Source organism: Puccinia triticina, chromosome 5A (genome assembly GCF_026914185.1).
Source record: "Puccinia triticina chromosome 5A, complete sequence".
NCBI lineage: Eukaryota > Fungi > Basidiomycota > Pucciniomycetes > Pucciniales > Pucciniaceae > Puccinia > Puccinia triticina.
This window is the reverse complement of record NC_070562.1, coordinates 855,999-925,625: the sequence shown is the minus strand read 5'-3', so window position 1 is coordinate 925,625 and position 69,627 is coordinate 855,999. Positions and strand designations below refer to the sequence as shown.

The window sequence follows — 69,627 nt, the reverse complement described above, 5'->3', positions numbered from 1 at the left end:
GGGCGGCAGCCCAGTCTCACCAGAGAGGCAGGCTTATGGATTAGCGCACCAAGTTCGCGTGAGCCAGACGTTATATTGAAGCCATTTATCAGACTTCCTCCTCTGGCTTCTACACCACTCATTGTCATTATTTCTTGTTTTGTTTTTCTGATAGTCCACCATCCTCTTGATTTTTCCACATTTTTTTTATCGTTGCATTTCCACCCCATCATTTTTGAACCTTGAGGACAAGAAAATTTTAATTTCCATCCCATTTAATTAAGCGCAAGATGAAATAATGAAGAACATCACATTATATCGTAATTTTAAGGATACTTAATGAAAAAGTAATGAGTTACCGAACAACTCAATAAACAACAACAGTACATAGATTGGCAAGTCCAAGTCGGTAAAACATTGATTGGAAGAACTACGTCAATAAGTCAAACACTCGTATCTAGCCGCAAGATCACGATGGCAGACATACAAATGAATGATACATCCCCGCCACCTTCTGGAGAGAATGATCACCCAGAGATGCTCCAATCGTTGCAGCCAAATGTCATCACGGAAGACCCCATGCCCTTCGAAGAGGGATTGGAAGATCACACCCGGGAGTCGTCATTGGGAGGATCTGGGCAAGTACTCAAGACAAAACAAGGAGAAGTTAGCTTAAATAAGAAGATTATCGAGATGAAACAAGAAAAGCAGAGACAAATGTTGAAGAACCACTTGGCAGCGGTTTAAGGCCCCCAGGCTCCAAAGCAGGTCCAACTGGACTCGGTCATCGATCTGATTCACCGTCGCGACACTGTTGTCCTCGCCGGAACGGGAGTGGGCAAGAGTCAAATTGCCGACAAAGTTACCGAGTGATGTGAGCTACTTGGTAGCTTTATGACTGATGTCCCCCTTAAGCATAAATATCCTTCTAGTGCGAGTGCGCACGGTCCTTGTGATGTGAGCCTCGAGAAGCCGAGTTCAACATCACAAACTTCAATAATTTTTTTCCCCTTAATGCAATGCAAATGTTGTAGTAAAAAAAATACGAAAAAATCAAGGATATATAGATGTATTATGTACTCCAACGTAGAAAGAAACTAGAGAGTAGTGAAGGCGTGGTGACGCAAACAAGTCCGCTCCCAGCCAAACCTTGGATCTGGCTCACGCCAGAAAGGTGTTTTAGTATGCAAGTCCCTCCCTCCGGTCGGGGTCGCTTCGCGACCAGCCAAATGCTGCACAGCCCGCAACGGAGCCTGGGACTTGTGTTAAGTTTGATGCTTGCTCATGTGTGGTCTTTTATCATTTATGCAGCTCGCAACGAGGGCCTCAGCGGGATAGTGTGTGTGTGGGCAAAAACAGACCTGGACGGCACCAGGCATACACAAACACTTTGTTCTGGAAGACACGACCCGGGCTGCCCGTCGGCCGCCCACAACAATACGACGCCCGGGCGCTCGGGAGCACGGACCCAAAGGGACGCAAGACGCAAGACAAAACGCAAAAGAGAGAGAGAGGATGGGGGGGGAGAGCCGCGGTCAGCCGTCGCGCAGCCCAACAAGCACGAACCGCTCGTCAGCCCGCTCGAGGACATCGAGGAACGAGAGGGCGCCGTCGACGGGCGGCGGATGGCGGAGGGGCGCGAAGGCGAGGCCGGCGCAGATCCAGTCGAGCCCGGCGGCCGTCTTGCGCCGCTTGCGGCCGCCGTGCCCTGCCGGGTGCGCGGCGGCGGCTGGGGATCGGTCGGCGAGGAAGTGGACCTTCTTTGCCGGAGCAGCGGGAGCAGGACACGGCTCGCAGTCGACGTCCATCGCCGCGGCCGCCCCGATCTCCGCCGCTTCTTCCCGCGTGGTCGCGGGGTCGTCCGGCCGGCCCACCGTATCCGAGGCCGCTCCCTGCCCGTCGTCGGTCTCCGGCGGCATCTCTTCGTCGCGTCGTCCGGAAGGGGCCTCGGTGTCGAACAGTCCCGCCGCCCCCGGTTCTTCTCTTCCCTCCGGGACCCGGCCCTCGGCCTCGGCCTCACCGTCCGCCTGCCCAATCACGCCGTCCCCGACGGACAGGCCCGGCCTTGACTCCCGCCGCGGGCCCTCCTCCTTGGCCACCGCCGTCCCGTCACAGGCTCCCCCGAGACCATCACGCGCACCTCGTCTCGGCCGGGGCGGCGCGGGGCCTAGCTTCTGGGCGCGCAGCGAGGTGACACACATCTCGCGGAAGCGGGCGGCGTCGATAGGGGCGACGGGGTTCCCGGGCTCATCCTCCGAGGCGGGCGGGGAGGGATGGCTGGAGGCCCAGGCGTCCAGACGGGCCAGACACGCCAGCACGATGTCTCGCTCGACGAGCGCGTCTTCGAGGGTGCCGGCCGGGGCGGCGAGCCGGTCGCCCCAGCGTCCGAAGAGCTGGTCGAGCAGGGCCACAGGGAGCGGGGCGGGTCCCCTGGCGGGCGGGGCGGGCCATGTGAGCACGTCGACGGCGACGGATACGGCGCGATGGACGCGATGGTAGCGGGCGGCGTCCCAGGCTTTCTGCACCCGGACCGTCGGCCGGCCGTGCGAGTGAGGCTGGGCGGGAAGGTACTCGGCGCCGGTCTCGGCGGCGGCGGCGGCGGCGGCGAGGGTGGTCCGGACGAGCTCGGCGGGGGCCAGGGCGGCGCGGAGGGGCGGCAGCAGGCTCCAGAGTGCGCCCGTCTGGCCCGGCCCGCCGTCGACGGCCCGGTGGACCGCCATCGTCAGCGCCGTCGGCCAGTCCGTGCCGGGCCCGAAGTCGTGCGCCAGGAAGCCCGCAGGGTCCTCCATCTCGCTCGCCGGGAGCTCCGTCAACCGCTGCTCGAGCCCCGCCACGTCCAGCTGCACCCGGCGGCCCAGACCCGCGTCGTCCGGCGGAAGAAGAACGGCCACGGGCGACGAAACGCGCCCGTCGTACGCCCGGATCACGCCCAGCGAGCGCGCGCCCACGAGCCGCAGCGCCGTCGGACTGATCGCGTCCGAGAGCAGGATCGCTTGCAGGATCTCGAGAAGGGCCGTCGGATAGTCGGTGGGGGAAAACGGGCTGAGTTTGGTTTGGGAGGGGGGGGGGGGGGGTTGTGTGTCAGTGATGAGTGGCGAAAGGCAGAGGGCTCGGGATGGACATACCCGAGCCGAGTGAGCTCGTCGAGGATCCAGCCGACGACGCCGACGGCGGCGCCGCCGATGAGCAGCTTGTGTTCGAAGTAGCTGAGCCCGTCCCTGAAGGTCTGGAGATCGATCCGGCCGACGGCGAGGGCGTCGAAGGACTGCTTGACGATCGTCGCCGCGGTCGCGAAGAAGATGCGCGGGTCGGTCGAGCCGAGCAGGGCGTCGGGGATCCCCGAGGAGCCGTACAGCGCCTCGATCCACACCCGCATCACGCTCTCGTGCGTCGCCGGGAGCTCGCTGGTCGCGTAGGCCGTCGACGGGCTGGTGATGTAGTGCAGCGTGAAGCCGGTCTGGGTGTCCAGATGGTACTCGAGATCATCCATCAACTGTGCGGATGGGGTGTTTTAGCGATGCAGAAACAAGAAGAAGGAGAGAGAGGGGCATACGTTGAACCTGCCCACGACGCCCTGCAGCCAGCCGAGGAGGGCGCCGAAGCTCTCGAACTCGCTGCCGCTGCCGGCCTCGTCGTGGTCGGGCGCGGGGGGCGGGGGGCCCTGGGCGGAGGAGGCGCGGCGGGCGAGCCAGTGGTCGAGGAGGCCGCGGACGGGCGCGAGCAGGGCGCGCGGCTCGAGCCAGAGGAACAGGACGCCCAGGCCGCCGAGCGTGCTCAGCGCGGTGGTCAGGGCCATGCAGGTGGCCAGGTCGAAGGTGGCGGCGGCGGTCTCGAGCGTCTGGAACAGAAAGCTCGTCAGCAAAAAAAGGTGTGTGTTCTTTTGTTTGGGGGAGGGGGAGCGGCGGACCTGGTGGAGGAGGCGTGCCAGGGCTGCGGGCGGGGTCTGGATGTCCTTGCCGAGCGCGTCGAGCAGCGGCTGGAGCCCGAGGTCGAGGTGCCCGGCGGGGGAGGGATCGGGAAGGGCTTCGGCGAGGCGGTTGGCGACGAGGGCGGCGTGGAGGGCGGGCCAGAGGCGGGGGTGGTTGAGGGACTGTTGGAGGCCGAGGAGGTCGGCGGGGCAGAGTTCTGGGTGGGTGGGGAGGGCGGTGCGGATGAGCTCGGGGAGGCGGCCGCCGGCGAGGAGGGCGGTCCAGACGCGTCTGTCGGCGTCTTCGTGGGGGTTGCTGGGGTCGCAGGTGGCGGGGAGGCTGAGGGCGGCGTGGAGGATGTCTCGGACGGGGGAACGGGGGTTTGCATGTGCGTATGCGGCGATGGATGTGGGGACGAGGGTGTTGGGGGGTGCGGCTGCGCCGGGGGTGAGGAGGATGTAGGCGATGAGTGCGCTGGGGGTGGTTGGGTGGTGGTGGTGGTGGTTGTTGTTGTGGGTGGTGCGTTGTTCGGCGGTGGCGGGAGCGAGGTGGCGGAGGATGGCGTGGAGATGGTGGTGGTGGTGGTGGTGGTGGTGGTGGTGGTGGGTGGAGTCGAGGATGGCGGTGAGTTGGTGGATGTTTGGGGTGGCGAGGTGGCTGGGGGGGTGGCTGAGGATGGTTGGTGCGAGTGCGGTGAGCAGCTGTTCGGCGAGTGGGCGGGTGTCGGGGGTGGCGGTGAGCTGGAGGAGGGTGGCGAGCAGCTGGCTGGCGTGCTCTGGCCCGGCGGGGATGAGCGTGGCGGTGCGCAGGGGCCGGGCGAGGGCGGCTCGGAGGGGCTGGCTGGCGTGGATGAGCTGGCTGGCGGCCTCGGCGGGGTCGATGGCGGCGGCGGCGATTGCGGCCTGGTAGTATGCGAGCAGGCGGGCCGAGGGCGGCCGGGTGGCGAGGATCAGCTGGAGGAGGCCGGCTGGGTGGTCAGGTCAGTGTTTTTTCTGGGTGTGTCGGTTGTGGGTGGGATATACACTCACTGCTGCTGATCACCATGCCCCTGCTCTCGGCCAGCCAGCCCGCCGGATCGACCCCGCCCGCAACACACGCCTGCGTCAGCCGAACGAAGCCATCCATCGTCGAGTTCTGAGGCGAGCGGGGAGATGGACGATCCGTTTATAGGGGCCAGCGCCCGGGCTCGGGCCACCCAGTCCCAGGGGCCCAGGCCCAGCCAACAACCCAGGAGCAACCACCATAGCCCAAGAACTGCACTCAACACAGATTAGCTTGAACATTCAACAAGTCTGCCAGATATGAGTGGAGAGTTGTTGATGTGTTCATATGTACTCAACTCATGCTGCTCTGACCTTTATCCCATCTTGTTTTCTCGGGTGATCTCATTGTCTGGTACACACAGGTGGTCTCCAACAACCAGTGTGCACTAGCCATCAAGTGGAGAAACCCTACACTTGATGTCCATAAAGTGGAGAATACCTCCACTCCAATATTACTGGTTTGTATAGACATCAAATGGAAAAATACTCCACTCCATGAGCCATGGAGTGTAGAATGTTGTGACTTGGGTCACAGTCTTCTCAGCTGCGGAGGAGACATAGTCTCCTCTGCTGGAGCCACATCATCTGCATAGATCATCACCATTACCCATATCTCACCGAGTCCCCGAGCCACGTCTCCACATAGAAATCCTACATTTTTTTTTTGACCACCTGCCATTGAGTGGAGACATCCTCCACTCAATGTCCAGTTTGTATCTCCGCTCATAGGAGGAATTCTTTTCTCAATTACTGTTTTATATCAGTCATTGAGTGAAGACATCCTCCACTTAATCACAGATGTGCTGTTAAAAGTTCAGCTTGATGAATAGTAAATCTTGTTCATTTATGAGGGCCTTCTCCAGATTAATGAAACATCAAGTACTGTACATCGCACTGGGGAATTCCTATCTCAACTGCCAGGGAATGCTGATCATCCAGCTGCACTTTTGTGAGCTGGGTGGAGTACAGTATATATTGCCTAACAAGCTTGGGAAAGCTGGCTTGATGACCAGTATCTGTTGGTCATTGGGCTCAGAATTCACCCATGTGATGGCCAGTAGGTGCTGGTCATTGGATTTGAGCTTGGGGAGGCAGCAGGTTGATGTCCACTGCACTTGTCCACCACAATGTTTGGCCAAACATTGTGGTGGACAAATTACAGGGTTCCCCAAGTTGGGGAAGCACCAGCACATGCGGCACATCGCGCAGGCCTTTCTGAGCTTGGCAGGCAGTAAATACTGTTCACCAAGCTCGGAAAAGCCCAGTTGGATGGCCAGCATGTGGTGGACATTGAGCTGGGACTTTCCCAGAGCAATGAAAAACACACACTGGTCATCAATTTTGGGTACATGGGTAAATGTCCACCCTGATGTTTGCCCAAACATGAGGGTGTGAATTACAAAATAAAAACCCCTCCCCAGTAAAAAAAGGGGGATTCTGAGCCAATCCAAGTTTACCCCCATGCCCATAGCTCACTGGTACCAACCTTCAAACCACCAGACTTTTACTTATTTTTCTCACATATTTGGGCAAATCCTGCTTTCTGAAGGCCATTTATTTTGAGTCTTCTGGATAAAGCAGGTCTGCAGTGCAGAAGTATTAACTAACAGGTGGTGCTACATAAGTACCATGTGATGAGAGCAATCAGAGACATTTTTTTGAACCATGCAAATCAAAACAAAGGCCGTAGATAGGAGGAGATTCACGTACAATGGCTGGGTATAACATCTAAAGATGATAAATTTACAAGAAAAAATGTGTTGCCAACATTGGGATTTGTGTGGGCATTCAATAATTCACCACTCACCTTGGATTTCTCAGACCAGATTTTGAATTATTTCTCCAGCTGGTTCCAGGAGCAAGGGAATATTGATATGCTTGTGAATATCCAACAATCTACCATTTTTCCCTTGAGAAGCTTTGTTTAGGCCTATAGACCATGCATTTTTCAGTCAATTGTATTTCAATTTACAAAAATTGTACAGTGTGTAGTCATGTAGTAGGCAAGGTGTATATTCCCAAATTGACAACTTTTCAGAATTCTCAATTATAAAACATTGTTTTCTGGTTCATCCCTTGGAAAAAATGGTAGGTAAAATTGACTCCAGTATTTTCACATTTCATATTCATGGGAGGAAAATTGCATGTTACACAGGTTTTCCTTGCTCTGACACTGATTGATACTTGAAGAATAGAAAGTTGATGGCAAACCACTTTCTTTCCAGTTTAATATAGGGAATCTGCATGGAAGAAATATGCTGCAAGGATTCATCAGCCAGTTGGATGATCCTCCAAAGTTGCAAAATTTCAAAATTATGTTGCATGGTATGATGTTATGGGTTTTTTGACTGAAAAGATCTACAATGAAAATTATTCCCCCTCACTTGGAAGCGGATGTATTTTAGAATACGGATAGGTACATTTTTGGAAACACTTGTGTGCATTGAAGCTCAATTCCACAGTTGTTATCATGATGAACCTAACACAAAACTTCAGCCAAGAGATGTTCATGTGTTGGAATTGAGTTAAAGATCATTCCAAAACAAATTGACCTACAGTTACCCTTGTATTTGGAAGAAAGTGAAAAAGAGTTGAAGTTGACGTTTGACTCACATCAGACCCCATTGCATACAAAATTACGTCTTGGCACTCTCTAGAGAGTGCAACACATCCCCCCCTGGTGACAGTTGGCAAAAAATCAAATTCCTCCTGTGCCAACATTCACCGCTTGCAGGCAATTCTCTCCTGCAGAGGGTGCGACCTTTTCAGAGGGACTGCATCAAGTTCCAAACTTAACCAAGTCCCTCCCTGCCTGAGGCTTTGCCAGAGGGACTTATAATGACTTGTAAGGGATTATCCCATGAGAGATCCAGATAATCAACCACACTCAATGTTATATTCCTCACTACTCCCTCAATTCTCAACCTCTCCTAGTTACAGGACCCATTTTTCCCAAAATGGCATTCTTCTTAACAAAATTATCATATATCACCAGGGAGGGACTTGTTGCACTCTCTAGAGAGTGCCAGACCATAATTTCTCTCTGGAAGTCTTCCATATGTGATCCATTTCCTCATGTGTAGCTCAATTGTTGGTCAGCTGTATGTTTATACTGAGCTTTTCCATATCCAATCTTGTGTGTTACGCTGAGTCAAAAAATATTGGGGTTCTCCAATCCATTGCTGGTAGGGATCCGCCGCTTGCCAGTGTGTACTGGAAAAATCAAGTGGAGAAACCCTCCACTTGAGTACCAGGTGTATGGTCATGCATTGAGTGGATACAACCTCTGCTCAATGGTGATTTGGAATGCCATCAAGTCAAGACACAATCCATTTGATGAGCCTGTGTACTGTTCATGGAGTGGAGAGCTTCACTTGATGACCATGTATACTGGCCATTGATTAGAGAAATCCTCTGCTCAATGACCAGTTTGTAAGGCCATCAAAGAGCGGGTTTCTCCTCTCAATTACCAGTGTGTACTGGCCATAAAGTGGAGACACCATCCACTTGATTACAGGGCACTGGCATGTGAAACTTTCAGCTAAATGAAAAGCAAATAATGCCGGTGGTCGAGCCAAGCTTTTCTCAGCCTGGTGAGCCTGCATGAACTGCACATTGCGCTAGGAAAGTTGCAGCTCAACAGCCAGCATGTACTGGCCATTCAGCTGGGCTTTTACAAGCTTGGTGTACAGCATTTACTGCCTACTGAGCTTGTAAAATCCCAGATAGATGACCAGCATGTGCTGGTCATCGCGCAAGGGATTCCCTGGCTTGATGAATAATTTTGATTTGAGTTTGAGCTCAAAGAGCCAGGGTGCTGATGACCAGTGCATTTTGGTCACCAAGCGCGGCCTCTGCCGACTCAATGACCAGTTTGTGCTTTTCATTGAGCCAGAGAAGCCCTAGCCCAACAACCAGCACCTGCTGGTCATTGATCTGGACCTATCTGATCTTGGTGGGCAGTTTATACTGCCTACAAGGCTTGGATAGGCCCAGCTTGATGGCCAGCATGTACTGGGAGTCAGCTAGGTCTTCCCTAGTGTGATGAACAGTACACACTGTTCATCAAGTCCAAGTACATGTACCAGCAACTTGCCAATGTCCACCCTCGTTTGCCCAAGCCTGGAGGTGGACACTACATAAGAAAATGACACTCCCCAGGCAACAGTGGGTCAGCTACGCTACCATAGCTGTTAGCGTAGCATAGCGCAGCGCAAATTCACTATTTTTTAGCGTAGTGTTAGCGCAATCGCGCGCATATGCGCTAACGCTACGCGCACAGGGTGCAAAGCTATTTTAGCTTTTAGCGTAGCGTTAGTGCAGATTCGCGCAATGGCGCTAACACTAAGCACACAGGGAGCAAAAGAGCGTTTGCTACGCTGCGCTAAAGCGCTTTTTAAGGCAAATAATGCCTTTTTTTCGGTAAAAGCGCCTTAGCGCAACGTAGCGCAGCGTAGAGGCTGTAGTGTAGCGCTAACGCTAAACAAAAATTGGCGTGCTGTTAGCACCACTGAAAATTAGCGCAGCGTAGCGGCGCTAAAAGCGCGCTAAAAGCGCGCTAACACTATTCAAAAAAGGCCAGCGCTTTTTGCCGCTACGCAAAATGTTAGGGCTAAAATAGCGTAGTTTAGCATAGCGGCCCACTGTTGCCCCGGGGGACACAGGGGGATACAAAACCAATCCAAGTTTCCCCGCGCGCCCATAGTTCACTTGTGCCCACCTTCAAACCCCCGGACACAAAGTTTCTTTAACACTTTTCCTCACATGTGCCTGCCACTCCTGCTGTTCCGCAGCAAATAATTGAGTCTTCTGGATACAGCAGGTCTGCAGTGCCAAAGTCTATAACATCCTGTGCTATGTACTTAAGTGAAATGTGATAGGAGCAATCAACACCACATTGTTGCACCATGCACATGGAAAAAAGGCACCTGTGGTTAAGGAATCCTCTGTTCAGGAGGAAATACACAGGAAATAGATATGGCAAATGTGTGAAGACAATAAATCTCAAAGACAAGAGGCGTACATAACCCAAGCTGAGATGTGCGTGAGGTTTTAAGAATTGAATTTTCACCTTGGAGTTCTCAGACAAGCTGTCATATTGTTTCTACATCTGGTTTTGGAAGCAAGGGGACATTGAACTGCCTGTTGATATCCACCAATCTAACCTCCTTTGCCTTGATTTTTTTGTGCCTCTGAAACCTGCATTTTTCAGTAAGTTGTGGGTAAAGATATGAAAATTGTACAATCTGACATCCTGTACTACACAAGGTGCATATTCCCAAATGATAAGCTATTCACACTTCAGAATTTAAAATTCTTAAATTTTCCATCACTTTGTAAAAATGTTAGAGAAATATAAATCCAGTCTTTTCACATTTCATATTGCTGGGAGTCAAATTGCATGTTACACAGTTTTTCTTAAATTTTTCCCTGTTTTTGAAGAACATAAATTTGATTTAAAAACAATCTCCTTGCCCATAAATATACGGATCTACTTTGTGCAGCAGCAAAAAACTCTTTGCACACAGAATCACCCGTCTCTTGATGTCAAGGCCCGCTGTGCGCGCAAGCTGGCAATTACTTTGCACACAGTGTTCTCCCCCAAAAGAAGGAAAGGGTTATTTGGGATTTTTTTGGATAAATCAAAAGAGGGAGTCTTAATTATACCCTCCTAAAATTAGCAGAGTGTTGGAGGTATCATTGTGATGCAAAAAAAATCATAATATTAATCCAAAAAAAAGGCACCTGCTACCCCAATAGCCCACCCCGGGGACTTTTCACCCGCTAGGACTTCAGCGGTTGGGTACCCAGCCCCTCAAAAAGAAATTTTGAGGGGCAGAAGCTCTGGGGCCGGCTATCCCCCAGCCGCTGTGCCGATGGCCGGCACAGGCCATCAAGTGGAGTTGCACACTCCCCCAATTACCGGCCAGCACATGTGTGCATGTGGCACAAATTACCGGTCATGCAGGGGATTATGTACTCCCCTCAATGGCCACTCTGTCCCAGTCATCAAGTGGACCACATACTTCCCTCAATGACTGGGTCCATTGAGGGGGTCTTCACTCCCCTTGATGACCGGGTTTGTGTGGGTCATTGAGAGGAGTACATGCTTCCCTTGATGACCGGGTCTGTTCCGGTCATTGAGGGGAATGTTCACTCCTCTCATCAACCGGAGAAATTGGGTCACCGAGGGGAGTGTGTACTCCTCTCAATGGTTGGAACAGGGCTTCCATTGATAGGAGTACATCCTTCCTTCAATGACCAAGTCCATTCTGGTCATCAAGGGGAGTGTTCACTCCTCTCAACAACCGGAGCAACCAGGTCACCAAGAGGAGTACATACTCCTCTCAAGAATGCCCGGGACGTTCCGGTCATTGAGAGGAGTACACACTCCCCTTGATGACCCAATTGATCCGGTTGGCAAGAAGAGTGAACATTCCCCTTGATGAACAGAACAGGCCCGGTCATTGAGATACTCCCCTCAATGACCCAATTGCTCTGGTCATTGAGAGGAGTGAACACTCCCCTCAATAACCGGAACAGACCCAGTCATCAAGGGAAGTATGTACTCCTCTTGATGACCAGCACAGACCCGGTCATTGAGAGGAGTGAACACCCCCTCAATGACCGGCAATTTGTGCCACATGCACACATGTTCTGGCAGGTCATTGGGGGAGTGTGCAACTCCGCTTGATGGCCTGTGCCGGCCATTGGCACGGCGGCTGGGGGATAGCCGGGCCCGGAGCTGCTGCCCCTCAAACTTTCTTTTCAAGGGGCTGGGTACCCGACCGCTGAAGTCTTAGCAGGGTGCCTTTTTTTGGATTAATATTATGTTTTTTTTACATGACAAGGACAACTCCAAAAAATCCAATATTTTTGGAGAGGGCAGTTAAGACCCCCTCTTTTGATCCATCAAATAAATTTTGGGAAAAAATCCCCTCCTTCTTTGGGGGGAAGTCACTGTGTGCAAAGTATTTCTCCGCTTGCGCGCACAGTGGGCCTGACGTTGGGGGACGGTTGATTCTGTGCCCAAAGAGTTTTTTGCTGCTGCGCAAAGTAGGTCCGTAAAAATAATGGCAGAAATACGTCACTCACTAGGATTCATCCACTGGTTAGCTGATCCTCTGAAGTTGCTATAATTTAAGTCTTTTTCACAATGTGGTGCTGTTTTTTTTTTTTTTTTTTTTGAATAAAAACCATTCCATAGCTCAAAACATTTCCTTTCACCTGGCTAAAGAAATATTTTAGCATAAGGATAGATACATTCTTGGCAAAACTTTTGTGCATTGAAGCTTGCATACAAAATTGTGATCATGTGACATGATGAACCAAACACAAAAATTCAACAGAGAGATAATGATGGTTTGACATGGAGTGACATATCATTTCACAACAACTTCACCTACAGTTACCCTTGTATTGGGAAGAAAGTTGAACAAAGTCAGTTGACATTGAACTCACATCATACCAAGCAACTGACAAAATTATGGTCTGGCACTCTCTAGAGAGTGCAACAGATCCCTCCCTGGTGTATTTTATATTCCATGTATCTAGCTCATTTATTTCTAAGGCCCTGTTTGGCTGCCGTGTTATACTTCATAAATGGTTGAATTTTCAATTTATGACGCGCAACCCCCGGGGGCTTGCAATTTTTGGTGGCAAAGGGGGGCAAACTTTGGGTCGCGGCGTCATAAATTCAACCATTTATGACATATAACGCGGCAGCCAAACGGGGCCTAAAATAAATATTTTGAAAATCAGAATAAAAAAAAAAATAGTGATGTCAAGCACATCACTACATTTAATTCCAAATTAATTTAGTAACTGCATAGTGCACAGACCTGCCCGTGTTGGGAGATGATCCAAGCTACTAAGCCTGATCAGGCGTACATGATCAATGATATATACTGAGCCCCCCAAAACGGAGAAAAAAACAATGACACTGAAAAAAAGAATCAGTCACACCAGGCAAAAAATATAGTCACTTGATGGCAAGTGACATGATGCAGCTTTGGTTTCTTCAGAGCTGGCCCAGCGCTGCTCCAAGTCTGCTCCACCAGCACTTGTAGAGATTTCAGGACTGCACCAGAGCACTCAATGTGGCTCATTCAGCTGATCCTAAATTTTTCCCAGGAACAGCTGATGCTCATCAAAAGCTAAGAAGTAGGCATTGACTGTGCCTGGGCCAAAGCTGAGCATTGGCTGATCCTGGGCCACAGCTGAGCATTGGCTATTCCATGCCTGATACAAAGCCAAGTATCAGCTGGACCAAGAATATTCCAAATATGAGCATCAGCCTAGCCAACAATGGTCCAAAGATGAGCATCATCTTGGAAAAGGCTTTTGCAGAGCTGAGGATCAGCTTGTACAAGACTTTTCCAAAGATTAACACCAGCTGGGCCAAGAATTTTCAAAAGCTGAGCATCAGCTGAGCCAATACTGGTCCAAAGCTGAGCATTGGCTGAGCTAGGGATGAAACCGGGTTGGGTTCGGGTCGGAAAACAATGCCCGAACCCGACCCAACATTTGGTGCGGGTTGGGTCGGGTCGGGTCAGATTCTGGTTAACACTGCCCAAACCCAACCCTGTTTGTGAAGCATTTGGGTCCGGGTCAGGTCGGGGCGGGTCTTGGGTCAGGTTCCGGGTCAACCCATATTTAGGGATGATATAGAAGCCAGAATTTGATTGCATTCATTTATTTAGTTTTGTTTTTTATATTCAATGTAAAATGATTTCATTTATTGAAGATAAAGCAGTATGAAAAAAATACAATACACGAGTACGTTAGTCAGATTCAAGCTCAGAATCTTCGTGCTGTTGGTAAGAGAGGCCCTTGTTGGATCTAATCCAGTCCTGCCCACAGACAAGGGCTTCAAGTGTTTTGGGATTCAGTCGATTTCTAGAGGGGCTGAGCACTCTTCCCCCAGTTGAGAACGCTGACTCAGATGCGATCGACGTCATTGGAGCTATGAGGAAGTACCTGGCCAGTTTTGAAAGGGTTGGGAATCGGATTGAGTTGATCTTCCACCAATCAAGGATATCGAACAACGAAGTATTGACTGGGATTGTATCTTCTTGCAAATAGAGATTGAGTTCGGCAGTTTCCGTTAATGTTGGTACGCTCTTCATCATTTTACTGGCAAGGTACTCCTTGAATCGATTTTTCTCTAAGTCTTCAAATATTTTTTTTTGAGAATTCAAAGTCGCACTAGTATTTTTGTTTGATTGAGAGCCTTCTGCGACTGTTGTAGTGTGTGATTTGTGTTTTAAGCTGGAAACAAGCTCTTGAAACAAGGCATATAGTTTTTTTGTTATGGCATTGATTTGTTTTGGAACTTCACATTTGTCCGTGTCCAAATCACAGTTTTCGAGCAGGAGAAACTCAATAAGATATAGTTTATATTGCGGGTCAAAGACAAGGAAAATCGCGGCCAAATCTTCAGAGTTTTTCCAGTATTTGTTATACTTCTCTTGCATCGGTTTGACTCTAACTTAACTAAGACCCTCTCTTTGTGGAGGGGGGACGCCGTCCCGCAGGGACCCTCCAAAGGAGGGACTTATACACTATGTGCCAGTGCTTGCCCTACTCTTTCTTGTTTTTTTGCTGTTTTCCATTCAATTGCTTGTACCTCCTCAGTTTTGAGGAATAGCATGAAGGTTCCGCTGAGCCAAATGACCCCTTCCTTCTCCTGCATCTTGTAGGATATGTAGCATTATTTTTGGACCTTCTCACCATTTTTTACTGTCATAATAAGACTTTCAAAGTGCTCAGGTTTGATGGCACCACTCCCTGTACTCTGACTGGTGGCTTTACATTACATAAGCAGCCTGCGGATGTATTGCCCATGGAAAACAAGGTAAAAGACCTATTTTGAAGTGAGTGGGACACTTGATTTTTGGCACGCTTGTAGAGAAGAAGAAGGCAGTCATGGCACACTGAACAAGAAAAAAAAAGGTTGAGTGGATCAAATTTGATAGTGTTTCTAAAATAATGCCCTGCCAAATGCCAAAAAGAGTAGGGCGGGTAGGGGGGTATACGGCGCAAGTCCCTCCTTCAGAGGCTCGCTTCGCAAGGGGCGCTCCGCACCAGCCAGGCTGCACCAGGCCCTCCGAAGAGGGTCTTGTGTTAAGTTAGGTTTGACTAGGTCGGAAAGTTCGGTCCGTCCCGACGAAAGAGTGTCTTTGAGCTTCTTTTGAATCCTAATTATGTTCATATAAAGCATGTGGGCTGTTGGACAATGAGTCATGCACAGCTTCAATGTTGCTGAGGTAGTGAGAGATTAAACATGTTACATGAGTACATCATATCAAATTCATAGGAATGATAAAATGAATCTATCTACCTACCTGTGTTGAATATAGAAAAAAAATCCTTCATTGCCGAGATCTCCTCCCAGTCTTTGGGATCAGGACAGCTGTTATAGTTTGCATCTTGCAAGGCTAGATTCTCAAACGCCTCTTGGTAGGGTACATATGAATTGAGCATATGGAATGTTAAGTTCCAGCGCGTCGGCACATCAAGGATTGGCTGGGCTAGATTCCCAACATTCATCAATTCAAGGGCCTCTTGAAATTGTCGCTTTCGTGAGGGGGTACTTCTGATATATCGGACACTGTCTCGGATCTTGCTGATGGCAGAGGAAAGTTTGTGCAAACCATCTTTAACAATCAAGTTGATGATGTGTGCAGCACATCGCACATGGAAGAACTTCCCTTCAATCATTGGGGGGAATTGGCTTTTGTCTTGGAGTAATTGATTGACTCGAGCAACAGCAACATCATTCGCCGCGGCGTTATCGACGGTAAAAAAAGAGACTTTATCGATGGCTTTCCATTCAACGATCGCTGAGAAGAGCTGCTCAGCAATTACTAATCCCGTGTGAGGAGGCGGAAGTTCCTTGAAGGAGATGAGCCGCTTTTTGAGAGTCCAGTCGGACGAGAGGAAGTGGGCTGAGATCACCATGAAGGGGATCTGGTTTGAAGTCGTCCAGAGGTCTGTTGTTAAGGCAATTTGATTGGCTTCGGCAATCTCAAGGGCGATATCTGCTTTTGTTGAGTGATACATCTCAATGATGTCTTTCTTGACGGTTATGCAACTATAGATCTTGAACTGAGGTTGTAAGCTCGCCACGAACTGCCTGAAGAGCTTACTCTCAACTGACTTGAATGATTGTTTGTTGGTAATAATCATCTTTGCTAGGATATCACGGGACTTCTGCTGAGAAAACACCCAGTTGGTCGGAGTCGAATTCTTGGAAACTTGCAGCGTAGTTTGCTTGCTTCGTGTTTGATAAGAGCTGCATCGTTCAAGGTGTCTCCAAAGATGTTTCGTTCCACAGGAGCTTTTGGCAGACAACTTCATTTGGCAGTATCAACAATGCCCTTTTTTGTCTTCGCCTGTCTCAACATTCAAACAAAATCAAAATTAGACTCATTTTGATTGATGTAAGATTGGAAAAAATTGAAATTAATTAATGACCGACCTTCCCCACTCGGTTTAAAATGGTTCCATATCTCGCTTGTCGTTTTACGTGATTTTTGGACTTGAGTCGTTTTTTTTTCCCAGCTGAAGCAATTAATGGGGTGGAATCATTTGTCAATGGTAATGGTATAGATTTTTCTTGAGTTTCACGGGGCTGATCAATGACCGCAATGTCATCTTTGTCTCCAGATTCAGTCTCAGGTGGCTGGTTTTCTTCATCAAAAGAAGCATCGTTAGTCGCCGCGGTATCATCTTCAGTTGAGGAGGGAACATGCTTCTTTTGCTTGAGGGGGCGTGCTTGTTGGGAGCGTGTCTTGGGCATGGTGATTTGTGATTGTAATCGTATGGTACCGGTTGCCGGATTGTCTTTGCTGAGTCAATTTCAGTGCTGAAGCCCCGGCAAACCAGTGATTGGCGGCCCAGCGGGAGCGCCGCGCAATTGGTGTAGCCTGGGAGCACAGGGCACGGGTTGTTACATGGGTACCTGCCAGCTTCGCGGGTCTGTAATCGGGTCGGCGGGTTGACCCAACAGCCAAAATGGCTGCCCAAACCCGACCCGAAAATCTGGCGGGTCTGAGGCGGGTCGGGTCAAAAATTGGTTTTTGAGTCAAAGGTCGACCCAAACCCGGCCCCAGACCCAACACGGGCCGGGTACCCGCCGGGTCGACCCAACCCACTTTCATCCCTAGGCTGAGCCAAGGCTGCTCCAAAGCTGAGAATCAGATGTTTTAAGACTATTGAAAAAATGATTATTACCTGAGCCAAAGCTGTTCCACAGCTGAGCATCAGCTGAGCCAAGGCTGGTCCATGTCTGAGCATTTTCTGAGGCAAGACTGGTCCACAGCTGAGCATTGTCTGAGCCAAGGCTGGTCCACATCTGAGCATCAGCTGAGCCAAAGCTGGTCCACAGCTGAGCATCAGCTGAGCCAAGGCTGGTCCACATCTGAGCATCAGCTGAGCCAATTCTGGTACACAGATGAGCATCAGCTGTTACAGGAGTAGTCAGAAGCTGAGCATTGGCTGGGCCAAGATTGATCCAAAGCTGAAATTCAGCTGAGCCAATACTGGTCCAAAGCTGAGCATTGGCTGGGCCAATGATAGTCCTAATCTGATTCTAAGCTGAGCCATGAATGGACTCAAGCTGAGAATAAGCTGGGCCAGGACTGGTTCAAAGCTGAGCATGAGCTGGGCACCAAAGCTGAGCAGGAGCTGGGATGAGCTGGGAGCCAAAGCTGAGTATCAGCTGACCAGAAATGAGGATTATTGGTGCCCAGCAAAAACTGAGGATCTCCTGTGGAAATTCTTAAAGGTAAGTAAATGGGGGGAGATGTGTGTAGATGGTGGGTAGATGGCGGGTAGATGGTGGATAGCCCGCTGGAGCTGGCATCATGTCATTTTTCATCAAGTGACTATTTTCTTTTTCCTGGTGTCACATCAAAAAGAAAGAATAATGTAACCTCAAAGAACATCATCATCTTTGGACAACTACATCAACCAGCCATGGAACCCACCAACAAGGATGATAGCAACCTCGCTTCTCTCAACCTTTCCCAAGAAGAAAACACCACTTCTAAACTGACCTTACACAAAGAATTTGACCAGATGCCCAACAAGGAGCTTGCTAATCATGTTACTCTCACCGCAGCAAGATTCTACTTGGTGTAAGACTCAAAAGTGGTAATAAAACCCTTTTGCTGAATGGTGAAGGGTATGATGGAGTTGCAAGCTCTGCCCTTCTGTTATCAGTCAACAAGACCCACCAAGCTCAGCTTGGCAAGTTTTATTAAGTGATAGGTCTGGTCTGTTCCAGATGAAATCTGTTTGACTGGCAATGTGTAAGTGTTTTAATTGTTATAAGGGTTGAATTACTTTGTTATGAGGGTTGAATTATTTTTATAAGGGTTTTGGGATTTGAGTGTGGATGAGTGTTGGGTGACTTGTGAGTTCTGGGTGAGGAACTGGGGAACTGGCTACTGGGGGTGGAGAGAGCTCCTTTTATAGACAAAAGTGGAGCCCCAGAGGGGCTTGTGAGTTAGGGTTTCAGCTAATCTAGACAGCAGGGTGAGGGATTTTAGCTGGTGGGAGTTGATAAAAATGATGTCATAACCCCTCAGGGGCGCATGAATGGTGTCAGAATATACAACAGAACATTCTAAACATGCCAGGGGTGCATACATGATGTCAGAGAATACAACAAAACATTCTAACGCATGCATAAGGTGACAGTAGACTGCATGAGCTGTCACACAGGGGTATTTAGTGTATACACAAAGTCTAAGGCTGCAGAAACAGTGTAAATGATGTCCTACTATGTATATAAAGGAGTGTATTTAGCTAATATGTAATGAGTGTAGCCTGAAAGGGAGATGTATGTTTGTATCCTGTGATATGTATAAGTGTACTACTGTGAAACTTGGGTTGAGGCAGGTGACAGCTGGGTTACTGGGGCTGGCCGTGTGATAGGTGTCCATGAGGTGTAACTTCCACACTAGAGGGTGCCCAGGGGTGCTTCCAGTGGTGACTAGGGGTGAAATTTGCTGTAGAATCCATTTCTGGGGTCCATTTGGTGTTATCTTGAGGCCTAGTATGAGTAATTATGTGGCATAGAAAAAAACTTTTTATTTTTCCACTTTTTGTGAGCCCTAGACGTGCTGTTGGAGAGGAGCAGAATTGGAGCAGTGTTGCAGATGAAAACAAAGCTGAATCATGTCACTTGCCATCAAGTTACTACTTTTTTTTCCTGGTGAATAAGCATGCAATCTGTTGTCAAAAAACTTCAGCTTATCCTCTAAGCGCGGGAGACGCGGTAAGTTTTCAAGACACATGATCTTGTAGGGAGTTGATTGGGTTGGATGTATGTGTCAAAGGGATACCAGGATTCTGATTGGTTGACAAGGTTGATGACCAACACTAAGAAATATAGGATTGAAGCTAAGGAGAGAGAATTTGTGGAAAAAAAAGAGACACACGTACTTATATCACGTTGTATCAGCAAATGGACCTTGAGATGTCTGTGCACAGGTGATCATTTTTTGATCTGGTGGAAATCACAAGAATTTGGAGGAAATGGATATTTTGAAAAAATTATTTAAGGCACTATGAACAAAACTCAAGAAAGCGCTGTCAGTTGACATGCACAATCCAGGTTGAAACTTCAAGTTCATCCAGGTACATTCCATGGTTTATCACCAGTTAGCTCAGCATCATAGGAAGATCTGTAGCTCAGCTTTGGACTTAGCACAGTATTTGCATGTGCTAAGGGTTTCCTGATCCATTAGAGATGGCCATTTTGCACCCGCTGGCGGGTACCTGCCACCTTTCAGGATGCAACTGTGTGCCCTGGAAGGTACCCAGGGCTGTTGTGAAGTGAATTCCTTGAATTGTTACTAGGATTAAACATCCCACACCGCCATGGGTACTTTAAAGGGCTTACAGTTGCCTTGTGAAAGGTGGTGGTACCCGCCAGCGGGTGCAAAATGGCCATCTCTATGATCCATATACCTCATCACCTGCAATGCTGACTGGTCATCCATACACATCCATACTGGCCCTTGTCAACCAGCCCCTGGGATTAATGCTGCTCATATTGGCAAGAACACGCGCCTGTGTCGACTAGGAGGAATCCCTCCTGGTCAACAATGTACCTTTCAAAAAAGGGTGTGTTGAGGGGCACGCCCTTGATTTCCCTGCTGTACACTCCCACACACGCCCAGCGGGGGCATGTAGGGGCATACAAGGGGGATGGCCCTGGCAAGATGGTATGACCAGCTCTCCAAGAGATAATCTCCTCCCAACAAGCTGGTATACACAAACCAGCTCACCGAGAGGAGCTCGCCGGGAGGAGAGTCCCTCTTGGCGAGCTGGTATACACATACCAGCTCACCAAGAGGAGCTCGCCGCGAGGAAATTCCCTCTTGGCCAGCTGGTATACATATACCAGCTCGCCAAGAGGAGAGTCCCTCTCAGCGAGCTAGTACACACATACCAGCTCGCCGGGAGAAGCTTTCCTCTTGGCGAGCTGGTAAACATACCTATACCAGCTCGCCAGGAGGAGCTTTCCTCTTGGCGAGCTGGTATACACATACCAGCTCGCCGGGGGGCAAGTTCGTCCCGAGTCCCGGTGAGCTGGTGTATACATATACCAGCTTGCCGGTGTGGTAGACGGAAAAGTGAAAAATCAAAAGTTTTTTTCTCATACATATATTTACTCACCCTAGTCCTCAAGATACCACCAAATAGACCTCATAAATGGATTCCACGGCCAATTTTACCCCTAGTCACCACTGGAAGCATCACTGGAACCCCGCTGGATTGGAAGTACACCCTCTTGGACCCTCATGGACACGGCCAGCCCCAGTGATCAACCTGTCACACCCCTCAAGTCACCTTTCCCAGGTATACGCATACTCAGCCCCATCCAAACACATACTCTTTTCTATCCCTCTTATCTCCACTGCATATGCAGGGGACCAACCCCATTTCTTCTGTATTTGACATGTCCCTGCCTCATTTATGCACCCCTTGCAGCTGCATGCAGTCTTCTGACCCCATTGCTGCACTCCTTGCATTAGTCTGACACCACTCATGCACCCCTTGCATGAAGTACCCCTGTATTTGACATTTCCCTGCTTTGTTTATGCACTCCTTGCATTAGTATGACATCATCTTTCATTTCTCACCCCACTTTTTGCCTTTATTTAGTATCTTCTGACACCACTTGTACACAGCCCACCAGCTAAAATCCCTCATCCAGGGTCCCCCTTGTAGCTAAAATCCCTCACATTTGTCTATATAAGGAGCTCTCTCCCCCCCAGTTGTTTTTCCCTCAGCTCAGTATTCCCCAGTTATTTACATACCACCCTTCACACTTCCCATCACCTTCACCCATCACTACAACCCTTATATTTGCAAATAACTACTGAACTCACTCTCAAATCTCACATACCTGTCATCAAACAACTTCATCTGGAACTAGACCAGACCTATCACTTGATTAAAACTTGCCAAGCTTAGCTTGGTGGGTCTTGTTATCTGATAGTATAGAAGGGCAGAGTTTGCACCTCCATCATACCCTTCTCCATTCAGCAAAAGGGTTTCACAGCCAATTTTGAGTCTTACACCGGGGGCTATCCCTTGCACGCCCCTACACACCCCTTCTGGGGCGTTGTAAGCCCCCTCCTTTGTGGTCTCACAAAGCTTTCACAAAGAGTATCACAGAATCTAGTATTTAGCCACGCCTCCTTCCAAATCCTAGCCGGTAGAGATCTTGCCCCCTACATCTCTCCCGGCTAGGTAAGCCTTCCCCCTTTTTCCTCCTTCTCCTTCTGTTTCTAGTTGTACTTGCAAGAGATCTTGCCCCCTACATCTCTCCCGGCCAGCCCTTGAAATCCAAAGCCCCACCGTTTGGAACTAGAACTCGTTGGCTCCGGCTTGTCCCAAGCGCTGTTTCCTCCTCTCTTCAGTGAAGCTCTGTTACCAAGCTTACACTTTTTTTCTTGTTCTGAACGTACCGGGAGTCTTTTCGTGACAGACTTCCTCCCCAACGCTTCAGACAGAAGTGTCTGGGTTTGACTTGACTGTTTGATCTTTTACTCGAATGCTTCAGACAGAAGCATCTGGCCGCTTCAGACGGAAGTGCCTAAGATTGACGTACTCGGACATCACCCTTTCCCTTGGCTCCACCAAAGGCCCCGCCCTCTCCCTTTTGCAACCCGGTACCCTTGAACTTGTTGGTGGTGGCGTGACCCAACCCTCATTGGCTTTTGGTCACTGCCCCTCCATCCTCGTCCTGCTTCCCTTGTTGTCAATTGAAGCCCACTTAACACCAGGGCAGCTTTGGGGGCACTCCCCAGAGAGTGCCTCACCATGAATTATTTTCATAACTTGGCACAATATCTACTACAACATATGTATAATCAAACATGAAATGACATGTAACTATACATAAAGTATCCAAAACTTGGCTAGAATTCATCTGCAACTCCATTGGAAATAAACTGGAACAAAACAGTACAACATCTCTGTAACCACTTTATAACTCAATTGGAACAATACATCCATTAGGGTGGTGTAGCGCAGTTCCACTAAAAATCAGTGTAGTGTAGCAGAATTGATCGACTTTTGTGCTAACCCTAGGCAGGCAGGCCACTAGAAAGTGCCCGCAATCATGCACTACAGCACTTTTTAGAGTCATTTTGGCCTTTTTTGCCGCCAAAAGTGCTGTAGCATAGCAGGGGTAGTGGCCGCTAACACTACAGAAAAAAAGGGCAACAGTTGGTGCAGATATGCCAACACTAAGTAGCCCTGTAGTGTAGTGTAGCTTAGAGAACATCGTTGGTAAAAATTTTAAGCAAGTTTCAATTTAATGGCAGACACTCATCACAATATCATATACAAGTCCAGTGCAATTCTGACTAAATTTTGATTTCCTGCTGCTACCCAGAGCACCAAAGAAGTGGTTCAAAGATTTTTTTTCCTCTGAAGCTGCAGAGGAAAAATGGGTGATGACTTCTGGACATGGTGGGTAGGTACAGCACGGTTATTGGTAACATGCTAATATTGTAACATTTTTTTTGTTTCTTAATTTTACCGTTAGCTGTAACAAAAGTGCATTAAAATATTGCAACTTGAAGAAACTTGTTATTTGACGTCCATTACAATATCTGCTGGTAATATTGTGGATTTCCTTAGTAAGAGGCGGCAATTTGCCCCTCTTTATCTTGTTATCCAGCGGTTAATGTGTTAAGTTACTAGCAATGCGAGTAACACATTAGATATTCTGGCTTGTTACAATATGGCCCCAGGATTTGAACCAGTTTTTACTGATACCAATAACACCTGAGTGTAGTAACGGCAAGTGTTACACCACGCGGATAACAGCGGTTATCATAGTGTATTGTAACTTAAACTACCCATTTTTGCTGCTGGGTTTTGCTTTTCTTACATCAATTAATCCTGGTGTGTTGCTGTGGTGTCCTAGCCCTCCAGTTGTCACCCTATCGTACGCGCGAACAATAGGGTGACATTGGCGAAATGCAAAACCGATCCAGATGCATATGCATCTGGAATTTTCAAAAACATAAACAACAACGCAACTGAGTGGCTGATTTGTGTAACGCTGTTGGTTCCTCTATACAAAATCTGGCAAATAAAAGCCAGTATTGACTTCAACCAGTTTTCTGCCCCTTTTACATGATATTCTAGCCATTTTCTGAGGTAAATTCAAGGAAACTCCCATCACATTAAAGGAATAATTTCCTTCCAGTTGTCACCCCATTGTACGCGCGTACAATAGGGTGACATTGGAGAAATGTAAAACAGTTCCATGTGCATATGCATCTGGAAATTGCAAAAACAAAAACAAAAAAACAACTGAGCGGCTGATCTACGTGAAGGGGTTGTGACCTCAGATGAACTGTGGAACAGCAAAGCCAGTCTTGAATTCAACCATTCTTCCACCCCTTTTACATACTATTCTAGCCATTTTTTGGTGAATTTCTAGGAAACTCCTATCACTTTGAGGGAATCATTTATATAAACTACTTTTGATAAAGTATGTGAAGAATTCATTTCACCCACATGTTTTGGATTGATTTCACATCTCAAATTTCAAAATATAACAATGGGGCAAAAGAAGTTGTCATGTCAAATGCAATGGCGGGTAGGTACAGTATGTATATCAGTAACATACCAATATTGTAACAATTTTTTGCTTTTTACCACTACCACTAACATAACAGAAGTGTGCTACAATATCACACCTCAGGTAGCTTTATTTTTTTTACATTATATACAATATCTGGCGGCGCAGAGGGGCAGATATTGGAAAATTTATTGGAAAGAGGAGGCCATTTAACCCTCTGTAATGTGTTACTCAGTGGTTAACGTGTTGATAGTAAAGTCAGCCTGAAAAAATTTACCCCTTTAAAATACCGTCCCGGGCTTAAAAGTTGTTGTTACTAATATCAATACCACCTGAGCATAGTAACAGCAAGTGTTACACTACACAGATAAAGGCAGCTATTTTACTGTATTGAAACAACCAATTTTTGTCACATTCATGAGGCTAGCAGTTACTGCACCACTCTGTAGCTGTCTTGTAAAGGGGGTTGAGAAATCGACTCCCAAAAATTAAAAAATCGACTCCCAAATCAAGTTTACGTCGCGCGGCGGTCCGCGCGACGTCTGTCCCGGGTCCCCATGACCCAATTTTGACCCGGAGGCATTTTGGGAGTTGATTTTGTAATTCCGCAATCCCAAACAATAGTCAGAATTTTAATTTTGCAAAAAAAAAATTATACCTCCGCACTGGGGCACCCAAAGCCCCCCATAATTTTACAGCACTCTAAATACACTCTCTAGAGCATATGTTAAGCTTCACGGCATTAGCACACCTCAGGGAGACCCTGTGTAGCCAGGGGCGGATTTGGCGGATTTCCTACTAACGCAATGCGCCATGTCCTGAGATACGGTGATCCAAATGCCCCCAAAATTCTACTGCACTCTAAATAAACTCCCTAGAGCATATTTTAAGCTTCACGGCATTAGCACACCTCAGGGAGACCCTGTGTAGCCGGGGGCGGATTTGGCGGATTTTCTACTAACACAATGCGCCATGTCCTGAGATAACATTTTTGCGGTCTGTATTGGTAATTGTAGATAGGAGGGCGGGTAATCCTTTGAGCAGCCTCTGTCTTTTTTTATCTCTTCTTGATCAGAAGATATAGAGGGTTCAAGTGAGGATAAGTAGTAGGAAATCTGCCAAATCCACCCCCCCGGCTACACAGGGTCTCCCTGACACTACAAACATTTATTATCTGCCCAAAAAAAAAAAAAAGTCAACATGAAAAAATAAAACCAAAATTTCACTCAGGGGAACAAACTGAGCATGCTGAGCCAAAAAAAATAGGGGGTTAATTAATTGACTCCCCTAAATTTGAGTTCCGACTCCCAAATGTCGCGGACGTCCGGGAGACCGCCGCAAGACGTCCCCTGCGGGTCAACCAGACCTCAATTTGACCCGGCCGACTTTTAGGAGTCGGAACTCAAATTCCTCCCGAAAGTTTGGGAGTCAGAAATTTAATTCCAAAATATTCCCATCAAATCAAATAAATTCAATAAATCCTCAATGGGGCATCCAAATGCCCCCAAAATTTGACAGCCATCTGGGGAAACACCTTTGAGCATATTGTGAGCTTCACGGCGGGATTACACATCAGCAACACCTCATATGAGTGTGGGGTGGATTTCGCGGATTTCCTACTAAGGCAAACCACCAAATCCTGAGCTACGGTGCTCCAGAAGCCTGCAGATTTTTTTCTGCCACATAAATACACTCTCTAGAGCATATGTTAAGCTTCACGGCATTAGCACACCTCAGGGAGAGCCTGTGTAGCCGGGGGCGGATTTGGCGGATTTCCTACTACCGCAATGCGCCATATCCTGAGATATGGTGATCCAAATGCCCCCAGAATATTTCTGACACATAAAAACACTCTCTAGAAAATATTTTGAGATTTACAGGTGTATTACACATCAGGGAAATCCCGTGTAGCCGGGGGCAGATTTGGCGGATTTCCTACTACCGCAATGCGCCATATCCTGAGATATGGTGATCCAAATGCCCCCAAAATTTTTCTGCCACATAAATAAACTCTCTAGAGCATTTGGTGAGCCTCACGGCATTAGCACACCTCAGGGAGACTCTGTTCCGCGGGGGGGGGGGGGGTGGATTTGGCAAATTTCCTACTACTTATCCTCACTTGAACCCTCTATATCTTCTGATCAAGAAGAAATAAAAAAATTCGGAGGGTGCTCAAAGGATTCCCTGCCCTCTTATCTACAATTACCGACACAGAACGCAAAAAAATTCCTAACGGCGTAGGACAGCGCAGAGGAAGAAAACTACGCCAATTGCCTTAGTAGGAAATCCGCCTAATCCGCCCCCGGCTACACAGGATTTCCCTGATGTGTAATACACCTGTAAATCTCAAAATATGTTCTAGAGAGTGTTTTTATGTGTCAGAAATATTTTGGGGGCATTTGGATCACCATATCTCAGGATATGGCGCATTGCGGTAGTAGGAAATCCGCCAAATCCGCCCCGGCTACACAGGCTCTCCCTGAGGTGTGCTAATGCCGTGAAGCTTAACATATGCTCTAGAGAGTGTATTTATGTGGCAGAAAAAAATCTGCAGGCTTCTGGAGCACCGTAGCTCAGGATTTGGTGGTTTGCCTTAGTAGGAAATCCGCGAAATCCACCCCACACTCATATGAGGTGTTGCTGATGTGTAATCCCACCGTGAAGCTCACAATATGCTCAAAGGTGTTTTTCCAGATGGCTGTAAAATTTTGGGGGCATTTGGATGCCCCATTGAGGATTTATTGAATTTATTTGATTTGATGGGAATATTTTGGAATTAAATTTCCGACTCCCAAACTTTTGGGAGGAATTCGAGTTCCGACTCCCAAAAGTCGGCCGGGTCAAATTGAGGTCTGGTTGACCCGCAGGGGACGTCTTGCGGCGGTCTCCCGGACGTCCGCGACATTTGGGAGTCGGAACTCGAATTTATGGGAGTCGATTAATTAACCCCCAAAAAATGAAATGTCCCAAACTGAGCAAAAAACATTGGACACTGTTTTGGGATGGTTTTTTTTCACAAGCCTGGCGGGCCTGGAGCGGGCTTGAGCGGGCCTGAGACGGGCCTGCCCAAAAAGCACATTGGGTCAGTATTAAAGGAGTTTTTCCTTGCCCTGGGAGCTTCTTGAGCTTTTGATGGGCCCAAATCTCAACATGGGCTTTTGGTGGTCTAGAAGTATCAATCCGGGCCACTGAATAGCCCATGGGCCTTTGAATTCCCAGAAAGCCCACCATGAGCCCCCACATAGCTAATGGGCTCTTGGTGGCCCATGAAGATCCCTATGGGCCAACAGATACTTCCATCATGGGATCCCATGGGCTTTTTGCTTCCTTTCTGGGCCACCAAAAGCCCATGGGGAGCTTTTTGGACCACCAAAAGCCCATGAGGATATCTGTTGGCCCATGGAGATCTTCATGGGCCACCAAAAGCCCATGAGGGTATCTGTTGGCCCATGGAGATCTTCATGGGCTACCAACAACCCATTAGCTATGTGGGGGCTCATGGTGGGCTTTCTGGGAATTCAAAGGCCCATGGGCTATTCATTGGCCCAGGTCAATACTTCTAGACCACCAAAAGCCCATGTTGAGATTTTGGGCCCATCAAAAGCCCAAGAAGCTCCCAGGGCAATGCAAAACTTCTTCAATACTGAGCCAATGTGCTTTTGGGGCAGGCCCGTCTCAGGCCCGCTCAAGGCCCGCTCAAGCCCGCTCCAGGCCCGCCAGGCCCGTGAAAAAAAACCATCCCAAAAAATTGTCCAATGATTTTTGCTCAGTTTGGGACATTTTATTTTTTTGGCTCAGCATGCTCAGTTTGTTCCCCTGAGTGAAATTTTGGTTTTATTTTTTTCATGTTGACTTTTTTTTTTTTTTTGGGCAAAATAATAAATGTTTGTAGTGTGAGGTTTTCAAATGCCGTGAAGCTTAACATATGCTCTAGAGAGTTTATTTATGTGGCAGAAAAACTTTGGGGGCATTTGGATCACCGTATCTCAGGACATGGCGCATTGCGTTAGTAGGAAATCCGCCAAATCCGCCCCCGGCTACACAGGGTCTCCCTGAGGTGTGCTAATGCCGTGAAGCTTAACATATGCTCTAGAGAGTGTATTTAGAGTGCTGTAAAATTTTGGGGGGCTTTGGGTGCCCCAGTGCGGAGGTGTAAATTTTTCTTTATTTTCCGGCATTTTTTGCGAAATTAAAATTCCGACTCCTGTTTGGGATCGCGGAATTACAAAATCAACTCCCAAATTTCCCCCGGGTCAAAATTGGGTCATGGGGACCCGGGACAGACGTTGCGCGGCGGTCCGCGCAACGTAAACTCGATTTGGAAGTTGATTGATTAATTTTTGGGAGTCAATTTCTCAACCCCCCTTGTAAAAATGGTGGGTAAATTTAGCATTAGGGTGGCAGTGCTAACCACAACCTTTCCTTTGCAGTGTTACCATTATGCCACCCCTGCTAAGCTATTTTATGCTCTGAAACGGTCCTTGCAGCGGAAAAAAAGTCTAAAAATCTGCTAAATAGTGCTGTAGCGCAGCGTAAAAGGCGCTTGTTTGTGCCCTTTGCGCGTAGCTTCAGCACAGAGATGGCTCAATTCTGCTACTTGATACCAATTTGTAGGGGAATTGTAATACTCTAAGGTGAAAATAGCTGGTACAGAATTGCTTTTAGCTGATAACAGAGAGGTTTTTAATTCCCAGTTCCTTTTAAGATGTGATATCTATCTGCAAAGGGATTTCACACCACAGTAAAAAGAATTTGGGGATGCAAGAGTTGATTTGGAAATGTAAAACATGAGTTAGGATTGTAATGAACTTGACTTCAGTATGAATTCAATGTAGTTGAATGATAGTTCAAATTGAATAGTTACATATCAATCCAAATTAGATTGGCCTATTGTTATTGCCAAGTAATGAAACAATTCAAACATCAGATAGTAAGGAATTCTGCCTCAATTCAGACAAAAACTAGCACCAAATTCAGCTGTGGCACTCCTTGAGGAGTGCCCCCAAAGCTTCCCTGGTGTTAACTCAGTAGCTTTCTCAACAACCTTGACTCGCATCCTCGGTGACATCGAAAATAATCAAGTCTACTGGTTTTCCGTCAACAATCTTGAATGGGACCACTGAGGGACCTCCTCAATACCCGCCGAGTCCGATTGTCATAAGCCTACCCTCCTCAATCTTGGTACCGGACAGACAACACCCTGGCTCCTCCCTGCAGTATTCCCTCCTGCCCTGGTCTTCCTGCCGTTTAGGCCTTGCACTCGCCTCCTGCCCTCGACTTCCCCCCTCCAGCTCCGCCTTCCATTCAACCCAGCACCTTGCCGCCCTCTGCCCATCCTCCCCAATGCTCAGCCAGCTCTGCACCAACTGTTGTGCTGGTAGCTCGCAGGAATGGATGATTTCTATTACATATATGGTGTTCAAAATTGCATAAGATGTGTTTACATAACAGCATAACATGTGATTTTGGCTGGGAGATGTCAGTGTACATAAAACTTAAAGTGAAATCTCCCAGCCAAAATTGCAGCTTATGCTGTTATGTAAAAAAATCTTATGCAATTTTGAACACCATAATAGTAGAGAAATCATATATGTACTACCTACAATATGTCTGTGACAGTTGTCGCAGTCGAGAACTACATATATGTCACAACACCAACCTGCCGCCTCTCCGCTGCCTGCTCGCTGATCGTCTATGCCACACTTGTCGCCGCCTATCTCGCCAGCCACAACAGCCGTCTCTCCCCGCCGCCCTCGCCCTAATCATCACATCCCTCAGCCTCGCCACCGTCATCATTGTCTGTCTGCTGCTCCTCAGACTCACCCAGCTGCAGCTCAACGCCCCCGTCTACGAGCCCTCCAGCACGCCCTTCAGGCTGCCCTGTGCACTCCCCCTTGTTCTCCTCCTCCAAAACATAGCCTGGCTCAGCCTTTGTTGGCCTCCAGTCACTGGCCAGTAACCAACTCCATATCCTCGTCACCTCAGTTCCTTCCCCCTTGTCATTACTTGTTGACCTCGCCTGTAATCAGACTGACAAGCTCGTCGTCTCATTCACGCCCAACTTGTCCTCAACCTCACCTCCGCCCGACCCCCTGGCCGCTTGCCTGCTGTCCACGACTAGCCCTCAACTGAGCCCCCGGGCTCCCCGACGCCCTCGACGGCCACGCACGACCGCCAAGACGACCCCTTGTATAGTGCATCAAGGGCGTCTAGGCACATGCCCAAGTTCGGGGGTGAAAAGCCCAAGCCCGCTTGGCCAAGCCCAAAGTGCGCGTGGCACACCCAAAACCCCCGCTTGGCACATGGCCAAGTTGGCGGGGTTCGGCACAAAGCCCCGCTTGGCCGAGGCCAAGCAAGGGCAAAGACTAGCACATCGAATCAAATCGATTTGAGTATTTGTATTTGTATTCGATTCGATTCAAATAATGCTGGGTCCTATTTTGGCTCGAATATTAGAGTGAATTTGAATATTTGCTCACATTGCCACCCGGGGCCTTTTTGGCCCCGAAGGAGCATACATAGGCCCTCTGCTGATCCCGGGGGCCCCCAGAGACCGCCGGGGCTGCAGATATGACCAGTGGACCACTGACACTGACTATACCAGTGACTACGACCAGCGACCACGGACCGCCGACCATGGTGACAGCCAACGCTCCCCCACCACAAACCAAAACAATTTCGCAATCTGATCCACCGCCGGCATCCAAAAACCTTCTGAAGAGACGTAAATCGCTTGGTGTCAACCAATCGGAGACGGCAATATCGTTTTTTGGACCTCCTGATTCTGAAGGAAAACGGACATGCTTGATCGAGGAGTGCGGCGATACGCTAGTGGCAAACAAAACGACTAAGGCCAATTTCGTCAACCACATAGCTTGTAAGCATCCTGGAGAATGGAAGCTTGCACTCGAAGCTGCCGAAAATGCCAAAGAAGGCATTGAAACTCCGCAAAGCTCTGGTACCCCCGCCCCGGCCGCTCCCCAAACGTCTAAAGCTAAAGGACCTCTCCAACAGCTGATGCTCAAGTCTTGACAGGCTAATTTTGAAACCAATCTTATCGACTGGATCATTTCAGACCAACTCCCTTATGCGAAAGTCAAAAGTCCCAATTTCATCAAGATGATCCAAGGACTAGACTCGGGGATCTCAATCATGAGTGAACATACATTATCTCGCCGAATAAAGGCCCTGTATGCGGATAGTAAGCCCGTTGTGTTTACCTTCTTGAAAAATGAATCCGACCAATTCTCTTTCACAACCGATATCTGGTCCTCAGCTGGCGGAACCCCTTATATTTCACTTACTTGTCATTTTATATTGAAAGCTTGGAAATCAACTTCAGCAACAATCGGCTTCAAACCCTTCCGAGAAAAGCACACGGGCATCAATATCCACGACAAGATCCTTGAGATCTTTGAAGATTTTTTTTGTCATCACGAACTCGGCTTGACTTCCAAAAAGCGAAAATCAATCCACATTGATGATTCTTCTGATGAGGAATCCAGCTCATCCAATACCCCCGATGATGATGAAAATAGTCAATCTAAAGAATCTATTGAGATTAACGAAATGGATCTCTCGTATCTGGGCAAGCAAATACTATAAATCACCCTGGACAACGCTTCAAACAACAACAAATTTATTGAGACCGCCCTCACCACCAAAATGCTGATCTCCCCAGAAGCTCATATCAGATGTTTTGGACATATCCTCAACCTTGCGGCGAACAAAGTTCTCAATGTCATTGAGAATTCCTTAACAAAACTTCAAGCATTTGTTTTACATGTCCGACATTCTGATAAGGTCTTCAGTGCATTTCAGCAACTCTGTAAGGATAATGATGTTAAACCATCTAGACCGGTCATCAACATCGCCACACGCTGGAATTCCACCTTCGACATGCTTGATTCCGCTCTTGTTCAATGATTAGTGATTGACGACCTTATCTCTTCATACATGAAATCTAACCGAGCTAGTCAAAAGGCAAAAAAGAAGAAATCTGGATCAAAGAAGAAAGGGAAAAATAGCTTGGGCACATCTCATATTATCGATGCGGTGCAGGGGGCAAATGATAGGAAAACTTGTGAGATTGTCAGCAATCCTTGCAGATTTTAGTTGTATTTGTTGTCACTCAGCTCGGTTTTGCATTGCTAAAATAAGACATTTTTCATATAACAGGAAGTGATAACCAATGACGAATGGAATCTATTTAAATGGTTTCACACATTCTTGGAGAAGTTCCAACAGGTGTCGATTGACACCCAAGGCAAATTCTACGCAACTCTCACGATCGTTATCCCGTGGTACAAGGCGCTCATGGATCACTGCAACAAAACCATCAACAAGTTCACCAAATCTCGTCAACCATTGAGATCAGTGATGATTGAAGCAGCTAATGCTGCTCTCGAGAAACTCCAAGGCTACTACTCGGTCCACACCCACCACTCTGTCCTTGCAGTTGTTTTGGATCCCCGATTCAAGCTCGCTCTTTTTGAAGAACAATCAATCAACCCCAATGACGAGAGACCCGATATAAATGTTGATACTGGTACCCAGATTCAGTTCTGAGATGAAGCGATGTCGATTTTACAATTGGCTTTCAAAGATTACTCGACAAAGTATTCAGTCAAGAAGAAATCCACCTCTGAATCCGAGTCAGTTTCCAAGAAGGTCAACAATAAAATCCAGTTCCACCCGTTACAAAAATATAAGAAGACATCCAAGCCAAGTTCAAACAACGAAATCAAGACCTACCTGAAAATGCCTGAGCCAGATTTTGAGAAAGACATCATTGAATGGTGGAAGGAGAATCAGTATGTACTTCCAACACTTTCAATGATGGCGAAGGACTACCTTGCAATTCCGGCCAGTTCAGCGGCAAGTGAACGGGTCTTCTCTCAGTCAGGTAATCTAGTTGCGGTAAAAAGATTTAATCTCACAGGTGACTCAGTTGAATCTAACATGTGCATGAGGTCTTGGCTCCTGGGAAATTTAGTTGATATTGCTTATAATTCAATTAAAACTGAGCAGTAGTTTTACCTTTTTTTCTCTATTTGCTTTTAAAAATTAATAGTACAGTATAGATAAACATGAAATAGCTATTACTTGAGTGAAAAAAAGAAATATATTGCTTTCTTGTGTTGACAAAATAACCAAAAATACCATTTTTGGTGTTTTTGGTACAATTTGAGTCGATTTGAGTCGAATATCTCCGAATACTCCAGTATTCGCCGAATCAGTATTCAACAGTCTCAAAAAACACGTCGAATACCACTGTGCTAGTCTTTGAGCAAGGGTGCCACGCACACTAAAGCTCACCATTCCAAGGTGAAGGGGTCATCGCACCCCTTCCTCACTGTCATCACTTTCCAGATTTGCAGGTTAAGGTTATTCATTGCTAGCTATATCACATAGATGTATATTACTACTATTTAGATACATTTTTTATCTTTATTTTTATTTTTATTTGTTTATCAATGTGTAATACATAATAATAATAGTAATAAGCAGTAGAATACCTTATTTTAGGAAGGGGCAGCCAAGATGGGCCCAGTGATTTCCTGGTATTCAGCACATGGGTGGTAAAGCCGCCAACAATGATAAAAAAAATGAGTTGACTTTTCTGGGGTAATTGCTTTGTTGATTGCGTTCTTGATCTTGGTAACTAAAGCTGTCCAATTGGGCAGCTCTTTTGATCGGAAATAGGCTTTAATTGAGTGAAAGCTGTACTCGATTGGATTGAGGAACGGGGAGTATTTTGGAAGGAATTTGATCTGAATCAATTTTGAGGTGCTGAGCGATTGTCGGACCTCGTCAAAGCGCTTGCCTTGATGGATTGGGGCATTATCAATGACTAGAGACCAAGGCGGCTACGCCGCTGTACTTTTTACATTTTTTAATCTAGAACCCTAGTCTGCCTTCCCATAAAAAACCATAAATAAAAGTCTACAATTATCCACCAAGTTCAAAGTCTACAATTATCCACCAAGTAGTTATTTAGTGAGTGCTGTAGCACCTCTCTATACCACAGTTGAGATTTCCAAACATTTTCAACAGACATTTGAATGATGATCTTTGAAAATCTGGTAATCATCATCATGGACAGTGGGCAGAGAAGTTTTTTGCCACTTCTTTTGAGAGGTAAGGAGATCTCATAAGACTTCAAGTTTTAAAAAATATGCTGGTAGAAAATAGGTCTACCCACTGTTCTCTTTCCTCATACTGCTTTAGTCATATGCTGTTTCTCCAGTATCATGATTCAGTTGAATTGAAAAATGACCATTCAAGTGGAAGGATGCATGATCTGTGGATTTCCTAATAAAAATCAAGTAAAGCTTCACAGGAGCAATAAGGGCTCAGTTATCCATTTTTTGAGAGTGAGAGGAATTTCACCCATGCTCTGACCTCCAAGAGAAAGGCTGCCTTACAAGCCCAAGCTCATGTTAGAGGAGAACCACTACATGTAGGACACAGAAGAGCTTACTGATACAAGCTTGTGTTCAAGTTTGGAGGAGAATGGTCACTGTTGCCTTAAATCCTAGTGGATTTGATTTTAAAAGGGCGGAATTGATTTTAAATTTATGCAAGTTTGAAAACTGGCTGATCATTCCATAGGAAAATTTGTTTGGATCAGACTGAGAAAAGGGTATTGGGGGACTTCCTGTTGGGTCTGGAAGCCCCGCAGAATTCAATTTACACCAACAATTATGTCATTGTTAATATTTGGTCAACAGGAAAATGTTTTCCTAACCTGTGATTTAGGGATGGCATTGCTACCTGTTTGCGGGTACCTGCTTTCAGGAGCAGGTGCCGGGTGTGGGTGTCCAATATCAGTAAAATTCCAGGCAGGTACCTGCGTGTTAAGTGCTGTACCTACAGGGTAGGGATGGCGCTGGGTACCTGTCGCCTGTAGGCGGGTACCTGTCTGGTGTGGCAGGTCCCGCCAGCGGGTGCGGGTGTCTCAAGTTTTTGAAAATTTGGGCAGGTACCCGCACCCGCCACGGGTACCTGGGTGCAAAGTGACTGTGATTCATCATTTTCATGTCGCTGGTCATTGGTCTGATAGTGGTTTTAGTTTAAGATCTAGCTAGGCATCTGGAGCTCTCTAAATGCCCTTGGGAAGTCCTCCACTATATAAATATTAGTGCTTGCTTCCAATTCAACAACATGATTTTCCTTGGTGGGTCTCCAATGAATATCAACTACTCTAGCGGACTGACGTCAAAGGTGGAGAAAGTGTTGGACAAGCTCTTGGGCCCACAGATTGGCAACATTGTTGCTTTCCCGAAGGGGGGACACCAATTTCACCATTGATGTGTAGCCAGCCACCTTCCGGCCGGAAAGCGTCAAGCCTCGACAGCCTGGGGCAGAAACCTGACCAAGCTGGGCAGTGATCTGAGTTTGATGTGGATAGCTTGGTGTCAATAGATGGGCAAGCCGAGCTTGTTCTTTCCTCCAAAGATCAACAGTCGGGCTGGGGTCGAGACTGAGTGAAGCGGATCACTTGCAAGGTCTTCTTTTTGATCTGATATCTCATAGGGGCCGTAGAATTGGCTTGACGCCATTCCCTGTTGAGGAGTCGCTGAATAAAACAAAAAAGTGGCTTTGATAGTGCAAGATATACATTCAAGGCACGCACAAGAGTTGGAAACTGAGGTCTGGCATCCGCAGATAAGGCGCCATTAGAATTGTTGAGGTGAGAAAGTCTAGCACTCATCGCACCAAAAGGTTTGCCAAAGATGATGTCTGAGTGGTATCCTAAAGCATTGACAAGGTTTTCACAGTGATTAGTCAAGCCCATGGGAAGCGTTGATTGGCAGGATCACCAAGACTATGTATGAGGGAGGTATGGTTATAATTATATTGCGGTCGGGTTTTGTATGGCTTCACTCAGCTGCCATGCAATGTAATCGCGAAACGCCCACCAGGTGGCATGGAAAATGTGGAGTGAGCAGGGCCACCGTCCTTGAAGAGCTTTTGTTGGAAGATGCCATCGAGTGGATCCAGGCGGAGCTTTTGCAACACATACATCCAGTCATTGAGCCCCTTTCGTTCCACATGAGAGACACCAAAAGTATGTGGCTGATGGAGGGATCGAGGAGGCTATGACATATTTTTGGCCAGTTGCAACGTCCTCCCCAGCGCCTTGGCGCCTAGTAATTGTTGATTGACAATCCCAGCCCGGCGAGCGCAACGAACGCGCCAAGGGAGACCATCCAATAGCAAGGTTTCTATCTAGCGGTGGTCGGAGAAGTGTATGATCTGGTCAGGAGCACTTCATCTTTGTGGCGCAGGATTGAGACCACATGCTTACATATGTATCAAGAGTCGTTGCCTGCAATGGCCATTGTGGCACTGAGATTGTTGTGCGCAATTGGAAGCTTGGTGACGGCCTAGTGTTTGAAAGAGGTTACCAGGGTTGAGGCATTGAGTTTGAGGAGTCGGGCAGGCACGTTGAATCCAAATGGCTATTTAAGGTGAAGCCTCATGTAGTTTCATTTGACCCAGGCATCCTGCCGCTGTAATTCCAGCATGCAGTTTGTCCTCACCCCCCTCCGCTGCTGCACTTGCACAGTTTGAGGGGCAAAGAGTGGGCCCCCCACTGGTCCGTGGCCTTTGCTGCGGGCTGGGGGCCTTCACGTCCATCCCTTTTGACCTGTGCACTTGACGCAGGCTGGGGGGGGAGCCTGTGGGCACAGCATTGCTGATGTTGGAAGGCTGGGTTGAGATTTTTTTTTATTGTTGTATTCTTATGTAGGGGAAATTTTTTGTCTGTTAATTGCTTTTTTGTAAGGGGGAAACCCTTGATTTTTTTTTCTTCTCATTTTTGTATTTATAGGGGGAACCCTTGATCTTTTTTTTTGTGATTTTGGAAAAACTGTGTCTTTAATAAACTTGGATGATTATAGAATCGGGAGGAAGCCTAGCACCAAGACTCCCAAGGAAGAGGCAGAACTGATCCGCGCCTACCCCCTTAGCCTTGGTGTTGTCCGCGTTGAGGAGTTTGTGATAGATGAAACCCTCCTCCAACAGGGCACCTATCAAGGTCACCTGCTTTGCCTTGGGTACCACTGCAAAAAAAACTGTGTCAACTGTGAGCAGTTGACATGCGGTAACTCTGAGGAAGCTTGTGGTGTTACACCAGCCTTACCCAAGGTTTGACTCAACCAAAGCGTCAATGCACAGTCACTGTGCACCTTGCACAGTGACTGTGCCAACAAAGGCACTTGTGCATTCAGGTGGAGTTACAATGGTAGCTTGGCTTGAGTATCCTGCATGTCAACTGCAAGCAGTTGACCAATTTTTTTTTGCAGTGTACAAGACTCAAGACAGCAGGTTGGCCTTGATTCAACGCAAAAGTCAGCAAGAAACCAAAAAAGAATGGAAGAGAAAACACCTACCGGAGGGAGCATATCCGTGAGATCGACCCAAGTGAAGATCAAATCCAGCCTCATCAACGTACACAACCTTCCGCCCAAGATCAAGCCCATGGCAATTCACAAAATTCACCCGTTGCTGAGTAAGGTAGGGCTGATTCCACAACGCCGGTATGTTGGTAGCCTGTTTCCATGATATGTCCATATCATGGATCAGGTTGCTGATTGCCTGAGTCAATATTTTGACATCAAACTTGTCCTTGAGGAACTTAGCAAGCTCTGGAAGTGTAGTTGAGGATTGCTGATCAAGCTGCATGAGGATCTCAGTCTTCATCTTGTCGGTGAACTTGCTGGGGCGTTTTTTTTGTGTCTTGACAAGGTTTGGATCTTCAGCTTTGATACACTGAATTTGATGTCGCGATACTTTGAAGGTTTTCTCAGCATCAACCACCTTCATACTGTTTCCAATAACATTGTTGCGTATGAGTTCGCGGACCTCAGGTGTAATCATTGCATTTGGTTTTCATTCTTTATGGGCAAGTCAATCGTTTTTGTAGGTTTGTTTATCATTGATCTTGGCTTTGGCCTTTTTGATTACTTCCTGTTGAGCAATCTTCTTGTTCACATCCCGCAGATCCTTGACAAGCGCCTTGGCCTTTTCTTGATTTGCCGTGAGCTCCAGTTCCTCGGAGGTGGACATCTACAAAAAAGTGGTCAACAAGAAAAAAACCCTCAATCAGAAAAATGGACTCAGCAGTCACTAAGTAGTATAAATTTACTCACCTGGAAAGATTTTTTGTTCTTGTGTTGTTGTTGAGTGGGTGTGGTGGGTGGTTGAGGTGTAGTTGCCGGCACGACTGCCGGTGATCTCATTGGCCCAGAGCTTGGGGCCGGCCAGGCAAGACTTGGGCATGTGCCAAGATCCGCGGCCTGCCCGACCCCCCCGATCAAGCCCTCTGGGCACCCTCCAAACCCCCGGTGGCGCTCAGCCGCGCGGGACTGGGGCATGTGCCCAGACGCGCTTGATGTACTTTAACCTACAGACCCCAAGACAGCGCACCTGGCCACCTCAACGATGATTGGCCATCCCAAGAGCGCCCTCCAGCCCATCCTAGCCTCCTCCATTCTGCTCGCCCTCCAAACTTGAAGCCACCCAACAGGCCCCAACTGTACAAGCACAGCCCCATCTCCTGGAAGCCCCTCAGAGAAGGCTTAGCCACGCAGAACCCTCTTTTCCCTCTTGGATCCAAGCAACTGGAACGACCAATAGTTGGCGGCCCCTCCCTTTTCCGCTCTTCACCACGCCCCAAGCAGCTGCTCACCCACAAGGGCCAACGACCACCAGGGGGCCATCCTCGAGCCTGTACGTCGCCACAACCCGCTCTTGCCCGCTTTATCCTCCCATCTGCGCCTTTCAAGGGCCGGCTGACCCTGGAACGGCGCCCGCCAACCCCCCTTGGTCTCTACAACCACCAAAACACAACATGGCCCGGCCTTTGTTGGCTGGTGGTCTTCGCTTCGCCCCCCCTCCATCGACAACCCCCCGACACCCTCATTGCTGCCCTTTGCACCAACTTCCTTGCCGCGGACACCCGCTCCAAAGACTGCCCCCAACCTCACCTCCTCGACTGTATTGTGCAGATTACTGTTAGTCTCCCTTACTTACCAATGATAACTGAGATTCGATACCTGGGATCAACACATGAAGAGCTGACTGCCACTGGCCTGTACTATGCATTTTGTTTTGCCTTTATATAGAGTTCCAGCTTTTGCTTCAGTCTACTGTCTAGGAGCCAAATGCATATGCATGGGCCTGGATAATGCGTCAACCCTCTTGTGGGGTTAGGGTTTTGTTCCTTGCACTTCCTGTGCGCTTGAGTCAAGCCTGGGTCTTGACACCCAACCATGCCTTAAGTTCAAGAAACCAAAGAAGAGGGTTTGATGAGAATGGCTTCTAGCACCCTGTGGATGCTGATGTGCCTGACCAGTTTGGCAAGAAAGTCTGCAAGCTTAACAAAGCCTCCCAGTGAGGCAGCCCTGCAGGTTCTCTGTCTCACAGAGAGGCTTAGCTGCAAAAACCTGTATCTGGCCTGAGAGCCCCAGGAATATCAGCCTGTATCAGGCTTTTTTTCACTTTTTCCTTTTTTGTAACTCAACCGTCAGCCCGCTGAGGCTGCCCCTCAGGACTTAAGAAGTGCTCGGGAGTGCGCTTCTTCTGATGCAATTTAGGCCTTGTAGCTGCCAATATAAGGCCTGATCCTTGCGTTTGAAGTTTTCAAACACCGAGAAAAGTGGACCATATTGAGAGAACTTTTTTTCGTAAATACATGTGGCTTTGTATCAAAATCTGTTTCAATCTATTGAAAGGCACTTGAATACTGCATTCTTGCTTACATCAGCAGGAATGCGTCTCAAAAAGAGGCCCTTTTCAAACTGCTCTCCAGGCCATGAACCAAGTGCTATCAGCCTGTGACTGCCGCCAAATTGAAGAGGAGAAGCAGGCCTTTCTTTGATATCTGGGGCGGGACTCAGTTCTTTTGGGAAGTGGGGTTTTTGGGGGCACAAAGTTGGACACCTGCAAAAACTAAGAGCTGTACGCGTGGCTCTCACGCCAGGAATCAGGGATCCCATGCAAGTCCCTCCCTGACGGGAGGTCGCACTTCGTGCGAGGCGCTTTGCGCCGCACCCCCCGGCAGGCAAGGGACTTGTGCTAAGTTCGGAAAGTCTGCGGCATTTGCTTTGGAACAAATGTAGCTGAGCTGAATCAACTGGCAAACCACTGCTATTGGTGGGCTTGGTTGAGTTATGTAACTCAGTTCTTGTCTTTTCTTGTATTCTTCATCCATGTCAGTTATGTTTCACATACATTGTATGTACTACATATTGTGTTTTGAATAATTCTTGGACATTTGGGTAATCCCCCCCTCCATCACAAAAACACCAAATTCACTTGATGTATGCCAAAAATGGGGTTCACTCACAGATTCTATTGGTATCCAGCTACCAGTGCCTCCCAGACCCCAAAAGTGTAGCTTTTAAACTTTCCGGTGCAGAACTAATTTTGGAAAAGTGTCCAAGCTTTTTTCAAAACACAATACAACATGTGACATAGAATATTATTAGTGCAAGCTGAATAACATAGGATGAGGTTTTTGTTGTGCTTCGTGTCGACAGGAAAAATAATCAGCCGCCCAACGTGGGGCTCGAACCCACGACAATTCGATGCCGAACTCCGATGTGGAGATTGGAACCCTGTAAGAGTCGAATGCTCTACCAACTGAGCTAGCCGGGCGGAAAGGAGGGATGGGTGACAGACATGCCGAAGGTGGGTATATGATCCCATCAGTGGCGAATATCTATCTGCCCTCGACAAAGGAAGTGGCAGCCAGGACACGGACAGGCACGATGACCACAACCAGAACCACCGCAAGCACCGAGCAGGATGACCAGCAAACGACCAGCCTACGCCAGCAGCCACCCATCCCACGAACCCAACCACTCGGCCATCCAGGCAGCATCCCCAGGCTTCTCACCACCCCCCGACACTCCCACGGCCTACTACTCCCCACTAAGCACCGCCCACCCCCTCATCCTGCCCACCATCCCCCAGCGCAGGAAATCAAAACCAAACACTACAACCACCACCACCAGCACCGCCAACTTCAACAACTTCAACAACACCAATAACCCAAACAAGCGTCGCAAGAGCTCCTACCCCGCCCACCAGCACCAGCTCCGGGATGACGGAATCGAGGGCTACGAGCAGCCCGCGGCTAGCCCCGCCTACCAGCCCCTAAACACGCTGACAGAGCAGCAGCAACAGAAAGAGGACGGCGAGCTGGAGAACGACCCCGAGGAAGAAGAGAACCGCAAAGAACTCAACGACGACGACTACACCGTCCGCAAACGCGAGGATCTCTTGAACAAGGACAGACTCAAGTCGGCCGTCTTCTCCCCCTTAGCTTCTCCCGCAATTCTGTCCTTCTCAAGCCGTCTTTTATCGTGCGTCTCTGTTCCCTAGGATTCTGTTGGAACACTTCGACCCGCAGCAGATGGACAGGTACAGCGAGTACCGGAACTCCGGGCTGGCGAAGGCGAACGTGCGCAAGGTAACCGCTCTCTCTGCTTTTCTGGAGGGGCGGCGCAAGCAGGGCTGATCATATGGGCCACTCAGCTGGCTAATAGTATCCTCCAGCAGTCGGTCAGCGAGCGAGTGACGATCGTGATCCGGGGCTTCGCGAAAGTGTTTGTCGGACACATGGTCGAACAAGGTACGTCTCCCTGCCCCCCTCAGCCCTGCAACACCCGTTCCTTTTTTTTTTGTTTCCCCCTTCCCCCAGATTGATTTACCTTCCACACATGATGGCCGGACACAAAATAGCCTTGGAGGTCCAGAAGCGCAGGGGAGGCACCGGGCCGATCGCCCAGCACGACTTGAAGGAGGCCTATCGGGCCTATCTGTCCGAGCGCGACCGCGGCGGAAGCGACCGGCGGAAGATGTTTACCAAATAGACCTCCCCGGAAGATGTTTACCAAATAGACCCCCCCATCCTGATACTTGCCCAAAGCTGTCCTGTCAAACCTTGCTGTAAAATCATAGATTGTGTACATACTAGTTGAAATGTGGTGGGCCGCCGTGTTGGATGTATGTAGAAATGGGAGAGGCTTGCACCCTGATGGCCTTGTCGGCCGGCAGTGCGTCATTGAGATCGCCCCGGGTGGCTGGGGACAGCAGCCGGGTTTCCGGCTGCCCCCGCGGCGGAGGCACTCCCCGAACCTCCCCGAACCCTCTCACCAGCACCTCGTGTGCTCGGCGGCCAACGAAAACCAGCCACCCTGTGCTTTGGCAATCACTGACAGCCTTTTCGACACCTGCGGCCTCCGCTCTGCCCTTTCGCGCACCCACCCAGCATCATGAAGAAGAAAGGCGGCTCGTCCCGCTTCCCAGTCGTACGTTGGCTCCAGGATGCTTGCTCTCTCGACTCTCCTTCCACGCCCAAAAAACAAAGAAGAAATTGCAAGGTTCTGAGAAACTGACGAGGAATGCATATCTCATTTGTGTTCCGCCCCTTCTGGTTTTTTTACGAAAGGACAGGCCCGAATAAAGAAGATCATGCAGGCGGATGAAGATGTAGGTAAAGTTGCCCAAGCGACCCCATTGCTAGTTTGTATGCGTCCCAATTCCAGACCCCCGCTGCCCTTTACCTCTCCGAGCCCCTCGATCCTCTGCCAATCACCACGCCCTCGCTCTAGTCGCACATGGACGCCCCTGTGATCGGCCCGTGTATGCTGACGCGTTTTCCCTCTTCTTCCCCATGCCTCACAGCCAAAGCGGTAGAGATGTTCATGCAATCCTTGGTCGAGGCGGCCGTCGAGGAAGCCCAACGGCGCGGGTCGCGAAAAGTGCAAGCATACCACCTGTAAGTGCACCCCCAAGACCCTGCGGACCGCGACAGTTTTTGTTTTTCTTTGTTCTGACTCCTCAGCCATATTTTGCCGACAGGAAACAAGCAATCAATGTCACGCCGGCGTTCGATTTCCTGAAAGACATCGTCGCCAAGATCGCCGATCCGGTGCATGGAGCAGCCGACGACCCGGAGCCTTCCTCGGCCAAGCGGTCGACGGGCAAGCACAAGGAGGAGGACGAGGACGCGATGGGCGAGGACGAGGAGGACTCCGGGGCCGGCGGGGCTGACGACGACGACGAAGAATACTACTAGCGGCCATTCACTTCTTGTTCTCCTTCCTTTCTTACCCTCCTACACGCTGCGTCTGGATGTTCTTGTCGTCCTGCTTTTGCCCAAACACCAGAAGAAGAAGAAGAAGAAACCTGGCCCAGAAGCTGGAACAGCTTAAGAATCCACAACCAAAATGTGTAGAAAAAAACCCTATCCTTCCCTGTTTTTATCCTTCCTCATTTTTCTTCTTATATATACATTAGCATCTGTTGATATGGAATTACCTTGGAAGAAGAATGCCTACGACAACAATCCAATGCCCAGTGCCTATCATTTGGCCACTATAGCAGACAGTGGTTTTTGGTGTTTTTGGCACGCACGTTGAGAAAACTTGCTGCATGCGAAAAAAAACTGTCTCCATAAAAGCACCAGGTTCCAGAGGTTCAGTCCCACCCTTTGGAGGGGGCAAATCTCCTGTGCATGTGCGCATTCTCTGTGGGAGATGATTCCCATAAGTGTCTGATCAATATACCGTTTAATTGGAAGTATGTATAAAATAGACTGGTGAGCAGAGGGAAGGAATCTCCGATCTGTTGTCTAAATTCCTCTTGTTTAGATGCGAGCAGAATCAAGAATTTTAGGCTCAATGAACATCCAGCTGTGGCGTACAATGTAAGGCCCGGTTGAATTCATCATAGCCTGAACTTCTTGGCTTCAGTGACATTCTTTGTGCTTAAGGGACACACAAGGTAAAATCACCAACACGCACAGGCGAGCACGATTGATATACATTCGTAACGAGAGTGTGGAGGTATTTCGATTCCTAGATGACATCTCTTGTATGTAGATCAGGTTCTATTTACATCATCATAAAATCGTAAAACGGGTTTTTGTCGTTTTTGTTTTCCTTTTCTTCGTCGTCACCAAACAAGAAGAAATGGAGAACACCAAAGGTTACAATCGCACTTTCTTGTCACCTATGTTGGCAGGGTATACATGCTGTATCATGAGGATATATAATATGCATTTAGAAGGGCTTTCAAGAGACGATTCGATCGACCATGGTGACGCCTTCCTTTTCGACTTCGACTAGAAGCGGCTCAACGATGTCCAAGGAATAAGGTGCCAAGACTCCCTTCTTCGTGATCTTTCCATCCAAGATCAATTGGACAGCAATCCCACAGGGTACTCCGACCAGTCTCGCCTAAACAATGAGATCAAATACGGGTGGTCAGTACCCAATCACTCTTTCATCAACAGTAGCTTGTGTTTGCGTACCATGGCTGATGGGCCGGTTCCAGTTTGGAATGGCGCTCCGTATTCAATCAGAGTGGATGTTCGGGTTTCCTAAAATCAGGCGGAAGGATTAGTGGGACAAGACAAAAAAAAAGGAAAATAATCATAGAATCAGAAAGTAAGTTCACTAACTGTTTTACCATCCTTCCACTGGATTCCGAACTTGTGTTGCAAGACCACCATATCCCTTTCGCCCTTCTCGTACTGCATCATAGTTTCCAGTCTGGCACAAAGGGTATCCAAGATATTACCTCTGGGCACCGCATGGTCATCGCTAAAGATTCCGATCCATTTCAATCCAGCAAGAATGCGGACCTCGTCGTCGGCGGAAGGGAAGGTGGTTCTCCTCTTGATCTCAGTGATCAAGCACTGCTCAGTCGAGTTATCTGCACCTAGGACTCGGGTGGTAACCTCTTTCCAAGGCAGGGTCGATTCGGGCTTCAAATAAGCCTGGGGAGTCTCGCTCAAGAAGCCGATATCAACGAGGGTCTTGATAAAGGCCGGGAAGCCTTGGTATCTGATCGTACCACGGACTACGGTCTGGGCCTCTGGGATTTCGTAGAATTCACGGAACGGGGTCGAGTCTCGGTTGGGGTATGCGACGAATGCAAAAGCAGGTGAGATAGAGTAAGGTTGGGCATGGTTCATGAGCTCCTGGCCTTCGACTTCAATCAGTTTTCCTTTTGAGTAGAGCTTAGCAGAGTTCAACAGAGCCAGCAAAACCCCTCGTGAAGACCAAGAGAATTTATAGCCCAATGGGTTGTTTGAGCATTCCGGAGCCGGTAGACCACAGCAGTATGAGATGAATTCGATGATTTTACCGCCAGCCCGGTGGACAGTGTCGATCATTTTGACGGCGTAAAGGTGATCAATTCCAGGGTCTAGGCCGATCTCGTTCAGGACAGTGATACCAGCCTTCTTGGCGTCATCATCGAGCGCTCGCATAGCGGGACTGACGTAGCTAGTAGTGACGACGTTCTTCTTGAACTTGATGGCGCTCTTGATGACGCTGGCGTGATGGGTGTAGGGTACGAGAGAGATGACCAAATCATGCTCGGAGACTGCTTTGTCTAAAGCCTCGGCATTGTTGATATCGAGTGAGATACACTTGACTTCCCGGGCCAATTCAGTGGCAAATCGCTCGGCTTTCCAGAGGTTGAATGAAGCGACTGTCACTTGGTTTTCAGGGCGTCGGAGCAGATAGTCCGCCGCGGGCTGGGCCACAAATCCAGAACCAAGGAGTAGGATTTTCTTGCCGGGAGCAGATGATTGAGCCGAGGCAGATTTGTCGGGCATGTCGAGATTTGCTTTTGCGGCCTCGATGGCTTGACGAGCGAACTCGGGCAGGACGAACGCAGCGGCATGTACACTTTTGTTGTAGTACTTGGTGTTGCGGACTTGTCTGAGGGGTTGCTTCAAGTTGCGATCCTTGTCGAGAGAGCAGACGACAAATCCAATTGTTCCACTGGGGTAAGTCGGAATCGAAGTATACGCATACTCGACTTGAGGGAACAAATCTTTTGCACCTTTGATCAATGAGTGAATCAGAGGAAGATGGAGCCAGATACATTCTCCTTGAGTTGCGATCGATCCGTTGGGCTTCAAGGCGTTTTTGAGTAATTCGAAGTAGGGCATGCCAAACAAGGTCTGCGCAGGGCCTTCATTGGGGTCCGAGCTAGATGAAAGAAGATGACGGGGGTCAGTCATCCGATGATATTGGAATCTGCGTGAGTCACAAATCTGACTAAATGAATACCTGTCGGTGATGATAACATCAAACTTTCCAACTTGGTCGCGGAGGTACTGGAAGCCATCTCCAATGTGAACAGTCACTCGGGGATCATTGAAGCCAGCGGCCATGTGAGGAAGGAACGTCTTCGAGACTCGTGGCACGGCCTCATCGATATCAACAAGGGTAGCCGTCTTGACGCTTGGGTGCTTGAGGACCTCTCTCAAAACGCCACCATCCCCACCACCGATGACAAGCACGTGCTCTGGATTAGGGTGAGAGTTGAGGGGCAAATGGGCGATCATCTCTTGATAACTGAAATAAAAATAAAAATTGATCGATGAGGCGCTGGCCGATCATGATCCATGGGTTGCAATTTCGCTTGCCTACCTGAACTCATCGTTTTCGACGCATTGGATGGCACCATCGAGTACCAAAACGTTGCCGTGAGAGGTAGATTCGAATACGAGCACATCCTGGAATTTACTCTTCTCGACGTGCAGAACCTTTTTGACCTGAAGAATAAAATGTAAAATATAAGCAGCTGTTGGCTCCAAGCTTTTCTCGATTATCTTGGTTTTCATATTTCATCCAGATTTCCGCTGACTCACCTGCAACGACATGGCTTGCCCTGGCCATAAAGCACTTTCCTCGCGGAACCAACCATCTGAAAACAAATAGGTAGCCCGGCAATCCAGTCAGCAGCTATTTCGATGTGAGTAAAACGAACACCCAAAAAGACGATAAGAATGTGAAAGGACGGGCAGACCTTTGATTGCTGGGTGAGTTAGAGTGGTAGCCATCTTTGCTGGTATGGTGTTTCTGGGTATTTTTGAAGATATGTGTGATGGGCCAATGCTATATGGCACTGGTGGCTCTGCGGAGAGAGCAGGGAAGTTTGGCAGGACAGGTGACAGATGTGTGACATGTATCCAGAATCGCCGGGGGCGGGAACCTAACCCATTTCTCTGTGAAACCGACAATGTGTTCGCGAGGCGCGCCGGCAAGGGACCCGTTGCATGCCGACGGAGGCGTGTGCAGCTGGACCGCCGGACCAGGGCGTCAATAAATACCTGATCCAGAGCCTCACGAACTTGTGGAAGTCCCTCTTCTGCGGGGGGGGCGGGCAGCCCTGGTCGCGGAGCGACCCCTCCGAAGGAGGGACTTGAGTCTAAAACTGACTTACAACCGCGTCACGGTTGGCCAGTTTTGGTGTGTGTAGCCGCCTTTTGGACGGCTGCACCTCCTGTACATCCATCTCCCCGGAGGTAAAAAGTTGGGTCGGAGATAGAGGAGGATGGAGCGGACTTCCTCATCCACTTTTCAAAAGAAAATATTGAAAAATTGGAGCAGCAGGAATTTTTTCAAGATTTTGAAAATCTGAAAATCTGACTCTTCAGGATTGAACCGAAGTTGATTCTTGGCTTCTCAACCAGGATCCCTCCTTCACAAAATTCCTCAAAAAAATTCTGTTTACTATCCTGGGATGGCCTTCTTGTCCTCTATTGATTACATAAGGAATGGTTTGGTTTGAAGAAAAAAAAAAAAAGTCATGTTGAACTAAAATTGGCTTGTAAAAAATCCTACACATACAATTTTTGAAAAACGGACTTACTTTGCGCACTGCAGAAAACTCTTTGCGCACTGTGGGGGTCGTAGTCTTGACGTCCAGCCCCCAGTGCGCGCTTCTGCCACGGCTCTTTGTGCACTGCATTTTCCCCCAAAAAATTGGCTTGCATTTCTTGAGATATTTTTGATGAATCAATAGAATGGATTTTTATGATCCCCCAAAAAAATAATCAAGTCATTTAGGGGTCTCCTTGAGCCTAGAGAAAATTGACATGAAAAAATCATATTTTAACGCAACAAGCATTTAAAAAGCCACTTCCTGCGACCCAGTAGCCACAAAAACTTCACAGTACGATAGTGCATGTGCAATTTCACAGCCTGACAATTTTCAGAATTTTCCCCAGCTTTCCTGTAGCTCAAATAGGTATTGCGTTTATTATTTTGCGTATATGTATAACTTTCTTGTTACACACACCAAAGGCACAAAATTTTGAGATCACAGGGAAATATGCTTCAAATTAATTCCCTGAAATTCCTAGCAATAGTGTGTCATTATAAAATGAGATATAAGGGGTGCGCGGCAGGCTTAGTAGGAAAATTACTGCTAACTGTATAGCTTTTTTGTTACACACCCAAACAGTCCAAAAATTTCAGAAATGTTTTCATTGCGGATATTCTCTGTGCCATAAATTTCTTGGCAATAGTGTGTCATGATAACATGAAATGTAGTGCGGCGGGCTTAGTAGGAAAATGACTGCTAACTTATCTCATGTTTTAATGACACACTATTGCTAAGAGATTTATGGCGCCGAGAATATGCAAAATTGAAACATTCCTGAAAATTTCAGACTGTTTCAGTGTGCAACAAAAAATCTATACATGTAGCAGCCATTTTCCTACTAAGCGCGCCGCGCACCCCTTATATCTCATGTTATCATGACACACTATTGCCAAGAAATTTATTGTGCGGAAGATATCCACAATGAAAACATTTCTGAAATTTTGGGACTGTTTGGGTTTGTAAAAAAAAGCTATACAGTTAGCAGTAATTTTCCTACTAAGCCTGCCGCGCACCCCTTATATCTCATTTTATAATGACACACTACTGCTAGGAATTTCAGGGAATTAATTTGAAGCATATTTCCCTGTGCTCTCAAAATTTTGTGCCTTTGGTGTGTGTAACAAGAAAGTTATACATATATGCAAAATAATAAACGCAACACCTATTTGAGCTACAGGAAAGCTGGTGAAAATTCTGAAAATTATCAGGCTGTGAAATTTCACATGCACTATCGTACTGTGAAGTTTTTGTGGCTACTGGGTCGCAGGAAGTGGCTTTTTAAATGCTTGTCGCGTTAAAATATGATTTTTTCATGTCAATTTTCTCTAGGCTCAAGGAGACCCCTAAATGACTTGATTATTTTTTGGGGGGATCATGAGAAGCCATTCTATTGATTCATCAAAAAATATCTCAAGAAATGCAAGCCGATTTTTTGGGGGGAAATGCAGTGCGCAATGAGCCGTGGCGGAAGCGCGCACTGGGGGCTGGACATCAGGAAGACGACCCCCACAGTGCGCGAAGAGTTTTCCGCAGTGCGCAAAGTAAGTCCGTTTGAAAAATTCAAAATCCTTCTTGATGGGGATGAAGACCTCCATCTTGGGCACACCCTGCCCAACATTATTATCCACTGGGTGGTTGTGTGTATTTTACAGGATTTTTACAAAAAAAAAAGGACCTCAGAAGCCCAACCGTGACATGCAAGCATGCGTGTTTTAGACTAAAGCCTCTCCCGCACTTTGTGCGTTTGACGGAGAGGCTGTACAGGCTTGAGAGCCTCAGCCGCGCCACCTTCCTGTAACCAGTGGCGGGACAGGATGCAAGCGTGCCATCTTGACTTCAGGAGTGCCATATCATGATGGAAGGGAGTCACAGACATGGCAACGGGGCACCGGGGCTGATGCTCTTGTTCAGCAGAGGCCTACCCAAAATTCTCAGAGACTGTGGACACTGCCCTCTAGGGCTTCACAAAAAGCCTTGCGGATTAGAAATCATGATAATATTTTGTATTCCCCCAATGCTTAGGAACTGTTAAGATTACAGTTTTGTCTCTTCCATCTTTCTTTTTCTTTGTCACATGTGCTACATACATATTCCTCACATTTCACTCAGATGAAACAGCTTGTAGCTAGTTTACCTGAGGCAGTGGGTGTGGAAGGACTCTTTCCTCATCCTTCCACATCATACTCACGCACCGGTGTCTCGTGCCCGCTGTCTCTAGGTATAGTCTTCATTTTCACTATCCTTGTCTTTCTTCTTTTCTCTTTGTCCTTTCTCTTCTCTTTGTGTCTGACGTGAGATGATCCTTCCACATCATCCTCATTCACCGGCGTCTTGTGCCCGCTGTCTCTAGACTCTGTCTTGCTCATCAGGAACAATATGTTCAGCTGGTGATTGACCGTTTTTAATCCGCCAACACAACCAACTTACAATCTTGAATTCCTCCAACCATCATCCAGCACAACTCCCCACGTTCTTTAAATTTGACTTGCACCTTGCCCATGCAGTCATTAACCCTTCTCAGTGTTTGTGCGCTGCTCTTGATCCAAAGTCAAGCTGTTTACTTCACTTTTGTATGCAACAATCAATCCAAACCAACTATGAAAATAGGTTTTTGTGGGAGGGATGTAGATCCAAGTGCTGACAACAAAGCAGCTTACCAAGGTAAGCCCTTTGCACGCCGTGAACAAATGTAAAATCAATGCTCAAGGCTGTAATCCTTGAAAACCCATTTATGCCAACATACACATAGTCACCCTGGCCGCTAGATGGGACCAAGGTCAGTTTAGCTGCGGTGGTGTGATGATTGGTGACCGCTTATTGGAAGAAAGTTGGTGTTGTGGATCCCAAGTATACCAAAGAGTATGTTTTCAATCTGCTGCTATTTTTGGAACTTGTTCATCAACGGTTGATCAAAAAATTAATGTGTACACTTTTTGCCCACAACTCCAAAAAAACCTTAAGATCAATCACATCACAACAAATCCATCCTCAAAATTGTTCTTTACCCTTAGCCACTACAAGGAACATCTGAATTTCAGAAGCAACAAAAGTTTTTCCTTGCGCTTCATTTACTTCAAGTGATTTTCTCTGTAACATGTAAAAATTCAAAATTTTGCTCCTGTCACAAAATCCACACTCATCAGCCTCTTTGTGAGGTCAAATGTCCCCACCATCACACCCATGCACTCCAAAATGAGTGTGCACTCCTGCCAATCATTTGGAGTGCTGTGGCAATTTATATAGGCGGCAGCGTAGAATGTCCGCTCACCGCATTATTATAGTTAGAGATATACTTGCGGAGCTTTTGTGTATTGCTACACCACAGAGAGTTTTTACCACCCAAAATTCTTATTTGATTGTGGAGTTTACTGTGTGTAAGCAGAGTGGCTGAAGCTTATGTAGGCTAGACGGATCATATCAGGCTCAAAGCGGAGCGCTGAAGAGGTTTGCACATTGCAGAAACCCAGCACCAGTAACCATACAAACCCGGATTTATTTAGAAAGGAGGAAAAGTGCCACTTCTTATCAGGCAACACACTTTTATTTGGACAGCGCATGGGTGTACACTCCAAGTTTTTGGAGTGCACACTAATGCACACCAAAAATGGTGTGCATGTGGTATTTCTTTGGTGTGTGTTATGAGCTACATGCTTACACGTACATGTCACAGGCAACACTCTCAAGGTTCAAGAGCCTGGAGATCCCAGACTGCTTCCTCATCCTGCAATCTACCATATGGGATCCAGAAACCCCAGACTCCTTCTTCCTCTCCACAGAACAGACCTTAACAGTGTGCATAAAGGTTGAACCTAAAATTTTATGATTTCATGGTTTTATGGTTTTATGCAAGTCAACTTGGAACACCCCCAAGATAATAGTAAATCACACAAGGGACATCAAATAGTGGCATTCAGCAAACAATAGTGATGTAGGCTAGCTGAAGCTGCTCTGGCAGACCATCCATACCTTTAGTGGCATGGAGATCACCATGAATGAATTTTAAAGAGCCAATCAACTTAACCTAAAGAAAAGACTTGAGCCCAGGAACTGCTGGTCTGGCCTATATTGAGATTGGATTTTTTACTGCAATATCAAGATTTTGTGTGGAGAGTCTAGCCAATGATGTGAATGTCCTTGATGGGATTACAGAAAATGTGGTAACAGGTAATCACCAGGGGTGATTGCTTGCCATAATACAACAACACATATAAACCAGGGGTAGGTTGTTATACTGAGTAGAATAAAACCTGAGGCGGCTTTTGAAGAAAGGCTCGTAAGGGGGAAGCCAAGATGGTTAGATGGGTCTATTACTGTTGGATGGCTAGAAGCTGGGAATGTAAAAAACTAGCAAGATCAATTCTGATTTGTTTTGCTTCTTGATGATCTTTCAAAGCATCATAATCTTGATGGCGAGGGATTGTATCCTGGCTATTCGTGCGTGAAAGTAATGCTTGATACCGTTGTCGAAAATCTTGTATTTTGAGACGGTTGCTCATATCATGTTTATCATTATCACCTCCTTTAGCGTCCTCGGAGAAAGACCGCTGGTCGTTGATTGGATGCGAGATTTTTATCGACAAGCTTTGGTTCAATCTTGGCATCATATTGTAGGGTGATGGTCTTCCTTCAGGCATAACATGATCGAATCCTGAACCAAGCGAGTCAAATGCAATCAAAATCACAGAGCAATAATCTGAGAAATGGAATCTAGGTACCCTTCAACCACATGGGTAATATGATTGGTTCATGCTTTGACTCGAGTACCAACCGAGAAACTCCCCACTTAAACCTCAACAGCTCGGGATTTATGCTAGATTTGTTTAGTCTGGATTGATTAACTTTGCCTTCGGGAAAGATGTGGACCTAGATTGATATAATTTGCCAAGTAATTCAGATGCTGGAACAGAGATCCTATTGAAAAAGGTATAACAGGGAAAGCATGGGAATACCCATTGCGAATTATCCAATTTTTCGATTGCTAAGTCCATCGCCGGCTGATAGATACCGTCTCCCCGGACAGTTTTAATGACTTGACCGTTCTGAAACAAGGGTGAAATGTAGCTGATATGTTCGAATTGAATGATGGGCGAGTCGAGTAGCGGTAGGGAAGAGAAGGTCAATTAATCCTTCTGAGCCTATTCAATAAATGAACCCAAGAAATTCTTTGTGTTCAAGAAACAAAAACTGGCGGTTACAATTTCGAATAAGCAAGAGCATGTAGATGGATTGTACTCACCGATTGGTGAAAAGTATATCAGCCGCTCCCAACGTCCAACGTACTTTTGAGGTATCGAAATACGTGCTAAATGGCATGATACCCCACACCATCGGGTCGTCTAATCTGAGGAAGAAAAAAAAACAATCCATCAGAACAGTTGATCCAAGTCAAATTCAGGGAGGCACATACGTTGAGATGTGGTTTGATACTGCACCACGTGGAGAGTTTCGACGATGATTGAATGTGACATGGTGGAGAACGAGTCGACGGTTTAGAGTATTTATTTGAGAAAAATGAAGCTTTGGGAATGAGTTCAAGATCAGTCAAAGCACCCGAAGGAGAGAAAATGGACACAACTGGTTATCAGACCCCGATTCCTATCGCGTCCACGTTCCAAGATATCCAAGAGGATAGGCAGCCCATCAATGCGAGTTTCCTTCATCCCATAGTTGATCAAGGGCTTGAAGACGCTCATCACACTTGCTATGTAGAAGGACATCTTTCTTTGTGTCGTCTGTCCGAATAGTCGATCGATGGAAGTTTTACATGAAAGAATGGTACCCAATTATGTACGTACGGCGGTAATGCTTTGCCGACCAGGAATTGATAGCTGGTGCTTTGAAGGACGAGGTTGGTGCGGTGGATTGAAATTCGCCCGGATATTCGGAATGAGGACAATGCAATCGACGTCCGAAATCTTCCACCCGACCGCAGGGTCGGACTTGGGTCCAGCCGTGCACTTTGGGGATCAACCTAATGATTCTTTTCTCTAATGCTCAGGCGAGCATCCTTCAAACCTCACATCCCTTCTCACTCTCGCTCAACCTTTTCCTAGCCATCTGAGTTTTCCTAGCCATCTGAAGGCCTACAACTCATCTACCTGCACTTGAGGCCGCTCAGGCGTGTCATCATATTTATCTGGCCCGCGAGCTGCACTCATGAGGATCACTGATTTGACGCGTCTGACACCTTGTAGGCTGCGAAAAAGGCACGGACACTAGAGGGTATACTATTGAGCACTCGAGTATGTAGCACTGAACTTGGCACTTGACGCCCGCAGGAGATCCGAGTCGTTTGCAATTTGTAACACTATGTATAGGGACATGTCTCGGCCCTGTAAAATCATCCAGGCGTACAGAAAACAATTGAGGAGAAAATAGTCCGCTGAAGGTGAGGGATAAGATACTAGCAAAGCAAGAAGTAATGCATTGGTCCGAAAGATGCAACAGTCGCAAGACTTCCTCAGACCGGAGCCTGTTGGAGCTTAGTACCGTTGAGATTGTTACTGTGCAATAGCAAAGAAGAATGTAACTTATTAGCACTCAAATGTTGTCGGAATGATTCAGAGATAGAAAAAGCTTGACGAACAAGTCCCAGGTGAATCCTTCATATATCTTGCCGTCATGCAACTCTTTGGGAGTGGGATTGAATTTGTAGAAGAGCTGGTCGAGTTTGTGAATCAGTCAATCTGATTTATTGGGGCGGTGAGATACAACACGAAGATCGATGGCTTACCGCGAGAGTTATGGCAATCTCGAAGCATCCCGCATCAGGCGTCTTGATATCAAAGCTGCATCCTGGAGACAAGGCGATCATTAAGATTTGGCACGAAAGCGAAACAACGCGAATTTTGACAGAGTATCACGCGATGAACTCACCATCGAGAACCTTGACGTATTGCACTGTGTTAGGCTGTCCTTTTCGTTGGATGTAGCTGTAATCAATTGGGGTTTTGAGGTCATCTGCGTTAGTCGGAACGAAGGAAGTCAAGCTTGAAGAGGCTGACTCACACTTGCTTGCCGCAATTGGATGTTTTGGCACTGAGGTAGGGGAGATCAGAAGTTTGTTGGTTGATTGGTTCAAGTTGTGTTGGGTGCGCTGAGCTTACCCGTTAAGCCATCCGGCTGTTTCTGGGGTCGGGTTGTTTTGCTCCGGTCCATTCCAAAGGCACACGCCGAGATCGGTGGAGGTGTCGTAATGACCACACGTCTACAAATCAAAGACAAATCAAGTATGTTGGGTGAGAGTGAAGCGGCGTGTGATGCAAGCAAAGATGTGAAAACCTACACCATCACCACCTGAGACGTAGAAGCTCTAGTTGAATCAATTCACAAGGCGCGGCATATGTAAGTTGTCTATCTCGATAATAAGCTATCAGTGCAGCAGGATAAGAGACTAACCGGTTTGTTGGTGTTATATCGGCGCTCCAACGCGTTACTTTCGCTGCGCTTCCTGTGGGCAGTCTGATCTTGGAACTAACGACGGGCGGTGCAAAATTTCAGGAAAGGAGTTTCTGTGCGGCTGTAACCAAACAAGCTGCTCACCATGTGGACTGGTTGAGGGTGAGGTTTAACTGGAGCTGGACATCTTTGGTCCACCGCTGCCGCAGAGTAAACACATCCGTCCTTCTGCATGAAGTAGTTGTAACAAAGGGTGTGAACCGTGGCCGATACGGCGGGGAGCAACAGCGCGAGACAGATGGTGGCCGTAGTAGATTTCATGTTGAGCTGTCGTAAGATGGTAGAAAGATAGACTGCGTTGGATTGGGACTGCGTTGGATTGGGACTGCGTTGGATTGGGACTGCGTTGGATTGGGACTGCGTTGGATTGGGACTGCGTTGGATTGGGACTGCGTTGGATTGGGACTGCGTTGGATTGGGACTGCGTTGGATTGGGACTGCGTTGGATTGGGACTGCGTTGGATTGGATGGCGAGAAAGGACGGGCACAGGGAGCTCTGCTCTTATGTGAAATTGGAATCAGGACTGTTCAGCCGCACTTTGATCAGCAAGATCGGATGTCTCATCGGCCCGCAGCTATTTGAAATTTGAATGTGATCTGAAGCGATTGCATGTGTTCAAATGTCAGTAAAGGTTCCCACCCTCATCAGGAAACGGCACTCATTGATCCGACGTCCCTTCACCGTCTTGGCAACATGGCTGTGGCAAGAGCCGAGACTGCAAGTTGCATGCGGTCAACCCAAGGCGTACCCAGGGCAAATCTCAGATGAGCAGTGGTACATACAATAGAAACAACGGATGTGAGCGGTGCAAGGCTCGAGATGCTTGATCCATCAACAGTTGATATGGGGTGTATTCGCTCATCGTCTTGAAATCATACTTCAATTGCTGCAGGAAAAGTGGACAATGGAGGCGGGTTTCTCTTGACGCGTCTCGATTTATGACCGTCTGCTCATAGCTGAGGTAGCCGCCATGAGGTAGGAAAAGCTGTGCAACAAAAAACTCATTGTTTGACACAAAGAAAACAAAGATCCTTCATCTCCAGTGGCATGTTCAAGATCAATGAGGAAATCTGGCTGGAAGGAGTGAAGCAACAAATTCTTCGAGGATACAGAAAATACGTGCTAGAGCGTTACAACAAGTGACGGAAAGCAATTGAAAATGATGAAAGGCTGTCTCGGGTGAAAAGAAAAACTTGTGGAGGTATTTAAATGGAAGATTATGGTAAGGAATCAGACATTTCTCTTGATAAGTTTTTGAGCGTGGAGTTATGAACTCCAAGATAGCCTAACTCGCATCTTTGGTTCTTTGCGCGCAGGCCAGTCATCACATATGTTTTATATTACCAGTCCCATAGAAGTAGAGCCAAAGGGTTTTGAACGCGGATGGTAAAGTGAAATTCGAATCGAACCCTGTCCGTTTTATTAATATTCAGCTTGTGTATTCCGCCTGTTCTTCACTTCTAAACCAATAGACTAGCTACCAGTCATCATCGAACTCATCGTCTTCATCGTCCGTAGGCGTATCTTCTTCTAAATTATCATCTACGTCGTTCGGGTCATAATCACTTGATCCTGGTGTATCATAATCATGTTCGTTCTCCATATCGCGCAATGATTGCCCTGTGTCCTGTTCTAACGCCATTATGTCCCACTGCTCGTCCCATGATTGAAAGTGTTGTCGGCAGGCACAGTGAAAACAAGCGGACCGGGCTTCCAACGCGTTCCGAACCACTTCTCGAACATCCTTTCGCCCTACAAGACACGCCCACGTCAACAAATGATTTTTGAAAAGGAAAATAATGTAGATTGGGAGGTAACTAATTCTGAGGGATGTAAACGAACAATTTCTACCAACGCGGACGGAGCAGCACTTCAGGTTGGGTAACCATTGTACACGACCATTACCACCTGCAGCGGAATCAGATTGAGGGCGAGGCTGCGCCAGGGGGCGCGTATGAGTCTCGCTGTCTCTCCAGCTTGAGAGGGCTTTGATAAACGGGGCGGGTGGGATGCCACTACTTTCCCATGCAAGCTTGATGATAGATTGAGGTAAGAGGCTGAAGAACTGGGAGCCGGTCAATGAGCCGGTGATCGACAAGGACTTGAGTTGACTCAAGGCGAGAGAGCTCAATACAATGTCAATTATGCCAGCTGCGTTCGTCGAAGTTAGCGAAGGCATGTGCCACATGACGTCCACATCAATCGTCAAAGTTTCCAAATACGGACTAGTGCATTCCTTTAGGATTCGGCATAAGCCCGCTCGGTCGAGTTTCCCGCTGGGCCTTATGAGGTGGAGCGTCCGCATACTCTCTTTGCAGCTTCTAATAATCATTGCGAGCTCCATCTCGTCCAAATCCAAATGTTTCAGGATGAGCGTTCGAAGTGTGGAAACCGGCAGAGTTATAGGTCTGTGAATTGATTCAGCTATCTCCCTGACTCTCTGACCAGGGAGCTTGATGAGCTCGACTGTCTCGAGAAATTTCCATCTGGAGAAGAGTCGATCGACTAGTTCGTTGGGCGGCCATTGAAAAGTTGTACTGCTTGACTTGTGGTCTTGGAGAACAACGAAATCTTTGATATGTCGCCGACTCGCCAAGGCATCCAGGATTGGGTCTTTGCAGCGCGTCAAAAATGTAGAACTTATGGCGATGTTTTCGAGCAACGGGCAGCTGCGGATGATATCACAAAATACAGAGCCTCCACCTATTCCCATTGAACAGTAGCCGCTCCACTTGACGTTTAAGGAGCGAACCTGACTGGCTAGTTGGCTCATTCGAGGCGAATTGATTTCAGTGTGTCCTGATGTATCTTCTTTGTAGGGGCAAGTAAGCGCTCGATGGAATACGTGAGCCTGGCATTGGTTCACTAGAGTCACGTTTTTGAAGAGCGTCTCTTGAGCACATTCTCGAAAGGGGTGGTTAACTAAGGCTAGTGGCAATAGTGGATTGGACGGGAGAGCTAGAGCGAAGAGTTTTCAGTATTACTATCAGGGTGCTGGAAGAGTCAATGTGACTTACCCTCCGGCCACGAGACTTCGGGCTCCTGCGGAGAGATTCAAACCAAGAGTCAGTAAGCCAAGACTTGGAATGCGTTTGAAGAGAGTGAGACAGAAGGCTTAACAGTTGGCGCGTTATGGTCGATTTGGGCATCGGAATCGGCTCGAGCCAACTTTCGGCCGGTAAGATCGCTTGCATCAGATCCAACTAGAGCATGTGGTCTTGGTGGCTGTTGAGTGCCTCCAATTCCGTTGTGGTCTGCAAGGTGATGATGCGTGTCACTGTCCTTCGTCAAACTCGGATTGACTTGAGGATGGATGGTGCAATTGATTATCCTTTGAACCAGTTCGACTGGAAGGTCGGATAACTTGGCCATTTCCTTGTAATTGTTCAGGTAGGAGCTTGAGGTTATTGAAACGTCAATGTGGAACTTAAGACTCCAATATGCGAACTGGCGAGAGCCACGTCAATTCCAGTTTTCAGGCCATGACGTCATTTGTTGACCGATTTAAGCACAGTTCCAAGGAATCAGCAAATGCCGATTTTGCAAGGTTTCAGTGCTGATTTCGCCCATCAGCCAGTGCCCTTGGCCAGGTCGCCAACTTAAGGCACGTCGACGAGCCACAATAATCCCAAAACTTTGTGGTTGGGCGAAAGTTTTAGTCTTGCAAGAGCATCCAGCACACGGCCCGATGTAACATCGTTCTGATACCGCCACGGCTCCATGGCCGTTTCGCCAGAAAATACTACATCTTTCGATTGAAATCGCCAGGTCACCTCCGAGTCTTGCTTACTCCATTCTTGGGATCATCGTGCGACTGGCCTGACAAGGATGGCCGTTGACGACGGCATCCTCTTGTGCTCCTAGTGACAGCCGATCGGACGGAATTTGATCCCATGCAGCCGGAAAGTCAGCGCGGGTATGTAAGAGAAGGAAAGATTGTCGGGTTTACTCAACCCGTCGTTCATCAAAGCCAAGATGGGAATTCTTAGCCCCATTTCAACGAGCAGCTCCTGTTGCAGCTGCGCCGCCGGCTGGAGCATACATTTTGTCCAGCGATTCCAACTTGCAGACCTTGGGTTGAACCAAGACAATGGCCAGAATAACCGATCTGCCTGCCGAGCTGTTCCAACGGATAATCGATCACTTAGGCTTAGCCTTCCCTCACGATACAAACCTCGGAAACAAACACGTGGACGTGGACCACGCGGACCACGACGGGAGGAGAGACATCCGGCAGAAAGCACGGTCTCATTTAGAGTACAAAGACGCCTATGGCTCTTCGCCCCACCCGCAAGTCTCGTGGCCAGATGGTACGCCGTGTCTTCTTCGAAAAGTCTGCCAAAGAAACTCTGTGTATCCAACTTCTGAAAACCGACAACCCATCCCTCCGCGTTCCCGTAGCTCTTCCTTCGAATCCATTGTTGCCGCTCTGCTTGGTCAACAGCACTTTTCGACAGTTTGCCCAGGAAGCACTCTTCACCAATGTGGCTTTGCTCGACCAATGGCAGGCGTACCTGTTCCACCGGACGCTGACCAGCCCATCACCAAACGATGAGGGATCAGAAGTCTTGCGTGCAGCAATCAATGAAGAAGACGAGTACGAGGCTAGAGAACACGACTTGGAGACTTCGAGATCCTCTGCGGTCTATCCTCCCCGGCTGAACAAACTGGCTCGTCACGTTCGCGCGTTACAGTTCAGGTGGGCCGGCCACTGCTCGATGGGAAGGGGCGGCGGCTCTCTAATTTGCGAGATCCTCCAAAGCTGTCCGCTGCTCGAAAGTATCACCATCGGCACCTCATTTTTGACGCGGTGCAAGGAGCCTATCCTGCAAGTCCTGGCGAGCAGGCAGTTCATCAAAGAATTCGTCGTCCTCGAGAACCCCAATGCGGGCTGTCTGACGTTTCAGTGGCAAGCTCACGAGGTCGTCGGTCGATTATTCTTCAGATGGAAGTTCCTCGAAACCATCGAATTCATCCGGCTCCCTGGATGGCCGTACAAGGATGTCGAGACGATCTACAACTCGATACCCGCGCTGAATTGTGCGCTGCGGACAATCGTGTTGAACGAACCTTCCTTGAGCGAGAAAGAGCTCTCGATGATCCTGAAGAGCTCTCGCGAGAGCTTGCGGACGCTTCAAATCAGCTGTCCGACTTCACTCCTTGACCGGCCAGGCTTGTACCGAATCCTGAAGGAATGTACCAGCCCAAACTTGGAATCATTAACACTCGAGGTCGGCAGATGCTGGCATCCGATCCCATCTTCCGCCAGAATCGAAGGCGCAAATGATTCACAGATAAACCCTGGCCTGCTAGATTTTGTCTTCAAATCTTCCTCCGCACTGACCAAGATCAAAGTGCTGTCTATCACCGGTCCCTTGGCCGGTTCCGAGTTCTTTGACCTCCTGCCTCAATCCATCGTGAAACTTACTTGGAATCGCTGTGACCTCCAGGCCCTTGCATTTGCTGATGCACTATCAGGCCGCCGACTGAACGAGAACCTAGGGAGCCCTCCAGAAATACATTGTTCCCCACCAGATTACACTTTTAGTGTTAGTGAACATGTTCAATGGCTGCCCAATCTCAAGTGTTGCTCCGTTGGCGATACTATCACTTGTCGGTTCTTCCCTTTCCATCTTCAATCGTCCGAGTCACTGCCAATAACTAACTTTGAGATCAAACAATTTCAATCTCTTTTTTAAAAAAATAAAAACTATATTGGTAAACATCACTCCAGGGAGCACGCAAGACTTACAGGTTATTCTGAGGGAGTTAGAAGCACGACAGGTTTGTTTTCATCCTGGCCCTGGACGAATCTTTAGCGCAGACAGGGGAAGGTATGAGCGAAGCAGATAATGTGTTGGTTGGATGGGTAAGGAAGTCCGTCCTTATATTTTGGCGGGCTCGAAGGCAGAAGCAAGATAACATGAGATAAGAATACTGTAAAAATTGTTCATCAGAGAGCTCCCCGAATCCTCACTATAAGTCTTCGCCATTTGATACCCCTGATTGACTCAACTTGATGCACCCATAATTGTTCTTTTCCTTTGCTTGTACGGTATTGATTCACATACATAGGCTTATCTTCCACATTTTCTTGAACACCATAATTGCTCAAGCTGCTGTTTTAGGGCCGCTCGCACTCGCCCGCAGAATTGCGAGCAGAGCTAGTTCCAAGATACCAAAGAGCATGTGGAGTTGGGAGGGTCCGGTTGCAGGAATATTTGCAAATCTCCAGGAGAGACGCAGAATTGGGGATGACCTGGTAGTTGTGTAAGGCAACTACTCGAGGGCCAAGAGACAACCGAAAGGGATTGAATAATTCTGAACCATTCGATGAATCCCCACCCTCCAAAGATCAATTCCTTACGCGGGTATAAGCCCTAGGCTTCTAGAGCCGGTGGCGCTACCATTTCTTCTTTGACCTCCGACATTAGACGTATTCAACGCGGTAGAACGGGGCAACAGAATGGAAGCAGACCCGTCGCTCATCTAGCTCCTGCCGAATCACTCGTGCACATTCCTCCTCGCCTAAAGTGTAAGCACCCATTGGAATTTTGGACAAAGATATAAAAGATGATAGATGAGATGGTGACCATGGGCCTTGATCTCGTTCTCAGAAACAGAAGAAATGAAATGGGGACATACATTTGTCAAAATTGTAGATCGAGCAACATTTGAGCTCGGGTAGCCACCGGGGCCGTCTTGTCTCAGCGTCAGAGGGGGGATCCAGTTGAAGAGGAAGAGGCAGCTCAAGGGAATTGACTGTCCCACTTGTCAGTGCCTCAGAAAAGGCCTCGAAGGAGATGTCGCAACGGTTCCAAGTAAGCTTGACGATCGATTGGGGCAAGAGGTCGAGGAGGTCCTCGCCAGTAAGGTCGCCTGCGAAAGAGAGTTCTTTGAGATTACTCAGGGTCGAGGAAGCCTTGAAGACGTGGTCCAACAGGCCCGGGTTCAACTCAGGGTAGTCTGCCTGGGGGAAGATCATCTGCCCCCATCTGTCGTGCACTTCGAGTGTCAAGGATTCCAAGGCTGGGCTGATGGATTCAGTCAGGATTCGGTATAGACCCGGGCGGTGTAAAGCTGGAGTTGGATGACAGATCTGTAGGTTCCGCAGGCTGGCTCGAGAGCCATTCAAGATCATGGCCAGGTCCTTCTCCGTGAGGCATGGGCAATTCAAGACAAGCGTTCGCAGGGCGCAGTTCAGTGCAGGCAGGATACTCTCGTAACCACCTGGTTCCCATAACGGCCTATGCTCCGTAAGGCACTTAATCAACTCGATCGTCTGGAGGGACTTCCATTTGGTGAATAAGCGACCGAGGAGTTGCTCGGCAGACCATGGGAGGAGCGAGCTGTTTGTGCCGAAATTCTCAAGAAGCACGAAGGTTTTGATAAACGGTCGGCTTGCAAGGGCGTCAAGGAGGGGCTCCTGACAGCAATTCATGAACCAGGTGGCGATGGTGATGTTTTCGACTAAGGGACAAGCGCGGAGGATCTGACAGACGAGAGAGCCGCCCCTTTCCGGCCAGCAGGGACCGACTAATTGGAACTGCAGTGACTGGACCTGACAAGCAAGGCTAGTCGGTGGATGATGATCGGATGGAGTGCTCCTCGCTTGAATGTCTTGCGTCCTGCTTCGTTCGCCATGAGTATCAGTGGAATCATCTGGCAGTTCTACTTGGTCCTGAAGGGTTGATGGGCTGGTGAGTGCCCGGTAGAATCGATGGGCCTGCCACTGGTCGATCAAGGTCACGTGTGCGAAGAGCGCCTGCTGGACATATTTTCCAAGGGCGCGGTTGACCAAGCAGAGCGGCAATAAAAGACTGGACGGCAGAGCTGCAAGGAAGACAGTTCAACACGCTTCTGAGTGAGATTTGGGGGGAATATGACTCACCCGTCGTCCGCGAGACAGCTTGAGACTGGAATGAGTGTACTTATGTCAGTCAAGTCACAATTGACTTGTTTCTGAGGAGGGAACAGACAAGACAAAGCTTACGAGACCAGTTTCCTTGAGTTGCTGGAAGTTAGAGTGATAGGTTTCTTGGGATCGTAGACTAGGACTTGGTCTCAGCCGAATGTCAAGCTTTCCCGGGTTGTAGAAGAAGCAGCGGTTCCAGGGGCGTTTGAGCTCGTCGAGGTTGGCCGGGTGGAGTTGGATCAAGTGCTCGAGTATCTTCCTGAGTAGTTCGGCTGGCAGGTCGGTCAACAGAGCCACCGTGTGATGTTTGAAGGGTCAATGCTGGTCGGATGCTTGGTATCCTCAAGTCCGAGGTGATTCCAACTACGCCGTCGTAACCGTGCCAAGCCAAAAAAATCGCGCGCACCGATCTTGAGCATTATTGCTTGTTGCACGGGCCGGAGCAACCCCGGCGATGTTCGACCGAGATTTGACTGCTCAAACGAAGAAGTACATAGAACAAACAGATGCGGTGTGTTGTGTAAAAAGCCATTCTATGCACACGAACAACCCAAGCCTCACTTTGTTTTAAAAAAAATCAAGCGTAATTTGGCCTATGGGCACAGTATGAATCTCAGCAACATCAAACCGGCACAAGACAGCTAAAACAACAAAACACTGCTACAATGATGCTAGTCTTATGTGAAAAGTCTCGCTTGGTCGACCCGAAAGAGCTCACACACAAACGGATCGCCCAGAAGAGGAGACTCCCTTCTCGACGATCGGTTCGGCCGCCATCGGGGAGGCATGTCCCGAACCCCGTTAACATTGGGATGTGCCAAGCACGGGAATTTGGCCGGTGCTAAGCGTGATTTCTGATATCCAAACGGACGTTGGTCTTGGCCCAGCCTGCTTGGCCATTTTCAGCCCACCTGCAGGACAGTAAAAGTGTAGACGCCATAGTAAAAGTAAGGTATGCCCTGTAATGCAAGACAACGACTCGACGGCCAAGCGAATCGAATGCCAACAGATGAGCAACACTTTCCAACGATCATTCTTCAAGGTAAATAGGCTTCTAGAACGGGCGACAACGGCCGGGTTGGTTAGATGAAGTTTCTGCCATAGTATGGTCTACAGGTATGCAACCAGGCCTGTCGGGCTTTCAACTCGAGCGAAATAATGTACGCGGATTCGACACCCCCTACGTCGGTGTAGCCACCCGAAGGAATATCAGTAATGAAGTTTGAGATATGTACATGTTGTAGTAGATATCAGCCTTGATCCCGATCTCGAAAAAAAACAAAAAACAGAATAAGGAAGCGAGGACGAACAATCGGGGAAATTGTAGAACGAGCAGCACTTGAGCTCGGGTAGCCATCGGGTCGGTCTCGTCTCGGCGTCAGGGGGGACATGCAGTTGAGAAGGAGGGGGCCGCTGAGGAGAGTTGGCAGTTTGACTTGTGAGTGCCTCAGCAAAAGCCGCGTAGGAGACATCGCAGCGGTCCCAGGTAAGCTTGACGATTGATTGAGGCAAGAGGTTCAGGAACTCGTCGCCCACCAAGTCGCCAGCAAACGAGAGCTCTTTGAGATTACTGAGGGTCGATGAAGTCTTGAAGATGTGGTCCAACAGGCCCGGATTCAACTCGGGGCGGCCGTCTTCTTCTGGGAAGATCAGCCCGCCCCACCCGTTGCTCACTTCAAGCGTCAAGGATTCCAAGGCTGGGCTGATGCATTCCGTGAGGATTCGGAATAGGCCAGGCCGGTGAAGCCATGCGGTTGGACGGGTGAGCTGGAGCTTGCGCAGGCTGGCACGAGAGCCCTTCAGGATCATGCGGAGGTCGCCCTCGTTCATCATCAGGTCGATCAAGACAATCGTTCGTAGGGCACAGTTTAGTCTGGGTAGCCTACTATCGTAACCGCCTGGTTCCCAGTACATGAGCGGTGCGCTCATAGGGAGCCTGATCAACTCTACCGTCTCGAGGAAGTCCCATTTAGAGAATAACCGCGCCACGACTTGCTCGGCGGGCCATGTGAAGAGGGAGTCGTCTTTGTAGGAGTTCTCGAGAACAACGAAGCTTTTGATGAACGGTCGACTGGCAAAGGCGTCCAGGAGGGGCTCTTGACAGCGAGTCAACAGCGAGGTGGCCATGGTGATGTTTTCGAGTACCGGACAGCTGCGGATGATCTCGCAGATCAGAGAGCCGCCGCCCCTTCCCATCGAACACGGACCAATGAATTTGAACTGAAGCGAGCGAACCTGGTGAGCAAGGCTGGCCGGCGGATGTTGGTCGTCTATCGGAGATGATAAAGCGTTCTGAGTGAGGGATGGGCTAGTGAGTGTCTGGCAGAATAGATGGGCCTGCCACTGATCGAGTAGGGTGACGTGTGTGAAGAGCGCCTGCTGGGCACATTTTCCAAAGGTGCGGTTGACCAAGCAGAGCGGTAGCAGTGGATTGGACGGCAGAGCTGCGCGCGAGACGGTTATGTCAGATTCTTGAGTAGGAAAGAAGATGGCAGCTCACCCTCTGGCCAGGAGGTCTCAAGCTCCTGTGCTTACATCAGTATGCTTCCCCCTCGAGATTTCGATTTTTGGAGGAGAGACAAAGCTTACGGTAGTAGCTCTGGGCGTCATGTAGGTAGGACTAGGCAGCGTGAAGGTAGAGTGATATTTCTGTTTGGATTCCAGGTTAGCTCTTGCCTTGAGACGGATATCCTGGCTTCCCTCGTCGGATTCGCAGATGGGGCAATACTCGAGGCAGCGATGTGGGTGGTGTTGGTCGGCCTGGTGGAGGTGGACGACTTGCTGGAGTATTTTCTCGAGAAGTTCGGCTGGCAGGTCGGTCAACAGCGCCATTGTTTGTTTCCTTCGATGCTGGAAGACCGAAGGGCGGGGGCGGATGCTGCGTGTCGTCGCGTTAATCATACTTGTTCACCAACCCAAGCAACGACAAAAAACATTTCCACACCATCCCTGTAAACATCTCCCTCCCTCCTCCCCCTCACAGCCCCCATCATGCCCCTAGGGACAAATTGAGCACATTATCCAAATATGCTTGTGCAAGCTTTGGTGGCCCTACTCGGTACAGTGGGGAAGCCCTGTCAAAGATGCAGATGCCATAATAAAAGTGCCAAATTAGAGCATGTGGGACTGGAGGTTAACTTACAGGAATTGATATTTACATGCACCTTGACACAATTGCAAATCTCAAAGAAAAACATGACCCAGCTACTACTCGCCGGCCAAGCATATCAAAGGATCAAAGAAGGAACAAAGAGAGGTTTGATGAACTCTAAACAATTATGGTATTCAAAATTGCATATGTAAATAAATTACATAAAATCATAACAGCATAACCTGCGATTTTGGCAGGGAGTCATAAACTTAGGATTTTATGCTGCTTATGCAATAGTGAGAACCCCCTTTAAACATCCCCCGACCTCACAAACCTCATCACCTATACAAACCGGCAACCACCCCCTTGAGCCGGCACCAGCAACCACTTCCTTGAACCAACCAACAGCCATGCCACACCACTCCGAACACAAATCATTGATCCAAGACCTTCAGTTCCTCCTTGTCACGTGCTTCGCAAGGCTACAAATTGATGAGCAGTATTACCGAACCATCATCACTGGACGACGCTTTCCCTTGTTCTGTATAATGATCCTGGCACTCCTTGAACACGTTGAAGGCCCCGATCAAGATCTACTTCTTTCTCTAGTGCTCATCTTACTCCCACGTTTCCGATCAAGGAGTAGATATCAGCTCTTCAGATTTCAACGTCGCTCGTGGGAGGCTCAAACAACACACTCGCAGGCTGAGGGAATCCTTCAACTAATTTCTGCAGTCTGCACCTGCCGCTATTTGGAACCCACGGTCCCTCGTCCCCGGATTGCGACAATTGCCCAAACGTTTGAGGTTTTCTCCAATAATAGTGACTCAGTATTTCTCAGATGGGTGAGTACGTCCTCCTGTATTGGAAAACACCTACATTTTCTTAGATTTTCTTTGATTTGGTTTAGGCTTGGATGTCCCAGGAGAGTTTTTATATGCTGTTCAATGAGATAAAGGACCACCAAGTTTTCCGCAACGATTCCAATCACTCGCAAGCACCAACTGAGTGGCAATTGCTTGTGGCTCTAGCTCATTTGGGAATCAACGGTAATGGTGGTTCGCCGCATATACTGAGAGAAGTCTTCAACATATCTGGTCTGTTTTTCTCGTCTGCTTATGATCAATCAGAAAGTAATGTGAAATATGTTTGTGTTTCTAGAAGGTAGTGTCAAAAACTATACAAATAGGTGTCTGCGTGCAATTGCCGACCTTGAGGACAGATATGTCAAATGGCCATCTGCGGCAGATCGAGCCAACTATCGCTCCGAACCCAACTCGTATGATTTTTTCGACGATGCAGTTGGCCTTGTAGATGGCACAATTTTTCCGTTGGCATTCACACCCACCGTACATAAGGAGGACTTTTGGATGCAAAAAAGTGTATACGGGATGAACTCGATGATTGTCTGTACTCGGGAACGACGCATTATATATGCTCTGCACGGATGGTATGGTAGTGCACATGACCAGCGAGTCTACAAAAACTCTCAGGTATGTTGACCCCATGAAATTGGTGCCTGCAGCATTCCTTTACTGAAGCCTCTTGTAGCTCTTCATCCAACCTGACAAGTATTTTTCTCCGGGCGAGTACTTATTGGCTGATTCCGGTTACACAGCTTCAAAAACAGTCATTCCTGCATTCAAACGGTTGCCTGGGCAACAATTAACGGCCACAAAACAAGCCTTCAACTTTGAATTAAGTCATCAACAAGTCGAAGTGGAGCACTGCATTGGAATGCTGAAAAACAGATGGCAGTCACTCAAACTGCTCCGTCAGAAACTATGCGACATGCGTTCAGCAAGGCGCTTAAACCGATGGCTCAAGGTTTGCGTTATCTTACACAATTTCTTGCTCTCACATACCTGTGACTGGCAGGTATTGTCTGCAAATCACGGTGACCCAGCCTCACTTTCTGATGTGGAGGCGGAGGCGCCTGAGCCTGAGGAAAGGCCAGGCGGCTATGAAGATTCTTCTCGCAGAGATGAGCTCTTCCAATCTTTCTGCCAACAAGCAAATCGGTTGTAATTTCATTTTGTGTGCTTAATCATTTTTTTTTTTTAAAAAAACACTTTTTTTGTTTGAGAGGCCGTTCTAAAGTAGTTGAGAATATCCAAGCAGTTAACATATTTGGAACATTGGAACAAATCATTGGAATCATTCATATATGAGATGGAGAGACAAGTGAAAAACAAGCTAATTAGAACTTTCAGGTTGAGTTTGAGGTCCAAGGAGTGCGTTTGTCGCGTCCACTGCTTGCGCATACTGTAGTCCAGACTTCAAGAAGTCCTGCAGCATCCGAGCCCGCTGAAATGCCGCTGCATTCGATTCTTTTTGTTCGGCCTCAGCTTTGGCAGTGGCCACCTCGATCTCGCGCATCTCAACGTTCAGTTTTTTCTCTCAAAGTTGGAGCTGCAACATTTCGGAATTTGTTTCGGCGGGTGGAGCATTCTTGTTAATGATGCTTGACACCATTGATGCGGCTGCCTTGGACATTTGCTCATCTGCCCGAGCCAACCTTTGATTAACCTTGTTGTTTACCGCTCAATCCGCAGCCAAATTCCGCTTAGATGGAAGGAATTTGCCTGCTATTTGCTCGGCGTATGTTTTGCGTTTTCGCGACGACAACGAGTTACCTGATTTGTTCCCAAGACTGTATGCGTGTGACGAAGAATGAGTATTTCCAGCTGTTCGTTCAGTGGGCTGTCGAGAGGATCACTGAGTTTGCGGAGTCGATTGATCAGTTGATTCTTGACTCGCCTGTGGAGCAATCCGCTGAGACAACTGTTGATTTGATTCTAGATCCAAGACAGGCGGGAGCAAGTCATCATCGGATTCTGGATTGCGGTCTTCAGATTGTGATGAAATCAATGGTGATGTTCGGTTGTCTTCGGCCCTCTCCTCGATGTCTTCCGACCGAACGGACCTGTTGTCAACTGGTTGGTCGTCCCTTGTCTCTGAAGTCACAACATAGCCCGCGGAAGGGCGACCAAGCATGACCGGTTCAAGTTGAAAAAAGTATGGGCATGTGCCCAAGATCTCGGCTGATCAAGTAATCAGTCAGCCAGTTGTCCAACAGGGAGTCTTGAACCTATTTTTGCTTACCTTCAGTTTTGTTTCTGGCATCTTCCACATAGTTTGGTGCATCAGGATCATCAGCATGATCTTGAGTGTTCTCTCTCGCTTTTTCCATGATCCCCTGACTGGTCTGCTCTTTCCATCTAAGCGCTTTGCGAAACTTTGTTTCCATGCCAGTGATCTGATGCCAAGCAAACATAAATAATGCAAGAAAAATTAGTTGTGTCCGTTGAATTGGATAGGTAAAGCTTGCCCAACCTGCTGCTGGACACCTTTCCATTTACGCTTCTGCGGGAAACCGTTGGCCTGTGAGTAATTGCAA

General features: G+C 48.1%; 10 protein-coding genes across 10 annotated transcripts; 3 read left to right on the top strand and 7 right to left on the bottom strand.

The window, feature by feature from the left end:
• Nucleotides 1-1,514: 1,514 nt before the first annotated feature.
• Nucleotides 1,515-5,012, bottom strand: PtA15_5A94 (uncharacterized protein; the record flags this gene model as incomplete). The annotated part of the gene is made up of 8 exons (XM_053169763.1): nt 1,515-2,534; nt 2,682-3,021; nt 3,105-3,472; nt 3,533-3,599; nt 3,729-3,817; nt 3,887-4,323; nt 4,606-4,854; nt 4,916-5,012. The coding sequence occupies 8 exons, from the start codon at nt 5,010-5,012 to the stop codon at nt 1,515-1,517; spliced, it is 2,667 nt and encodes an 888-aa protein (XP_053020079.1).
• A 30,461-nt stretch (nt 5,013-35,473) lies between these two features.
• On the bottom strand, nt 35,474-35,853 carry PtA15_5A93 (uncharacterized protein; the record flags this gene model as incomplete). Its single annotated transcript, XM_053169754.1, has 2 exons — nt 35,474-35,620; nt 35,692-35,853. The coding sequence occupies 2 exons, from the start codon at nt 35,851-35,853 to the stop codon at nt 35,474-35,476; spliced, it is 309 nt and encodes a 102-aa protein (XP_053020078.1).
• Nucleotides 35,854-40,871: 5,018 nt separating this feature from the next.
• Nucleotides 40,872-41,941, top strand: PtA15_5A92 (uncharacterized protein; the record flags this gene model as incomplete). The annotated part of the gene is made up of 4 exons (XM_053169743.1): nt 40,872-41,368; nt 41,451-41,538; nt 41,604-41,700; nt 41,811-41,941. 4 exons carry the CDS (start codon nt 40,872-40,874, stop codon nt 41,939-41,941), a joined length of 813 nt encoding a protein of 270 aa, XP_053020077.1.
• Nucleotides 41,942-42,343: 402 nt separating this feature from the next.
• Nucleotides 42,344-43,380, top strand: PtA15_5A91 (uncharacterized protein; the record flags this gene model as incomplete). The annotated part of the gene is made up of 5 exons (XM_053169732.1): nt 42,344-42,379; nt 42,525-42,597; nt 42,756-42,849; nt 42,933-43,046; nt 43,371-43,380. 5 exons carry the CDS (start codon nt 42,344-42,346, stop codon nt 43,378-43,380), a joined length of 327 nt encoding a protein of 108 aa, XP_053020076.1.
• A 766-nt stretch (nt 43,381-44,146) lies between these two features.
• PtA15_5A90 (uncharacterized protein) lies at nt 44,147-46,935 on the bottom strand (the record flags this gene model as incomplete). Its single annotated transcript, XM_053169721.1, has 7 exons — nt 44,147-44,311; nt 44,386-44,454; nt 44,536-46,078; nt 46,160-46,447; nt 46,523-46,647; nt 46,744-46,799; nt 46,902-46,935. The coding sequence occupies 7 exons, from the start codon at nt 46,933-46,935 to the stop codon at nt 44,147-44,149; spliced, it is 2,280 nt and encodes a 759-aa protein (XP_053020075.1).
• A 5,134-nt stretch (nt 46,936-52,069) lies between these two features.
• On the bottom strand, nt 52,070-53,455 carry PtA15_5A89 (uncharacterized protein; the record flags this gene model as incomplete). The annotated part of the gene is made up of 6 exons (XM_053169709.1): nt 52,070-52,410; nt 52,478-52,625; nt 52,712-52,823; nt 52,999-53,103; nt 53,170-53,188; nt 53,350-53,455. 6 exons carry the CDS (start codon nt 53,453-53,455, stop codon nt 52,070-52,072), a joined length of 831 nt encoding a protein of 276 aa, XP_053020074.1.
• A 767-nt stretch (nt 53,456-54,222) lies between these two features.
• On the bottom strand, nt 54,223-55,481 carry PtA15_5A88 (uncharacterized protein; the record flags this gene model as incomplete). The annotated part of the gene is made up of 9 exons (XM_053169698.1): nt 54,223-54,265; nt 54,349-54,422; nt 54,496-54,557; nt 54,639-54,694; nt 54,771-54,800; nt 54,869-54,969; nt 55,048-55,074; nt 55,161-55,235; nt 55,305-55,481. 9 exons carry the CDS (start codon nt 55,479-55,481, stop codon nt 54,223-54,225), a joined length of 645 nt encoding a protein of 214 aa, XP_053020073.1.
• A 1,080-nt stretch (nt 55,482-56,561) lies between these two features.
• Nucleotides 56,562-58,593, bottom strand: PtA15_5A87 (uncharacterized protein; the record flags this gene model as incomplete). The annotated part of the gene is made up of 5 exons (XM_053169687.1): nt 56,562-56,631; nt 56,703-56,973; nt 57,064-58,179; nt 58,239-58,263; nt 58,342-58,593. 5 exons carry the CDS (start codon nt 58,591-58,593, stop codon nt 56,562-56,564), a joined length of 1,734 nt encoding a protein of 577 aa, XP_053020072.1.
• Nucleotides 58,594-59,311: 718 nt separating this feature from the next.
• PtA15_5A86 (uncharacterized protein) lies at nt 59,312-61,074 on the top strand (the record flags this gene model as incomplete). Its single annotated transcript, XM_053169676.1, has 3 exons — nt 59,312-59,531; nt 59,623-60,834; nt 60,956-61,074. 3 exons carry the CDS (start codon nt 59,312-59,314, stop codon nt 61,072-61,074), a joined length of 1,551 nt encoding a protein of 516 aa, XP_053020071.1.
• Nucleotides 61,075-61,651: 577 nt separating this feature from the next.
• On the bottom strand, nt 61,652-65,968 carry PtA15_5A85 (uncharacterized protein; the record flags this gene model as incomplete). The annotated part of the gene is made up of 8 exons (XM_053169665.1): nt 61,652-61,749; nt 61,867-63,054; nt 63,113-63,137; nt 63,215-63,408; nt 64,251-64,316; nt 64,447-65,580; nt 65,637-65,661; nt 65,726-65,968. The coding sequence occupies 8 exons, from the start codon at nt 65,966-65,968 to the stop codon at nt 61,652-61,654; spliced, it is 2,973 nt and encodes a 990-aa protein (XP_053020070.1).
• Nucleotides 65,969-69,627: the final 3,659 nt, after the last annotated feature.